The following is a 72,089-nucleotide window of genomic DNA, read 5'->3' as shown; positions in this document are numbered from 1 at the left end:
CTTGCATATATTAGATTCTCATTAAGATTACAATACTAGCTAGTGAGTGAGGAAAATTCCATCTGTCAGAACAAAATTGAACTACAGCTGACCCTAGAGCCATGGATAGCTTTGTGAAATCTTAGTGAAATCTGAATGCACAACTTCAGGATCGACCTAGTGCAGCACTGTCATCTCACATTGTTCTGTTGCAGATCCGACTTTCCTGATGGGTATCTGCAGTCAATTGCTAGGGTAAACATTGACGAGATGTTTCGAAATTTCTCCATGACTGGCATCCATTTGCATCGAGGATATGTCTCCATGACACATCCATTTGCATGGAAGAGATGATAACAGGTGGGTTCTATGCAGAGGAACATAGGATAGAGATGGGGTCACATGCTGCCTGTCTCAGCTGAGCTGTACCAGCAGACCCATCCTCTGGTCTCTGTAATCCCCAGGAGGATGATGCTGGCCTGCAGCTTCCTCTCACCATGGCTCAACACCTTCAGCAGGCTAATCTCTAGGCATTATGATCAGCCATGTGTAGCACCTTTCTCGTCCCCCTTCATTGGCTCTGTGGCAGTAACAAGAATCCTCTTCTCCTTTTGGGTTTGGCAGCAGAGCAGCTCCTCTTGTGTGTGGCCTTTCTAGGATACAGAGCAGGCAGGGGCTACCTGACCATTCCTCAGAGACAGGGTTCTGTAGCCGTGCAGTTCCTACTTTCTTGACTTCCTTGCCATGAGACTGCCCTTTGTAATGTGACATCCATCAGCCTTCTGGAGTACCTAGTTCCTCTCAGTGTTTAGACTCAGTTTTTCTGCCTGCAGTTTGCAAAAGGAGGCAGAGATCTTTCTTAGCCTTTTCCATTCACTTCTGTTGATTGAGGCTCATTCATGTGACAGAGAGCAGGCTGCTTTCCTCAAACTACTAGTTCAACTATAAGTCTCACCCAGAAATAACCTCACACCCAGCAGAATGCTTGATGGAACAGCTAGACACTCCGTTAACCAGTCAAGTTGACCAGTCAACCATCACAACTATCAACAGTCACACAGAGCAGGAGAACGCATGTGTAAATCACATGTTTTACCGGGAGTTAATACTCAGAGCATATCAAGATCTGTTGTGACTCAAGCATGGTAGCATTAAACAGAATTGAAAATTAGGTGAAGGATTTAAAATAGGCAACTCACCAATAAAGATATACACATAGACAATAAAGCTATGAGAACACATTTTATATTACTAATCGTGAGAAAAGGCAACGTTATTTAATGCACGTAGTTTCTGTTTCAGATGATGGAAAAGTTCTGAAACCAGATAGGAGTAATGGATACACAAAATTGTAAATAGACTAAATTGGACTTGTGTCACTGAATTGCCTAAATATTTAAAATGGCTAAAATGGTAAATGTTTTAGGTATGTGTATTTGTGTGTGATTGTGTGTATGTATTGCTGTAATAAAATATTTCAAAACAGCTCATTTAGTAAATGGAGCTTATCTCCAAAACACAAAGTTTATTTAACATCAGTAAATTAATGCAATTTATTACAACGATTCCACCAGAAAAAAATTATTGTCTCAAGAGATGTGGTAAAAGGCTTTTAATAAAACCCACTGTACATTTCTGATTTTAAAATCTCAGCAAACAAGAATAAAAGAGGTTTTTCAGTCTGAAGAAAAGCACCATTTAAAAGATTCAGCTGCTTTTGTACCTGCTTGCAGGTGGAAAACAATTTGATTTCCCATCGGACCAACAACAAAGCAATAATGCCCATTCTCACCCTGTCTTCTCAGGTATACAGTGGTGTGGTCCTAGCCAGCCAAAACAACGTTTTCCGTTTGTATTGATGGCCTGCCTCAGGCATTTCTTTATAATGAAGAAAATCTAACACACCTGAGTCATTTATATGGATTAATAAGACAAAATAGGTGTTAGGCATTGATGTAAAAATGTCAGGTACAAAACTCCCAGAACACCACCATAGAGATGTTTGTAGTGTACAGGTAGGTAAACCTTGTCTGTATGCCACGCTAAACACATGACCCAAACACAAAATGATAGGGGCCCAGTGCAATGATTCAACTGGATGATCTTCCCATTGCAAGTACCAAGATCCCATATGGGTTCCAGTTTGTGTCCCAGCTGTTCCACGTAAGCACATAAGCAGGAAACGCAGCCCAGTCAGAGCAACCCATAATCAATTCAACCAGGGCTCCCTCCAGCCCCGGTTCCTGCACATGCCGGGTTGTAGAGCAGATTGATCCAGTCTGTCCCGCATCCCATTCAACTCTTGTACACACCCATAGGTACTGCAGCCTAGCTTAGCCAAACTGACTCCACTATCCAGCCCATACTGATGCTAGTGGGTGTTACTGCCTTGTCCAGTCAGGCCAAATCCCAGCCCTAGTTCTCATGCTCACCAGTGGGAACTGCAGCCCAGCAGAAGCATACCCACAGTTTCTCAACTAGGCCCACTCTCAACCCCGGATCTTGCATTTTCCATTTTGTCCTGCAGTCCACCCTAACAGAACCTGCCTGCAGCCCAGGCATTTGCCAGCAATGCTCCTCAAATCCCAGCCAGCCTGCATTTGCTGTGGCTCATGCACCCAACAGTAAATACAATCATTAAATCCAGCCTTGCTCTCCCTCTAACCCGGCTGTATGCAGATTAATGGGTGTTGTAGCCCTTCCCACACTGATCTGCTGCCAGTCCCAGCTCTCACACTCACCAGAAGTACTGACCCAGCATAAATTCTCCTAAAGGTCCCCTACTGGGCTTTCCCCCCTTTCAGAGTCTTGTGGGTGCTGGTGGGTGCCATGGCCCATCCAGGCATGGTCTAGCTCACTTCATCATTTGCCAGTGGATGCTGCATCCTCCCTGAGCTCTGCCTGTCCCCAGATCCAGCTCATACTGGTGGGTGCTACAGCATAGCCCAGCCCAACCAGCTCTCAGTCATAACAGTAATGTGAACTGACTGGTGTTGTGGCTCAACCCAACCTCTCCTGCTCCCTGTCCTCGTTCTCACATCTGCCAGTGAATGCTATGAAATGACCCAGCATGGCCCACATGTATATATACTAGCAGGTATGGTAACCTGGCCTGCTCTAGGCTCAGTTCTTGCACTCACCAGCAGGGACAGCATCCTGACAGAGGAGTTCCCCAAGCTCCTCTATCAGGTCACCTCTCAGTCACAGATGTCACACACACTGGTCAGATCTTGGCTCAGCCTGACTTGGCACACTTCCTGTCCTGGCAACTCCAGTGGCCTTGACCATGTGGTGTACACCCATTCCAGCTGTTACCATGGTGTGCTACAACCCAGCCATGCCTGGCCCACTCCCAGACCCAGCTCTCATGTGGTTTAGCAGGTGTTGAAGTCCATCCCAACCTGTCCTACATTCACCCTGGCTCTTGCAACCACTAGCAGGTGCTGAAGCCTAGCTCAGCCTGGCACACCCAGAACCAATCCACATCCATGTCAAGGGATCTAAAAGCCATGTCCAGCCCAGTTCACCACCCCCACCCCAGCCTTCATGCTCACAAGTGGGAATTGAAGTTTACCCAGGGTGTCCCCTAAGCTTCCCAACACAGCCTGCTCCCAGTCACAGGTCTTCACAGGTCTTCATGGTCTAACCCCTGTCTTTGCCATTAGATGCTTCAGCATGGCCTGCCCAGCCTGCCCCCACCCAGCTGTCACTGGTAGCCACTGTAGCCTATCTAGAACTATCCAGCCTGTCCTCACTTCTGGCTTTCATGCAGACTGAGGTATAAAGATTTACAGTCAGAGAATTAAGGAGGAGTGACATGACACTAAGGGAGAAATTCAAATATGCTGCCCTCCTGGCACTGAGGGTAAATAAATGGATTGCGAGCCAGTGGATGTCCATTGTCATCCACAGGAGAACCTCCTCTATACATAGGAAAAGGTAGACAATTAGATTTTCCCCTGCAGTCTCTGAAGAGAGCACGGAACAGTGAAACTATTTCACACTTCCAACCCTTAGAACTGTGAGAGGATAAACAAGTCTTGTTTTGATCTTTGCAGTTTGCAGCCATTTGTTACAACAGCCATATGGAACTAATGCAGAATTTGTCTTCTGAAAGCAGCAGAGCAGTGAAGAATATTGAAAGGTATCATTTAGAAAATGATGCCCTATGTTACAGCTGAAATTGTTATGCAGAGTGGTAAGGTACCACATGTGGAACTGACATCTCATATCAGAGTTCCAGTATCAGTCCTGAATACTCTACTGCCCATTGAGCTTCCTGCTAATGTGTGCTCATAGGAAAGTAGCAGATGATGGGTAAGAACTTTCATTTCTGCTACCTATACAGGAGGCCTGGAGGAAATTTCTGGCTCCTGGGCCCAGCGCAATAACATAGTGGTTGAAGTCCTCGACTTGCATGCACCAGGATCCCATATGGTTGCCAGTGTTAATCCCAGCTGCCCTGCTTCCAATCCAGCTCTCTGTTTGTGGCCTGGGAAAGCAGTTGAGAATGGCCCAAAGCCTTGGGATCCTGTACCTGCATGGGAGACCCGGAAGAGCTCCTGCCTCCTGGCTTCGGATTGGCTCAGCTTCAGCTGTTATGTCCACTTGTGTAGTGAATCATTGGATGGAAGATCTTCTTCTCTGTCTCTTCTCCTCTCTGTATATATCCATATTTCCAATAAAATTAATAAAATAAATCTTTAAAGAAATTTCTGGCTCCTAGAGTTAGCTGGACCTGTCAGAGCCATAGTGGTTCTATGGGGAGTGAACTAGCAGATGAAAGATATGTCTCTTTCTCTGCCTTTCAAATAAATATATCTACAAAATGGTGCAGGGAGAAGAAGACAATAAGACCTGAGATTGAGTTGAACAAACCATTCTTTATACACCTATCATTGTTAAAAAAAAAAAAAAAGTACAGAAAAATCAAAAGTAGTGTGAGCCAGAAGGAATTAAGAAATGAATGAGGGAAAATGTTTGCCACTTCGAGAATTCCTGTACTGTCATAGCAGATTAATGGTGAAAATATGAACAATAAAGGTGCTAGTGGGGAAGGTTCTGAAAAGAAATGAGGAACATTCTGGATAACACAGGAGACAATCACTGTTACACAATGAAAGGAAGTATAACTGAATGTCATCCTACAAGTCTGATTTAGATATTTTAAAAAATCTATATTTGGGCAAGAGAGCATTATCAATGTCTACCATGGAGATAGCAGGGACTCAAATTCATGAGCCATTGTCTGCTGCTTTCCCAAATGCACAAGCAGGGAACTGGACTGGAAGGGGAGCAACTGGGACAAGAACCAGTGCCCATATGTGCTCCTGGCATCCCAGGTGCAGCTTGACTTGCCATATTGCTCACCTCTGGTAAAGTTCTTCTTTGTTGCATATAATGGGGGAAAAAATCGATGGTAAGAGATTAGTTGAGGAGAGTTAAGAAAAGAAATAAAGGGCCTGGTGTGGTAGCCTAGTGGCTGAAGTCCTCGCATTGTACGTGCCTGGACCCCATATGGGTACCCGGTCTAATCCCGGGGACCCTGCTTTTCATCCAGTTCCCTGCTTGTGACCTGGGAAAGCAGTCAATCCAAAGCCTTGGAACCTTTTATCTGCATGGGAGATCTAGAAGAAGTTCCCGGCTCCTGACTTCAGATCAGCTCAGTTCCAGTCATTGAGGTTACTTGGGGAGTGAATCATTGGATGTAAGAACTTCCTCTTTGTCTCTCCTCTTTTCTGTATATCGGAGTTTCCAATAAAAATCAATACATCTTTAAAAAGAAGAAAAAGAACTAAGGTGCTATGGTCTTAGATTACCTAGGTTCAAAGAGATGTTAAAACTAGGAGACTCTAGAGACAAGGCACATAATGTGGCAAGACAATCATTCACCAGTGTTGAAGGGTTTAGACACATGATGCATGGGTCCCCTCAAACACTGTAGCAGAGGTCAGGAACAGAAATGGGATAATCCAGGAGAAATATGTCAGGACTTTTGTTTAGAGTGTAAATCTGTGAAACACAAAAGAGACCACCCCCCCCCCCAAGGGTTTTGAGCACACTGCATCAAAGGAAACACTGCCAGTTTGTACCAAAAGGGAAAGAAACGATGAAATGGAAGAAGAAAGACAAGCTTGCAGTTTGCACTAGCTGGTAAAATCATTCAATTACAAGTCTTCCTGATTCAATAGCAGGACTCTGAGGGTGAGGGCCTGAGATGAAGAGCAAGGAACCTCAGCCATGGACAATCACTGCCAGGATGTAAGATATAACCGAACTTATCTAGTTGGCCTTTAGATTTTTTTAGGGCTACTCACCCCTTTCTTTTCCACTTGTGGAAGCAGAATGTCAATCCTGTGGTTGTCCTCCTACCAATAAAAGTTGGGAGCACGGGGCGTGCTTTATTTTTCTTTTAAAAAGTTTTGTTTATTTCTACTTGAAAGAGTTACAGAAATAAGCAGAGACAAAGAAATCTTCCTGCCAATTCATTCTGCAAGAGGCTGCAATAGCCAGAGCTCAACCTATTTGAACCCAGGGGCCGGGTTCTTGGTCTCCCATATGGATTCAGGGGCTCAAGTTCTTTAGAAAATCTTCATTGCTCTCCCAGGACATAAGCATCAAGCTAGATCCAAAGTGGAGCAGCCAGTCATTGAACTGGCATGTCCATGTGGGATGCTGGAGCTACAGGGAGAGGATTAGCCTACAGTGCCATAGCCTTGAGCCCAGATGATGTGTTTTCCAATTGTAGAGGTGCACAGGTGCAAAATGACTTTTCCCCAGATGAATCATATTCAAAGTTTCATTCTTGATTCACCTGAAAGAAATGATGGAATTTAGAACTTTGGAGCTAAGTTTGAGATAACGGTATCTAGATAAAAATTTAGATCTAAGGTGATGCTGCACTGGCTTAACACCTTTGGAAATGTGAGAAGGGGTAAATTCTGTGAGTGTAATGGATGTGAAGGCTGGAAGGGTGAGGGGGGCTAAATAGGCTGAATAATAGCCCCCAAATTAGCCAGAGCTTATTGTTACAAGTGCTGAATATTTACATGGCATAAAGTTTTCCGGCATAAGGTTAAACTAAAGATGTGGAGATGAATTTGCCATGGGTCTTCTGCACACGTCCTGAATGTAATCCTATGTGATCTTGGAAGAGTAAGACAAAAAGAGATTTAACTATAGAGAGGGCAATGATACGAGAGCTGAATCAGGGTGCTACATATGAATATTTAGGCAAAGGAAGCCATGGAACGCATCGGCACAGGCAGGGGGAGCCAGTGACAAGACTGCGCCCAGCCCACAATTTGTTTTCCTCCCAAGTGAATTTGACTGAGGACTTCTGGCCTCTGGAACCATACACTTCTGAGTTGACTCAGGTCATTAAGTGGGTGGCACTTTCTTAGTGCAGCCACAGGAAGCTCACACACCTTCATTTGAATTTGTTTTCCCCTTATTGCTGTGCAAGGGTGGTTTTAGCACCCCCCCCCCAAGAAAGCTCTCTAATCATTATTGTGGATTTTTCTTCTTCCCTCCTTAATCTGGTTTTGTTTTATGCCCTTGGAGGCTGCCCTGTACTTCCATAGACAATTAAGATACTTGTCTTTTCTCATTTTCTCAGTGTGACCTTTCTCTAACTCTGGTAACCTTACACATCTCAGGTTCACTCACAGAGTTGAGGGAATTTTTTTGCAGCCCTGGGTCCTCTCTGCTATATGGCTTCTTCGTTTCCAGAAACAAGTTTCTCACTTTCTATTGGCTCTGTCAGCCTCCACTGCCATTCATTGGAACCTGAGATCAATGCAACTGTGGCTTTTCTACTATAAGTTAGCAATTCCACCCCTAGGGTATGACAGGCACAGCTATTACTCAATAAATGTGAAAAGGTACAACTTGCATTATGTACTCTAAATGTCATTTACTTAATATCTGCAATAAGCCTGTATTTCTTTCTTTGAATGGAAAAAAAAAAAACAGTACCAGAATGGCTAAATAAAATTATGAAAGACACATATCCAATAAGTCTCTAAGTTGGAATACCTGAACTTCTACACCCAAAACTTACTTGTGCCATTTCACCACAACACAGTCTCTCATTAGCAGTGACTCTGTTACAGCCAGGAAACCAAAGGAACCAACAAGCACTCGAGACTGTGGAAAGGCATGCGTATTCACGCCTGTCAAGCGCCAACTCCTGGTCTGTATTTTTATACTCCAAATCTGTCCATCAATGTTGCAAGGCTGTTTCAGGAAGCACAGATGCATAGCAACCTGTAAGTAGCAAGTGGAGGAGAAGGTGTGGTCCCTGAAGCCAGAAATAGGCTTTCCAGATTGAGCTCCTCTCCCCAGCTAAGGGGACATATTTTTGAGTTTTTGGGTATGTAACATTTCGTCTCAGTTGTGTTTTTAAAAGTTTTTTGTTTGTTTGTTTGTTTTGTTTTTGTTTGGAATGGCATATTTACAGGAGCCAGGAGTTTCTTCTAGGTCTCTCATGTGGATGCAGGATTTGAAGGAATTGGGCCATCTCATTTCTCAGGCCACAGCAGGGACTGGATGGAAAGTGGAGCAGCTGGGACAGGAACAGCTGCCCTTATGCGATCCTACTGCCTGCAAGGTGAGGCTTTAGTCGTAGAGCCATTGTGACTCCCCTACGGTTTTTCTTATCGGGGACAGTACTACGTAAAAAGTCATTGGAGGGCCCGGCGCGGTGGCGCAAGTGGTTAAAGGTCCTCGCCTTGCACGCCCGGGATCCCATATGGGCGCCGGTTCTAATCCCGGCAGCCCCGCTTCCCTTCCAGCTCCCTGCCTGTGGCCCGGGAAAGCAGTCGAGGACGGCCCAAAGCTTTGGGAACCTGCACCCGTGTGGGAGACCCGGAAGAGGCTCCTGGCTTTGGATCGGCATAGTATCGGCCCGTTGCGCTCACTTGGGGAGTGAATCATCGGGCGAAGATCTTCCTCTCTGTCTCTCCTCTCTGTATATCCGCCTTTCCAATAAAAAAATAATAATAAAAATAAATCTTTAAAAAAAAAAAGTCATTGGAGATTGATCTTGGACATCCACAAGTTGATAAAACAGGCAATGGCATTGAATGAGCAGGTACCAACTACAGCTACTAAAAAGAGGAAAACCAGGCCTGGTGAATGGCTCAGTGGCTAAATCCCTGCCACAATGTGCTGGGGTTCCATATGGGTACTAATTCATATTCAGCTGTTCCACTTCCCATCCAGCTCCCTGCCTGTGGCTTGGGAGGGCACTGGAGGGTGACCCAAAGCCTTGGGACCCTGCACCCATGTGGGAGACCTGGGGGAGGCTCCTGATCAGCTCATCTCTGGCCATTGTGGCCATGTGGGGAATAAGTCAGTAGATGGAGGACCTTTCTGTCTCTTTCTGTAAATCTACCTTTCCAATTAAAAACAAAGTAATTCATTCTTGAAAAAAAAAAAAAGGAAAACCAGGGGTCCAGTGAAAAGTCATTGCCAGGGAACAAACTATCATGAAGCCCCACCACGTGAACTGTGACAGAAACTTACATCATCTGTTGTTTTTATCTTGAAGTTGTGAGGTCTCTCAAACCAACCCTAATCTGTGAGCACAGAAGCAACATTCTTCTTGGAGGAATAAGCAAAGGCCTCCACAGGCAGCATTTCAACCAAGGCCTCGACATTTGGGATGCTTGGTGGCCAAGGTGTTTAGTTACTGTTGGAGGGTCTAGTCAAATGTGTGAAAGTATTAGCAATTTGTTGAGTGGAAACTCTGGACTCAGCATGAGACTGCCCTCTGCCCATGGTCTCAGAATGGCCCTGGTGGCAACCAGACCAGTGATGAGGGAACTAGGAGATGGGGTATGTTTACCTTTGTGTGCTGTTAAGCAAGGAGGGTCACAAGACCTTGTTACTCAGGAGTAGACTATCTGAAAAATGAAATTTCTGTCACAATGCAGAAGACACTGTGTGAGCAGGCCCTAGTGGTATGATTGGAGCTCAGACTGGTAGACCTGGATAGAATGGGAGAAATCTCCATAGAAGGGTACTGGGGCCATCAGGATGCCTGTGTCAATAAGAGGGCTATGGAGAAATCCATAGTGGCTCCAATGTATTGTAAGGGTCATGAAATCCAGCAGTTTCTGATTAGTTTGTGTTGGTATTGAGTACATACCTATCCAAAGTGAGTTTGATCGTGAGCTGGTCCTGAAGTTGGCTGGTCCTAAAGTTGCCAAGCCAATAGCATTCATAAGGCTTTTGTGGAGTAGCTCAAAAACATGTCTGGGAAAGTAACTTGATCAAGCACCATGGACTTTAGCATGACACAATTAAAAGAGACAAAAGACTTCCAATAGATCCACTGTTCTTATATAGAACACAGCCAGAGCAACTTTTAGTGGGCAGCTCCAGTCTACTGGGGCAGCCTCAGCCACACATGCAGATAGCAGCAAGATCAGTATTGTCCTTAGCCCTAATGCAATAGGGTGGCATGGTGACCCTAATTCCCAGGTGTTGCTTGCTCTGTTTTCCAGGTTTGCTATAGATTCCAAATTTATGCCACATTAGGCTGACTTGCCTGCGGTGTGTGGTCAGGGCATGCTATTGATGACTGAACTGGGCAGACTCCCCAGAAGGGGTGCTCTTGTGACTGACTGTGGTGTTTCCTGGATAGGTGAAGTTGCAGCAGTTCCCCAAGAAACAGATCAGATAACCAGACTGAATGCTGCGCTGCTGTAATTTGAGAGGGGTGAATATAGGGAATCAAACATGTGTAGATTCTGTGGGCCAGAGAGGTGCATTTTGAAACACAGTCAGTGTCCATTAGGTAGTTCTAGCAGTGCCAGAGCTAGGGAGGTGGGAACATGGTGGAGATGACAGATCCTCAATCAATTGCATCTCAAATATCTAGTTCCTGAGGTCAGTCTCATCATCTGTGTTTTTGATCTTGTAAGAGTATTGTGCCTTGGACCCACCGTGATAGCTTTGTGGCTAAATCCTCACCTTGCATGCCTTGGATTCCATATGGGCACTTGTTCATGTCCTGGTTGTTCCTCTTCTTATCAGTCTCCCTGCATGTGGCCTGGTAAGCAGTGAAGAATGGCCCAAAATCTTGGGACCTTGCACCCAAGGGGGAGACCTGGAGGAAGCTCCCAGCTTCAGATAGGCTCACCTCCAGCCATTGCAGCCACTTGGGGAATGAACCAGGAAGCAGATCTTTTTCTCTGTATCTCTTTCTCTCTGTATATCATTTTCCTTTACAGTAGGGAAAAATAAATCTTTTAACAAGGAATAGTGTGCTTTCCCTATATATAGGTGCTTAATATGTATGTAAACGTCAGTTTCAACGACCTTGATCTGTGACGTTTGGATGGGAATCCAGTGATCTACTGTTAGAAATGCAGGTACACTAGGGGAAACTGTGCTGCTCCAACAGGTCATGGGAGAGAGACTGACATTCCTAGGGCAGAGAACACTGGGAATGGAAGGGGAAGGAGGGAAAAGGCTTCTTTGAGGGCACAAGTAGGAGGTAGAGACAGACCAAGTCCAGAGACATTTCCTGTGTGAGCTCCTAGGGGACCTTTGTAGACTTGAGAAGAGGCTGTGGACAGCACATTTCTGCTCAGAACCCTGGGCATTCTGACCAGGTGTTCTCTTGATACTTGCAGCAATACTTGCATGCTCGGATGTTCCCAGTTGTCCTGAAAATGAAACAAAAGCCGGAGGTATCTCCAAGACACTTTGGGATCTGTTGGTTGCTTTCAAAAAGCTCACTCAGAGGATTGTAGTGGTGTAGTGGTCTGGATATTGGTTAGAGCTTCCTAAGGGGCAGAATGTATTTTACTACCTGAAGTGCTCTGTACTGGGGATGACTGGGCAGGTGTGGGCTCCCAAGATGTACATCTGCCAATGACTTCCATTGACTGTCCTGAGGCCCGAGGCAGAGGTGGATCCTTCTGCTTAATGTGAGCAAAATAAGACCCAGGAGGAAAAGGCACAGCTTCTACTTCCCAACTCCCTGGAGAGAGGAGATGGGCTATCCCTGAGGGTCCCTGGGGGTCTCCAGATAAGGCTTCACAGGGCAACAAGGAACTTGCAGCCATTCAGGGGAGCTCCATGGCTTGTTCTTTGCCTAACAATTATCCACATTCTTCCTCTTTCTTCTAGTCTGAACACACATATCTGTCCACTCCACATCATACTGCCTTCTCCTGAAGTTATTTTCTCATGGGAAACTGTGACAACTGTTACGTGATCCTCTTTGTCCCCTCATGATTTCCCCTTCTGTTTCATTGCTGAAGCCACAATAGATGTGGCTTAAGCTCAGTTCCCGCTGCAGTAACTGCCATCTCAAATGGAGGGGTGTGATGTCACTCCCCACAAATCTGCTGATCTGGGATCTGAAGCAGTGTGTTAAGGAACAGAACATGAGTTGAAAGGAATGACAGAGAAGATAGAACTGTGTAAGGACCATGTCCTATGTAGAGGAGGCAGCTACCAGGGCTACTCTTTAGGTGCCCACTACTTACATACCAGAGAGATTCCTGTACAGCAACAAGTTCAAATTGGCTACTTAAATGTAAGTGACAGATTTTGGCCAAGGGACTAGGGTCTATGGCCAAGAGGATTCTATAAATGCGGTGTGCAGTACACAAGGGAATGCCTCAGCATCCCAAGGGAGGCAGGTGATGATCGCTGATTCAGTGGCAGGATAGTGTGTTCAAAGCAAAGGGCAGTGAGCCAAGGCGAGGCAACTCTCATATTTTCTGCAGCCTTTCTCCTGTCAGGAACCTAACTACTCAGAGCTGGACCACACAACTGGGGGATGAGGGAACTGTCTGTGCCTTATTTTTTCATGTGGAAACAAAGACAAATGGTGCTAGTCCTGTGTGCATTACAATCTTGTCATTGCTACACCTTACAATCTTCCTGCACATTCCTTTCTCCCACTCCTAGTCGTCCCTTGAACAGCTCATGAGGTTGTCCCAGGCCCCCAAGAAAAAGCAACTATGCCAAGCCAGAGTGTAACTTCCTGCCTGCTTAGTTGCTATTCTTGTCAGCCTTGATTTTTTTTTTTTGTCTTTGTAGATGCCTGTATGTATTTTCTTAAAGGAAGATTTTATCAGGCATTTGATGAAGTTTATCAGGCATTTGAACTTTTCAACATACAGAAAAATGTGGGTACAGGAATCTCAGGCCACAGGCTGTGGCTTCAAAGACAGTTGGGTGTTGTTGGAAGCCACAGACTCCTCACTTCTGCTTCTGGCAACCGGTTCAGTGCACTGTTATATCCAAGATACACAGGCAACACTGCAGGAACTCTTCCCTCAGGACCACAAAATGCCTGGGAGTAGTGATCAGTATTCCTTTATCATGCCTTCCACCCTCTCATATGCTTGTTCATTCTAGTGAGATGTATTCTGATGTGTTTCCAGATATCGACCCTAGGGCACAATGGAATCATGGCCTTTTTTGTTTGAGTGTTTTGGGGGCATAAAAGCAACCGTGTCTACAGGTTTTAGAAGAAAACCTGAATTCGAGGCTCTTGTGTTATACATTTATTCATTTTTGAGGATAAACAACATAGACAACAAAATAGTCAATTGATAAAACAAATCCAATTTATTAATAGTTATATTGAATTGAGATTTACGGGATTTTCCACCATTACCAAATATGGTTCTGGGTACCTGACAGGCAAAGAGAAAAATCCAATGAGGGTCTTGGTCAGATGTTGCTGAGTCTGAAGGGACTGCTGGTAGTGGCAGAGGCTAGGACCAATGAGCTCCTTGAGACTGCCATCTGGGTTAGTAAGAAACAATAGACGCTATTGAAAAGTAGCACTTGGCTCAGTAGGAGCAGAGACATTCTGGCATTCTGTAAATGATCTCACTTAAAAAGTGAGGGGGTTTGGGTGGGAGAACTTCCAGCAGCCTGTTGGCTATTGGGAGGTCCCAGGCCGGGTCAGACTCCATGCTCAGAGCCCTGATTCTAGCCACTGTGAACACGTGGTGACCTGTCCCCGGGTGGCCAGTGCACCATTTGGCAGGCTGCCTGCTGGCTGCCTGGCGGTGAGCTTGGGGGCTTGGGGAGTAAGAATTGCTGCCTAGGTACCCCATGTTTAGCCTACTGTACTTCTGCTTTGTGAATCAATCCTGAAGACTCCCAGTGACAGAGTAATTTTTCCTTGAAGGTAAGCAAGGGTTCTGAGACCTGGTGGTTTGGAGGAGATGGACCAGATGATCTTTATGGGTCATAATGATTCACCAGCCTCCTTTGAGTCCTGTGTAGGACTTGTTGTCACCGAATGATGCTGACCAGCACACACCAATCCATGCGAAAGCTAAGGCTCGGGGATTGTCTAGCAGGCTCAGATCCTAGTACCTGACAAAATGTTGAATCAGGAGACAGGTCACATTAGGTAGGGCTATGACTTAACCAGCACATGAGAGAACCATTTTCCGGGGGTAGATTCTTTGGGGCATATGTGGACCAAACCCTGTGGAAATACTAGTCCCACTGGTTAGCTCAAGAGTTGGGGTGGTGATGGGCTGAGTTAGGTGTAACCAAGGAACCTGCCACCACTCACGGGTAAAGGAACCAACAACAGTCTGGGCTGGTCAAGGCAGCAGCACCCAAGTGTACATCCTCAATAGGGTGTGGAGTGGTGTGGGCTGCAACATTCACCAGTTCACACAAGGCCAAATGGAAGGCCAGACTATGCTGGACACTTGTCTAACACCCACTGGCATGTATGAGAACTGGGTCTGGGCATGGGCCAAGTGGAGAAACTTAGGAAACTCCCATAGTGGGGGTCGTAGTTCCTGCAGATGAATACATGGTCCAGGCCTAGGGGGTCAGACAAGCTGGGCACAGTAGCTGCAATGGCTGGCTAATGTGTGGGTTGGTAATAGAAGGGGATGGACCAGACAGGACCAAGCAAACCTTAGCTCACAAGCAAACGTAGAAATCAGGATGGAGCACAGGTCACACTGAGCTAGGTTCTTACATCTACTGGTCTGCATATGCCAAGGATGCTAGGTCACAGCATCTAATGCAAAGGTCAAGACAGGTGTGGGGCTATGCCAAGCTGTGACAGAGCAACCACTGGCATGTATGCAATCTATGGCTGGGAACAGGCCCAGTTGGGGAGCCAAGAAGACACCATAACTGGGTTGGAGTTCCCACTGGGGAATGTGGGGGCTGGAAAGGGGGCTGTGTTCTGGTCTGGATATGGCTGCATCTCCCTTGGCACAAGTATGAGCTGGGACTGGATGCACCAAGCTGGGCCAGACTCCAGCACCATCTGGACCTCTGGAGGACCTGGGTAGATGTAGGATGGACTAGGCTAGGTCTCTGCTCCTACTGAGCCAAGTGTAAGCTGTGTCTGGGTATGGACAAGCCTTGGCTGGGCTGAAACATCCAATGGTAAGAACCAGAATGGGTTGAAGGCCAGTCAGGAAAAGCCACTTTACCTGCTAGGGCAGGAGGTGGACTGAGTAGGGCTGGCTCATGGAACCCCTGGTATGCGTAAAATCTGGCATTGGGAGAGGTTCTGATGGAGGCGCTTGGGCAACTCCTCTGACCAGGCTGAACCAGTTTACATCACCCACTGGTGAATGTGAGCACTAGAACAGTGTGGGTTAGGCCAGGTTTGGTTACAACACATGCCAGTACACATTACTGCTGGGATTAGGTGCCTGCTGGGCTGGGCTAGACTGTAACCCTCACCAGCTGGAATTGGGCGTGGACCAGGCCAAGCACCCACTGGCAAATGTTGACTGGACCACAGCACCCAACTAGTAGGAACCAGGGATGGAGGAGGTAAAGCTGGTAGAGGAAATGTGGAGGACCCCGCCCCCCTGCTGGAATACATCACCCACTGGAGAGTGTGAGTTGGGGTGGGGGCAAACCAGACCAGGCAGGGCTACAACACCTTTGGGCCTCATGTGAGCAAGATCAGGGAAGAGCCAGGTGTGATTGACTGTCTAAACTGGTGTAAGCATAAATCAGAATGGGCGAGGGTTGGTTGGGCTTTGCCTTAGCACCAGAAGGCAGATGCTGGCACTGGTGGCTAATTCTGACAAGTTAAACTACAGAACCACCTAGAAAGTGCATGATCTTGGAATGGGCCCAGTAGGAAAATAGTGGGCACCTCCCTCTTGGGTTACCACTTTCACTGGAGAGCATGAAAACCAGGACTGGGGCAGCCGTGCCTGCATGTGTGAGGACTGGATAGTGGAGCAGGTTGGGTTGAACTAGGCTTCAATGCCCATTTACATGTAGAAGAGGTGAATGGGATATAGGATAGACTGGACTAGTCTGCCGTACATACTGGCAAGCATGGGAACCAGGGCAGGGGGTGGGCTTTGTGGGGGCTTTTGGGAGTCACCCTGACTAGGCTGAAGCTCCCACTGTTTTTTTTTTTTTTAAGCTTTATTTTTATTATTTTTTATTGGAAAGGCGGATATACAGAGAGGAGAGTCAGGGAGGAAAATCTTCCGTCCGATGATTCACTCCCCAAGTGAGTGCAACGGCTGATGCTATGCCGATCCGAAGCCAGGAGACTCTTCCGGGTCTCCCACGTGGGTGCAGGGTCCCAAAGCTTTGGGCCGTCCTGGACTGCTTTCCTGGGCCACAGGCAGGGAGCTGGAAGGGAAGCAGGGTTGCCGGGATTAGAACCGGCGCCCATATGGGATCCCGGGCGTGCAAGGCGAGGACCTTAACCACTGCGCCACTGTGCTGGGCCCCCCACTGGTTTTTGTGAGGGCTGAGTGTGAGGTGTGCAGAATCAGGCTGGACTGCAGCACCCATTGTTTTGTGTGGAAGACAAGGCTGGAGGCAGAACTGACACAGCAATCCCAACCACCAGCTGATTGGGGCAACGGACTATGGGGGCCCTGTACTGGCAAGTACACACAAGAATCTGATCTGGGATTACCTCAAAGTTTCTTTGGGCATCTCCCCAATTGAACTACCGGACTCAGAACCCTAACTATGAAGAGAAGTGCAGGTTTCATGGTCTCCCATGGAGTGCAAATGTCAGAGCTGAGCCTCCTCAGAGGCAGAGACAGAGCGGAGGACAGCATACCCAGCTGCACATGGAGGATATGGCAGTCTATCGGAACCTGCAGAGGATAATTGGCACCACAACAGAGGACTGAACAAAGCAATCAACTACCCCAGCCATATGTTGGCAGGAATTAACTGGGCAAACAGAGACTCTAAGGTGGACTATGTCCATCAGTGGATTATGGATTATTACTTCATCATGCTTGGAATGGTCGAGATCAGCAGCAATTCATAAGTGTTGAACTATCAAAACCACTTGAGCAGGACCCTGAGATCATTCCCCACATCAGGGACCTGGGATGGGTAGGAGACTGGGTGGGGCTTAACCTTTTTCTCCTCCTTTACCCAAGATACAGGAAAAAGAAAAAAAAAAAAAGCAACAATGTGGAAACAATAGTATTACCCACTTTCCTGTAGCCCTTGATGTCACCCTCCTGTGACAACACTAAAATGATGAGGAATCTCAAGGGCCTGGAACCGCCACTACAACCGGCACACACACACACTGAACACACGAACACACACAAATGAACAGGTGAACAAGAAAGGAGAGATGAACGAAAACGGGCAGGCAAACAAAAAGGGTTTATTGCCAAAAGCAGGCTGCTTATATACAGTTCTCCACCAATCACTTCTCCCTGTGGGTCCACTGGGCGCTGACAGGCCGGTAGCAATGATGTAATCGCTAGCCTATCCCTGTGACTTCCTGTTTACCTGCTGGTGGGACAAATCCCGCCTCCTGGCCCTCAGCCAGGCGCCATCTTGTGATCACCTATTATACACGTGGGGTCAGCCACTAACCACACCTTGACCCTTTGTGCCCTAATCATCTACATAAAGATTATTAAAATAAAGGGAAAAATCCATCCATGATACAGATCTTTGTATGGTTTTATATCATATTTCATATGATACAACTAGAATTTTCCTGAAACCTCAAATGAGAAATGAAAACGTAACAGGGAAGTAACATGTCCAACAATAAATATTTCTAAGGAAACCCAAGATCTAGGGGGCAGATCTGGTCCCACATCCCAAGTTCTCATCCATATCACCACATAAGAGCAATGTGACTTTCAATGTGACCCTGAGAGAACATGAGGGAGGAAGTCTTGTTCATTGATAGCACCACAACAATAAATACACACATCATTCCTTCTAGTATGCCAAAACTTTCTTACCTTCTTAGAGGATTGATAACACTATGGACAAAATTCTGGTAGATGACATGAGTCATACCATGCTACCCTGTGTCTGAGTGGGTAGATTCTCAATAGGGCCACTGTGCATTTGGAGGCTGCCACATAATGGCACCTTGTGAAGTGAACACTTCAAAACCTGGTATGAAGTTACACTTCCAAGGAAAGTTGGGCAATGGTTCTTCACAATAAGATCTAAAAACAGGAAAAGATTCCTAAGAAGACTCACAAGTACCAATACCATGAGCAGGGTCTGAGGGGCACCCAGGCAGACAGTGGCACTGTAGAACCCAGGAGGTTAGCTGACTGAGCCAACATGGTTGCCTTTGATTGATCAGCTGGCTGAAGGGAGCTCCCAGGCCCAGGCACAAGGTCTTGGCAGGGCAAAAGCCCTGCACCGTGGGAAGACTTGCCTGTGATGGTTGACCATGTGTCTCCTGCCAGCCTGGGGCACTCTATCCCTGCCTGGAGATCTAAGCTCCCTGTACACCAGGTGCCCCCAAGGCTCCACACATGGTATCTGCTGTTCAGATACTCTAAGACTAGGAGCTAAGGGAGTGTGGGCACAACTCCAGACTACCAGCAATGGGACTGCATGTTTAGGCATTGCAGGGCTATGGATCAGCAAGTACCATTATTGACCCAGCAGGGGTGAACAGACAAAGTGGGATTCGGGTCCAGGTTATACAGCCAGGTCTGTGCAAGATGGCCTCAGATGGGAATAACAGCTCTGATGCTACAACCCTAAAAGCCACAGGTCGACTTGGGCATGGGCTGACTCTGGCTGTCCTGAAGCAAACCCACACTGGCCACGCACCACCCCATTTACCTCGTGACAAGCCGTCTGGCTATGCCCATGCCTCAGGCACATGCTTTCACCACCTGGACTTCATGTGCTTGTGAAATGTACACATGGGATAAGGACATGCAAGTTCCAATGGAGTGGAATATAGTGAACTGCAGCTGAGTAAGGGACTTGTGGTAGTCTGCCTCCACTTACGCTATGCAGTGGTTCCCAGTATTTCTCTAGGTCTCTACCTGCTAAAATTAGGCTGTCCAGAGTGGTAGCCTAGTGGCTACAGTCCTTACCTTGCACATGCTAGAATCCCATGTGGGTGCCAGTTCTAATCCCATCTGTTCCATTTCCCATCCAGCTCCCTGCCTGTGGCCTGGGAAAGCAGCTGAGGATGACGCAAAGCCTTGGGACTCTACACCCATGCAGATCTGGAAGAGGCTCCTGGCTTTGAATCAGCTCAGCTCTGGCCGTTGTGGCCACTTGTGGAGTGAATCATTGGATAGAAGACCTTCTCTGTCTCTCCTCCTCTATGCATATCTGACTTTCCAATAAAAAATAAAATCTTAAAAAAATTACCTATATGTGCAATATGACCATGGATAGCCCTATGAGGGCAATGTGTTTCCACAGAGGTAGCTATTATTCCCAGGATTGAGTTTAGAGTTTCAAAGTTACTACTATTGCAGAGATATGACATTTGTCTACAGCATAAGTGCTTTCCACTTCTCATAGAACTTTTAGCAACATGAGCTGCCAGTGCTGCCATCTTTGAAGTGAGTAGTGGTGAAAATCCCTACGCATGGACCACTTTGGTCTGACTGATTCTTAAGTATTTTGGCTTGTGGGTATGAGTGAAGTCAGCAGATTGTATTTCCTTTAGCTCTTGGTAAGTCAGATAATTCTGTACGCCATCTATATCTTAACCAGATATGTTTAGTTGATGAATGCTACTGGGAAAGCCCAGGAACTCCTTTTCTCAGCTTGACCTGGAAACACAAAGCTGGGAATCAGTTGTTTGCTAAGATTATTGGCTCAGCTTTCATCAGTGAAAAGCTGCAATTTGAGATGATTGGGTGGTGAGTAGACAAGGCAATTTTCTTGAAGCTTGGTGAGAATTTGTAAACTGAGGATGTTTTTCCATACCATATTTATTCTGAGATTGGCATAGTTTCCACCCTCTATAACCATCAACACAAGAACCATTTTGCTCTTCATTTTGTGAAGTTGAGAAGATTTGCAGAGACATTTCAGTTCTCCCTCTTATCAGCACTGCTTCCTCAAGCTGCCTCCTTGAACCGAGCACTAGGTTAACTTTGCTGTGCTAAAAGGCATCTGCCTAACATGTCTGTTTCAATAAAAGTCATAAAATCAGTCTATGGCGTGCAGTATTCCATCGTATTTTGGTTGCTATTTATTGAGTACTGTGTGAGCTGCTCTGGATTAGGATATACCTGATTATGCCCAGTTTCTTGTGCAAGTACAAGTAAAGCAAAATCTCAAAAAGTACTATTCACAATACAAACTAGAGATCCAGATTCCTCTATTGTCACTGAACAGCTCCTGTTTGCCTGTGTTTCTATCTTTGTAGTCCTAACTTGTCTCACAGTCCTATGGCAGGAGGAAGTCTGTTAGCCAAGGTAATACTGGTACATATAGCTATCCATTTCTCACATCGTGCAGTCAGAACTGTGCTCTCCTTGGCTTGCATTGCGGTGGTGTCATCTCTCAAGGAAATGGATCCTTCACCAGAAATATACCTGGTTTGAGAAAAATTCTGGCTGAAATGTAATTTTGACCTGTAAATTCACAGGATTCTGATCATAGTGATTCATTTCAATTTGAATATTTTATGAATTGGCATCTTTTCCTTTTTTGCTCAACACATTCCCTTCCTTCTTACCTTATAGAATACTCTCATGTTTTCATTCTGCTGCACACACAGAAGCCTATGCAGTATCTGTGATAGTGTCCTGGGGTGTTTGTGACTGAGGGTATTGGAAAAAATGTTGCTGTATTGTTTCCATTGTGACCAACCTCACACCAGAAACAAAAGTGCTACATAAGGAGGAGTCTGTTGCTCCCTAGGCAGCCTGGGTCTGTGCCCTTTGCTCCTTCTCTCCTATTCTTTTCTGAGCTGTAGTGGTTAGCTTGGTGCTTTTGAGTTTGAATGGAAGACAATAAAAAACTGGTTTATCTGCAGGAAGAGATTGGGGGGGAACTCTAGACAAAGCAGATTTCTTGGGTGTTGTCATATGCCACCAAGTGTCACAATATTTGTTTTGCGGAAATGCTTAAGGGTCATTAGAAAGCCAGAGCACTTCCTTCCACTTGATGTCATTTGGGCCTTTTCCATAAAACTACTTTGAAATCTATGACATTTCTCACCTGATTTAGTGACAGTTTCAAGAAAAAAAAAAACAGGGAAGTTTTAAGGAAGAAAAAAGCTAGAACAGCAGAGGATTCAGTGATGCAGATCATGAGTGATGGGAAGGAGAGAGGGACAAGAAGAGAACATAGGCTGTGTTCTGAAAACCACAAACCAGGGCCCACACCATTGGTGTAGATTGCCAAAAATAAGCTTGCAATCATTTCCTCAAGAATCAAGATGGCGGAATAGGGTAAGGACATGTTTAAACAGATGGAGAAATATTAGCCAGTGTGAAGCAGAGAAGGCACATTCTGTGAAACAGAAGAGGACAGAACAACAGCAGAGAGGTACCTGGAGACTGACAGACACAGGAAAGCAGTGGACACAATGGTGTGGTGTTGCAGTGGCAAATACCCCAATAGCATTCAGCAAACAGGGATCTGAACTGCGCCGGCAGCTAGAACTGTTGGAGCTGCAGAGGTGAACCCAAAGAACAATCCATCCTGCTGGTCTGTTTGATTTGACCAGGAGCAGGGACAGAGTGGCAGGTCCCAGATGGCCAGTATGGGAACGGGGTGGATTTCATAGCCCAGTCTACCTCCTAGAGCCAATTTGGGCACTATTTTGTTTATGGAGGCAAAGGCTATGGGACAGGATTGCGCATGCACTGAGCTGGGAGTGAACTCATTTCTGACTCAGTGAACTACAACGTGGAATCCTACAGGTTCCACTCAAGAGAGGTCTGGGTAGCCCTCAGACCTGATGGCAAACAGATCAAGAACTCTAGCAATGGCACATCAGGTGCCATTTCTTACAGTGTGGCAAAGAATTTAAGACTGCAGGGGACAACACTGAGTTGTACATGCACTGAACTCAGCAAGAACTCACTGGGTTCAGTGCATTGCACTGGTCCCACAGGAAAATAGTACCAACTATGGCTTCATATGGGTCAGAATAGGTCTGTGTGGCCCCCAGACATAATGGCCAACAGGTTCCAGCAAGATCAGCACCACCAACAACTTAGCTATAGAGGACTCCTAGTGTCTCCCTAAGCCTGGGACCTGCTCCAATCAGAAGTGGGAGAAAGGTTTTAAAACAATGGTGAAGCCTCAGCAGTGTCACAGGAGGTGAGTGTGGTGAGCCAGCTGGGGCTATGGATACCATGGTGGAAATCTAACATAAGAACCCAGACCTGGAATTCACTGCAGAGAGTAACACAATTCACTACAAGCAAAGAGCCATATAAGAAGTGCAATACGTAAAACCAAGCTGTAGACCTGTGGGTGACACACCTTAGAAACCTGCCCCAAGGAGAAGATTCTGCTAACAAGAAGTATAATGACCAAGAGCAAAAGAAGAGACAAAGGCTAAATGAATATTACTGAAGACTTCCCTGCAAAGGAGCAAAACCCTTCGCCAACCTCAGAGTTCACTGAGGAAGACATCGAGAAAATGAGGGATACAGAGTTCAAAACAGTTGTTATAAAACTTCTTATCAACAATGAGAAGCATGTAAAGCAGGCACTCAAGGAATTCAAGGAATATGTCACACTGGAAATGAATCATATGAAAGCTGATATATCAGAAATGAAGAATGCAGTGGAGCAAATTAGAAGTACAGTGGAGAGTCTCCAAAATAGAATGAAGGAGGCAGAAGAAAGCATCTCAGAATTAGAAGATATTTCCTGCCACAAAGGGGAAACTCTACAGAACAGAAGAGAATGGAGCCATACATTCCAGATTCTAAAACCAAAAAATTGTCAGCCCAGGATAATGTACCTAGGAAAAGTTTCCTTTGGCTTTGAAAATGAAATAAAATTTTTCCACATTAAAGAAAATTTAAAAGCATATGCATCTTCCAAACCTGCCCTAAAAATGATACTTCAAGATGTTCTCTTGACAGAGCAAAGGAGTAGCACCCACCAAAATCAAAGGCAAATGCAAAGAGCATCCCAGTAAAATAACAACCCACTGCTAAAATGACAGAACCAAATTACGACCTATTTGTATTAACCCTGAATGTAAACGGCTTAAACTCATCAAGCAAATGTCATAGATTAGTAGACTGGATAAAAAAACAAAACCTCTCTGTTTGTTGCCTGCAGGAGACATATCTCACTCACAAAGATCAGCGAAAACTTTATCTCATGGATTTTGATATTTTTTGTTAGTTTCATCTCTTCAAAATTCTTCTGATTAAATTCTTGAATGACTCATAGATCATAAAGCAGGTTCAAGGAAGTCCTTGATTTTATTTTTCCTTTCTTCAGTGACATATTAATCATTCAGTAGCATGTTATTTATCTTCATGGTCTTGTTAATTTCTCTTTCTTCCTGTTGTTTATTTTATTTTGTGACTTTTCATTTCAGGGGATATATAGTAACTGTGTAATGGAGACTATCATATTCAGATGTGAGGATACAATGCAGTATGCATCTCTACTTCCAGACAAAGATGGTCTCCCAATGAAACTGTTTACTCTATCATGACAGTAGGATGCTGGACTCTGCCATTGTCCATGCCTGCAGTGATGGACATATGACTGTGTTAATAAAACAATAATCTTGCATGTTTTAGGGAACTTATCCTGATTCTGGAGTGTAATGTACGCATTAATTTAAGCATCATAGGGATGTACTGAGTAACTGCCTTATTCTAGACATCAGGCTAATTACTAAGGGTAAGATGCTGAGAAAGACAGATGATATTTCCTGCCTCACTTGATCTTACATTTGAGTTAGCAGTTGCAGAGTATTATAAAAATTGCTCTGTCACTGTCCTGCAGCGGTGGACCTTGGGGCATGGAGTCAATAATAACATGCATGGACTACTGACTGGTGGTCAAGAGCTGAGGTTTATTAACAGCACCAGACTTTTTAAAGAAGGTTGTCATGTAGGCACCCAGAGAGAAGGAGCTTGAGCCATTTACATCTCAACAGCAAGGTAGAGTTGCCATAACACAACTTGTTTATATCTAAACTTATAAACCAGGTTGCCTGTTCATTCACCTCCATATCCATTGCTCCTGGCACCTTCAGGGGAGATGCAACTGGCTATGTCTCCCACAACAGCAAAGATTCTGAATGTCCTTCTACAGTGCCCCAGTAGGTAAAGTACAAATCACCGTAGGGTTCAAGTGTTCATTTATAAAGCAATAAGGGTTTGAAGGTTAGAAGTAACTTTCAGGATTAGTCATTTGCACCTGCAGATTGGATTTGTAATTTAGGCTTTAACCTTTTGAAGAGCAGTGCTGATGTGTAGTTATTTAATCACAAAAAGGACATAGTGTGAGGATCTGGTGGCTTTCAATCCCTGGGTATTTGGGGCTGAAACCATCAGACTTGCATCTACAATTTCTTGATCAGCTTTTTCTGTTGGTTCAGAAGAGGGGCAGGTTTGGAGGTTAAGAAAGAGTACCTGTTTTCTGTTCAGTTTGGAGAGCTTCAGGAAACTATAAGGGAAGTCCATGAGCATAAAAGTAAAAAGATGGTTGGGAGAATGAGGAATGTGGAGTGTTAGTGGGAAATGAGCACAGGACAGTCTTCACAGGGATTCATGGTAAAACAAAACTCAAAAAGCAAACCAAGTGTGACCAGAGAGCTACAAAGAAGGAAAGAGAACCTGAAGGTGAAGATCAGAAGAAAATGGAAAAATAGATCAGATAGACAGAGACTAATAAGGAAAGCTTAGAACAGACAGGAGGCAGTCAGCTTGGACTCCCATATACCTTTATTAGGTAGGACACAAAGATTAGTTACTCCTCATTATGGTACTAAAGATTTTTCTGCACACCCCTCCTAAAACTATTCTGCTCCCCAGTTGTTAACATATGGTATGTTTGATTTATAAGCCTATTTGGACTAACCTAAAATTCATGAAGTTCAATAGGAATCACACTTGAAAACTATAAGCTGCTAAATATAACAATGAAAATAGACACGAGACAGCTGAATAGTACGCTATATCTATTATAAGGTGTATAGCAGCCGGTTGTATAAAAACTACAATTGAAATGTCAGTGAAGTAGTCACAGGATGCGGTTGAAGAACTTGCATTTTCTAACATATTGGTCACTTAATACCATGGCAATTAACTTCATGATGTTGTAAATTGTTGTTGAAGTTGTAGAGTGGCTTTTCATTGGAGGGGATGATATTCTACCAGCTCTACTTTCAGACCAGGGATGGTCTACCAGTGAAACTTAAATTTATCTGGACGATAAGATGCTGGACTCTCTACGTGGCCCATACCCACAATGAAGGAATCATGACTTGATACAAACTATACTACTGTAACAATATGGAGGAAATCAATTTGGGGGAGGGCTTTTTGGAGGGGTTGGGGGAACCCCAGAGCCTACGAAACTGTGTCATAAAACAAAATTTAAAAATTTTAAAAAAAGGAAGAAAATGGGAAATCTGCAGTGTCTGAAGGAATTCTGAGTATGTCTGACAGTATACACTTGCTGATAAAGAGGTAAGGAAACAGGCTATTGGACTCACATTGGTAAGACTGTAATGCCATAAAGTTTCCTTGAAGGTTACTTTGTCACAACTCTCCAAAAAACTCTTTAAATGCAAATGTCCTTTGATGGGATTCAACAGTAGAAATTATCTTGCATATATTTGGTCCTATAGAAACACCAGGTTTCTGTAATATTATGATGGGAATAAAACAGAAACAATCAATCTGTATCAATAGGGGATTGTTAAAATACATGAAGACAAATTTATATAATACTATGTATGCAGTGATTGAAATACATTTTAGTAGTAAAGTGGAAATTTTAAAAAAATGTTGGACAAAGTAATAGAATTACATATTGACTAAGATATTTCAGAAGGTTCCTAGAAAATAAAGTTTAAAATGAGTTTATTCGGGCCAATGCCATGGTACAGATTTTGTTTTTCCAGGTTCATAGCTTATTGTACAAATTGAATCACCACATGTCGAGTTAATTAGCTTCTCCAGGCAGGAGGGCAGATGGGGAAATGATTTGTAATCCACTTACGTTGCTTTCACAGCTGGAATTTTTAGACCTTAAGCTGGAGTACATAAGCAGCAAAGCAATGCCTCCATATGTGGCTAGTACACAATTCATTCTGCCTGTGAGTCTGTAAGAGTTGAAATATTTTTTGATTTCAGTGAGCTGGAATTGGGCATCAGTTTCTGGACCTTGCAAGAAGGTTCACAGTGAGCAAAAAAAGACACTTAAGTAAGAGACATTACAAAAAGAGAAAAGTTGAGAGATGACAAAATTATATGGGCTGAGTGATTAAAATTAGTTTGAGATTTCCTTCTTGGGTTGCAGATGTTCCGGAGCTGGTTCAAGATGGTGTACAGAGGAACACACATTGGATTTCAAATTGGGTGGGTGGAAAAAAATCCAGCGAAACAATGAGACTAACGAGGATAATCCTTTCTCACTGCAGAAAGAAATAGGAAAAAAAAAGCTTACTGTTGTTGTTGTTTTAATTAGAGATTGTGTAAACCACAGAATAAAGAATAATTTCTAACAAAATCTAAATAGAATCATACCTTAAAGTAAAACCTCAACAATACTAAGAAAAATATAACGCCTTCAAGCAAAAAATAACATAATGTATTTGGGAAGATAAAATTTTTATTCACATTAAAACAATGAAAAAGAATTGTTATCAAGCACATAATACAGTAAATTCTATCATCTAGCGCATACGGTATGGCCAAAAAGCACATATTTATACAAAGAGATGATTATTTGAAAATTATTTCCTAATACATGCTAAAAATATTTTCAGGAAAATTGGTGTTAAACAGCAAAATGGAGAACACTAATATAATTTAAGAAATTCATTATTCATTTTCCCAGTACCTGCAAAACACTTGTTACTACTGCATAGATACTGAACCTCAGGTTTATAATCAAATTAGTAAAAAAAAAAAAAAAAGTAGGTAAATATCCATATATTGAGGAGATGAAACAAACAGCTAAAGGGTAATAACTTGATGGAAAAATTCCTAGAAGTAATTCACAATAGAGCTACACAAAGACTAAGAAAAGTTATAGGAGAAAAACAAAATTCAACAGGAGACAAACAAAATAATTTGATAGCATTTAAAATCAGAAAGTTGAAGAAATACAAAATTTTTTTCATGGATTAAAACGGGATGCAAGAATTATTTTAGTCAATTAATTTGGTCTGTAATTATACCTCTCTCATAAAAATGAATCTTAAAAAACAAAAAACAAAACAAAAAAAACCAAACCAAACAAAAAACAACCATTACAACCCTGGTGCATCCTCCCTGCAGCCCTGCCTTTCATGTACAGAAAAATAAACCTTACCGAAACCCCAATTTCCTAAACAAAGATTCCATGGCTTGTCCAATGATACAGTGTGTGAACGTGCCTACTGCGATGCCATCACCTCTTAAGCCATGCCATCGCAGCCATGCGCACACTGATCCAAGGGTCCAAGATCACTTCTGACCCTCACGCTCACTCTCATAATGCTTGTCCGTTAAATGGTACAACCGACAACAACACCATAACCTTATGCTTCCTACGCCAATACACAGCCTTTCCTGAGCGAATCTCTTATTAAAGCTTTCGTTGTCTTTCACCAAGTTCTTCCTGTTGTCCACTCACCATGGATACCCACATACCTACATTGCCCAACTCCAGACAGCGCCATGAGGCTGTTGAAGGAAATGAGTGATGGGAAAACAGTAGTTTGGCTTGGGACATCTTAGCCAAATGCAAGTAGGACTGGCTGAAAGGTGGGCAAACACTTGGCTGCATCCAAAAGTGTATGTGAAAATGTTTCACACAAAATTCATTTTACCTGGCATTCCATTTCCCAGGCACAAGGAAAATTGACATCAGACAAGACAATTTAACAGGATTTTATAAATCATTCGTTACATGACAATTGATTCCACGGTTACCTGTGTCTTGGTGAATGGTGGATGTGAAGAGTCAAGCAATCAATATCACCAGTGTCACCCAATACCACCAGTGTCACACAACGCCTAGGGTGCTGCTTGTTTATTTGTTATCAGGGGCAAAAGGAAGCAAGTGGGTTTCTGAAGTATTACAATATGTATGCAACTGCCCATCATTTGGATGATTCACATTAAGGCTGTCTATGGTTGACTGGCTCCCTTCACAATTATGAAAAGGCCTGCTTCACTCACATGGCATTAGAGTCAGTTTTGGCTTTTGCTTTCTCTCTCATGAGTAGATGAGCCACAGTCGAGTGAGCATCTATTTCATGAACAAAACTAGTGTTTCAGCTTTGTAGTGTGCAAGGAAGAGAAAAAAAAAATCCCTGACAAACCAAATCACATACCTTCAGCATTCGGTGGTAGTGGCCATATGACAGGAACCCCCGTTGACAAAAATTTGGAAGCAGGGATGGCTAGCAGAGTTCTTGCAGGGGGGCGAGCGTGAGGAGGCCCTACCCTCCGGAACGGATTCGGTGCAACAGTTGGGTTTGTGGCTGGATGAGCCGTAGTTGTTGTCCCCTGGAAATCACACAATTCTTTTTTCTCGCAGGGAACTGCTGGCGCAGTTATGCTGCACTTCTGTAACAAAACAACATAAATCTGATATCACTAATAATAAAAAAATGCAAAATTCATACACAAATATTTAGGGACATAATTATAAGAAACCCATACTATACAGACTAAGTGGTGCAGAGAAACATCAGATGGGTTTGAGCGATCGCAACTGTGTGGTCAAAGAACAGAAAGCAGGTTTGGACAACACAGCAATATTCTGGCTAAAGAGAACGCACAGACACAGGCCAGGAGATCCGCAATGCAGAGTACCTAGCACGCTTAGCCCGAGAAGGGAAAGAACAAGTGGGCAGCTGACTCCAGAGGTGGCGGAGGACCAAACTGAAAATCTCAGGAAGGTAGACTCTCAAAACATTACATCAAGATATTCCTATGTATAACCTAAGGGGGAAACCAAATCCCCTGCTACACTGGTGTACTCCCTGAGAGGTGTCAACTCAGAAAAGAAACAGATTTCTAGAGAAAATGAATTACTAGGGGCATGTCTGTTCTGCAAAAAAAAAGGAGAGATCAGAAAGCTCCCGCACACACACCACAAACGGGTAAAATTACACTGTCAGGACTTACCTCCAGCTTGTCTTGGTCATGTGTTTTATTCAATTCTTTTTCAGGAAATAGGTTCAGACATAGACATTCTTAAAAAGAAAGAAAGGGAAAAAAGGAAACCATGAACATCGTGGGTCTTATCACTTTGTTCTTGGACGTTTCTGGAGCGCAAGGGACACTGTGATATCTCCCACATCCAGGGTGGTGCATAAGCCAGGCTGACACCTGCATGCTTAGCCATGGCCACAAGAATACACTGAGGCCACTGGAACTCCTGCTCTGCCAAATTCTCTACAGCCAAATGAAGCTGCGGTTTCTCCAGCTGGGACTTAGCAACGCACCTGCTGCAGCAGCTTTGAGAAGTTGTCCAGAGAGTAGCACCTCTCTTCTTCCTCCCATTCTGTTCCTGCTTCCTCATTCTTCCCGCAATGAATACTGCCCAACCTTAGACCCCGCTGGGCAATACGTGTTCCTGGACTCTACCATCGGGGACTGCTCAGTGTGTGAGGACATCCATTCAGACCTCCCTCCTGGGAATACAACTCTTTGACCCTTCCCTTGCTTTCTCGACTAGTCACTCACACTGCAGCTTGCTTGGTGCTCAGACCTAAGGGTTAGTTCCCCGACCTCTCAGCATCCTCACTTGCTCAATCCTCTCTCAGTTCACCAGACTCCACGATCCATCAGTTTGGATACTTGCCAACATCCTTGTCCTACAAGTCATTTTCATTTCGTACTTGACTGACACCGCGCTAAGCCTAGAGCAATCTGAGGCTCACACATAACTTTACCTACACCTGAGCTCCTTGGACAGCTAGAAGAGGTGGAAAACTAAGAGCCCTTAAACTCCCCACCCTGGGAAAACACACTCACTCACTCACAACAGCCCACATCTATGACAACTGGAACCTCAACGTTTCAACCTGATCATCTCCTTCTACATACTGCCGGCTTCACACTGCCATGTCACAGTGGCCTTCCATCTGCAAGGTTCCTCCTCAACACCTGACAACATCCATCCTCCTGAAACACACCTACACTCGCTATGTGGTCACTGAATGGTGAAGACTGTGAGCTGGAACATTTTGAATGCACAAGGTATCAGATGCTTCATACCCATCAAGTACAGTCTTCACCAACATACTAATGGCCACCATGGGGAGCACTGGCTGCTGCTCTGTTTTCTAATGCTGCTTCCTGCTTCCAAACCAGGAAAACCAGCAGAGGCGGGCCCAAGCCCATTGCACCCTGCAGACACACAGCAACTTGGAAGATACTCCTGGCTCCCACCACCAGAACGACCCAGACTTGGCTGTGGTTTTTGTGGAGTCGGGCAGAGCATGCAAGCTCTCTTGTCATTTTTTGCTCTGTGTGACTCTGCTACCTCTCCCCTAAACATCAACTACTCTCCAGAAAACAAACAAACAGAAATATCCAGAGACACAACATGCAGCCCACACACCCCTGGTGCCTCCTCTCTGTAGCCCTGCCTTTCAGGTACAAAAAAATAAACCTTACTGAAACCCCGATTTCTTATACAATTATACCATGTTTTGTCCAATGATACAGATTGTGAAGACGCCCTTGAAATGCAGCATCCCTTGTTTTTATGATTTGTTTTTACCTGGTGCACCTCCCACCCTGCTCCCTGCTCAAGTTCCTTGGAAATTAGTGGATATTGGATCAAATGCACCAGCCCTGGCCCTTCCTGTGGAAAACACCAGCAGGTCTTTGCCTCTGGCTTCACCCTGCCATACATCATGGCATCACAGCCATGAGTGGACTGACCCAGGGGATCTAAGATCAATTCTGTCTCTCATGCTCACTCTAATACTGTCTTCAGTTAAATCAAACACCAACACATACTATTAAAGAAATATTTGCGTCAGATATAACCAAGCACCTCAGTTGCAATAGAAAGCCTTTTCTGAGGGAATCATTCACAACATTTTCATTGTCTTTTGAAAGTTCTACTTGCTGTTGATATCCCATGAAAAACCACAAACATAGATTGCCTAACTTCAGACAGTGGCCATATGATTGTTGAAGCAATTGTGTAATGGGAAAACAGTATCTCAGGACACCTTATTTAAATACTGTTAGGACTGGCTGAATAATTAGTGGACACTTAGCTATATTGTGATGTTTGTATTTTGAGTTCTGAATATTAGTGTAAAACAGTTCACACTATTGTCAATGTATCACTTGAATAAATCCTTCAAACATCACATTGTATAACATTTGGAGAGCTTTTTTCCTCTTTAATTTTATCTTTGAATTTGTCTGGTTGATTAGTAGAACCTGGCCCTTTCCTTTCTACATGCACATCTTTGCTAAACTAAGAGATGATTCTTTCTCCTAGCTTCATAGCGGCTATGGTTGTTGTTGCTAATTTTAGGGAGACACATTTTTTTCTCTGTTATCTTACCTAGCTTTGTGTAAAATTTATAAATCTTTTCTTAAAAGGTAAAATAAGAATTAATTACATTTGAATATGTTAAACCTTATTTCATATCTTTGTTTATTTCTGTCGGATAAAAACTGAATTTTCATGATACTATCCCTACTGGTAGTTCGATTAAATAATAAGGTACATTTGTTCCATATGCATGTGTACATTCATCTTTAAAAATGTATTTAACTCTGAATTACATAAATAGATTTGCATAATCAATATATCTCAGTACTTCTATTCCTTGTCTACTCTCACAGGTTGCAAGCAATAAGTGTAAGTTACTGATAAATTCAGTAGCTAACAACAATAGTATTGATAGCCTAAGTTGAATTTTCTGGTAATAAACTGCATAGCTGGTTGAGCAATCTCCATTCTCTGTTCCTTTTCCAAAAATTTTTTTTGCTACATCTTTTTAATTACATTGCACTATGTGACAGTTTCATAGGCTCTGGGATTCCCCCAACCCCTCCACATACCCTTGCCCCATGGTGGATTCCTCCACCTTGTCGCAGTATTTCAGTACAAAATCAGTCAAGACTCTTTTATTGCAAGCATATACCAAGTATAGAGTCCAGCATCTTACTATCCATACAAATTCAACAGTTTCTTGGGGAGACCATCTGTGGTCTGAAAGCAGAGCTGGCAGAATATCATCCCAATCAATTAAAAGCTACAACATAACATCAACAACAATTAAGAACATTACTGAATTAATTGGCAAGGTATTGAGTAACCCAATATGTTAGAAGATACAGGTTCTTAACCACATCCTGTGACTACTTCATTGACATTTCCATTTTAGTTCATATATAGCCGGCTTCTATATACCTTAAAATGGCTATAGGGTACTATTCAGCTGTCTCATGTCTATTTTCATTTTAGTATTTAGCAGTTTATAGTGTTGAAGCATATTTTGTTGAACTTGGCAGATTTTAGGTCAGTGTAAATTGGCTTATGACTCTAACAAGGCATATGTCTACTGTTGAGGTGCAGAACAGTTTTAGGAGAGGTGTGCAGAGAAATCTTCCTTACCTTAGTGAGGAGTAACTGTTTGTATCCTACCTACTAAGGTATATGTGAGTCCAGGCTATTTCCTGCCTGGTTCTGAGCTTTCCTTGTTGTTCTCTATCTATTCTAATTATTCTGTATGTTTGTTTAGGGGGGAGCTCTGGAGCGACCCTGATGTTCATTGCAAGAGAGAGTGGGGATCCAAAGCTAGAACTAAGTAAGGACCAGAGAAAGCTCCTCTCCCGAGTCCCAAAGGAAGTTTACTGTTCTGTTTGTGTAGACTGCTCAGGGCTCCTGGCTGGTGTTCCAATGACCGTGGATCCTGTGAGGAAGGATTTGGGCATCTTCCACCCCATGTGGTAGATCCAAATGGGAGCGGATGACCTCAGAATTCTTGGCCTCCAAAGGCACTCTAATTACCCATGGTTTTCTTGACAATTGGGATTTGTCCTTGGTGTCCATACTGATAGTCCTTGGTGAAGATCCAGGAGTCTCCAGGGTTGGTATACAAGCCTCCTCCTGTCTACCTGCTCCACTCTTTGGTTCCCCTGCTCTGTGCATATGACCTCCTGTTAACAGGTTGTCAGAATCTCTCTTGATTCCCCCTATATATGTCCTTGCACACAAAAAACCACAAATAGCTAGAACCATACTTAAGAATAGAAAGTTAACAGGGGGAATCACAATTCTAGACCTCTGAACATGTTATAGGGTGGTTATCAAAACAGCCTGGTACTGTCACAAAGATATAGAGGAGGATCAATGGAGCAGAATAGAAACAACAGAAGGGAACCTGTGCAGATACAGCCAAATAATCTTTGATAAAAACACAAGACAACAATCCAAGCAAATGCAAAGGTCTCTTCAATAAATGCTGCTGGAACAACTGGTTAATAGTCTGCAGAAACCAGAAGATACATCCACATCTCTCACCATACACTAAGATCAAACCTAAATGGATGAAAGACCTAAACCTACATCCAGAAACCTTCACACTTTTGAAAGAAAATGTTGGAAACACCCTGTAAGATTTAGGTATAGGCTCTGACTTCCTCAAAAGGACACCAAAAGCACTAGCAATTAATGCCAAAATAAATAAAGGAGCTTCATCAAACTAAGAAGCTTCTGTACAGCAAGGGAAACAATCAACAAAGTAAAAAAGCAACCCACAGAATGGGAGAAGATCTTTGCACACTGCATAGGTGATAGGGGGCTACTCTCCAGGATATACAAAGATCTCCAGAACAACCAAAACACCAAAACAAACAAATCACTCAAGAAATGGCCAGATGTTTCACAAAGGAACAAACCCAGATGCCAACAATTTAACAGACAGTCAATATCAGAAAAATTCCTGTCAAAATTGGGGGATTTGTCATAGTTTGGTTTTCCTCTCTCAATTGAAATCAAAGGGTCCAAGGTCTGATCTCAGTTTCTTGAGCCTTAACAAAGGAAAAAACAATAATAGTAATAAGTGTTTACTTCTCTCTCTATTTATATATACACATATATATATACTTAAAAATTTATGTGGGAAAAAATATTTATAATTATGGGAATTATTTTGACATTGTTTTTATGACCACAGAAAATATTGTGTCTTAATTTCAATCACATATTCAAAAATAAAAGCAACACAATAAATCCATGTTTGAATAAGATATAAAGATTAATGATATATTTTCAATTAGACAAAATGTATCTCATTTATCAATCAAATTGTATTATCCTGAATATCTGTTTTTTGTTTGTTTGTTTTTACAATGGAAGCCTGACATTAAGATGTTCATCTATTTTAGCACCTCTTTTAAGAAATCAAAATTAATTTGATCATTCCTTTATTAACTTCTACAAAACAATATAAGTGTTCTTTATGTAATTTGTATTAATCTGTTTGAAGCAATATATGGTTCCTGTTGTAAAGTTAGGTCAACTGACTTGCATGTGAGGAGATCAACTATTCCTCATGGATGTGCTGTATTAAATGAACCACATCATTTTTGTAAGTCATTCATTTTTTCCAGTTTGCTTATTAAAAGATGAAACCTGAGAAAGTAGAAAATATGCAGAAGTCTGGAGTGAGGCAAAGTTCCAAATAAGGACAGATTCAAAGGATTTTTCTCTAACGTGTCTACTCAGAGGACTAAAGCTGCAAATCAACTAGCTACCAAGTAAAAATTTCAACTTCAAAAATCCTGAAAGAAAAAGTTTGTTATTCAGACCAAAAACCTTTACACGCAAAGATTCATAGCTCCTTTCAAGTTGATCATGCACTGTGGTCCCAATGTGCAACTGGACTGTACAGTGGGAAGAACTAATAGAAGTAAACTGAAGATGAAGAAAGATGATATAACAGTTAATGGGCAAAAGGCAAATATCCAACAACATCAAAGACACTGATTGGACGTTCTGAAGTAATTCCAAAGGAAGTGGTGCATGGATATTTAGAATTGCAGCATTAACAGGAACATGCACAAATTACAGACTCTTCAGATGAGTCACATCTGTTAAGATCACCAATAAAAGGTGGGCACATTTCAATGTGAACAATGTCCTAAGACTGTGATTATGAGCAAGTCTGTAACTTCTAATTTTCTCACCTGTCAAGGGAAAATGTTACATTACTGTCACTGAACAGTGAAGAAAATACGGCAAAATATCAAAAGAAGAAAGCTCAAGGTACAGATTGTTTCAAAGGCACTAGAGCCTTTATAAAGAAGGTAGGAAAGAGAAAAAACAGCATCTACTGCTTACACTCCAGGTAGCTATGAAAATGCAGAGCAGACAATTTTGGTTTCCAAAACATCAAATGATTTGTCTCTAAATCCTGTCTATAAAAGGAATTCATAATTACTTAACTCTAAAAAGGTTAGTTTTATTTTGTGATTTGCTATAATAAAAATATCATGATTACAATGTGGAAATTGTTTTTCTGAAATTTTATATTCTAATAATGATACATCAAATGATGATTTTATTAGATTGTTTTGATGTTCTATTATGTTTTCTCCTTAAAATTTATTACATAGTATAACAAATTGCTTTCTAATGGCAAAATTATGGATCAAAAGATTAAAAAATGTACTATAGCATAACCTCCAAGAAAACAATATATATATATGAGAAAAATAAATACGTGTATATATTTGATGTCATACAGCTCTTTTTCCAAAGGTAACAAAGAGTAAGTGTAAGGAATTTGTGTTTTCCAGATGTGTATTTTAAAGATCATTTTAAGAATGAGATGAAAATACAAAATATTCCAGCATGATGGCTCAATTGGCCCACCCTCCCCTTTGATGTGCTGGGATTCCACATAAGCACTAGTTCTTTCATAGCTTCATTTAGCTATACTACAAAGTTGGAATCCCATTTCCACAATTACCATTGAGTTATGCTATTGCCATGTTAAAGGTTAATGCATGTTCTGACCATTAACTAACTTTGTGTTACTACCAGACAGAATTGAATCAAACTTTGTTCAATAAAATAATTATTATACTGAAGTTAACTAGAGGTTAAGCAAAAATATGCTGGATATAGTTCAGAGTGGTAGGAAGTTTTAGGGGACAAGCAATTTGATTTTGTTTAGTTATTAATGGCAGCTTGCTTTTGTATGTTTTGGCATATGTAGGTTGCAACATGGAAGCACAGCCGGGCCATTTATGAAGTGCTTCTGATATGTAAAATAGAAAACACAAAATATATTCTAAGGCAACAGAAACTACTTTTGATTCATCAGTGAATAGTCAATTTATACATACTAATTAAGCAATATTTCTGTAAACAACCAAAAGGTCTACCATTTTGCAAACTACTCTGAAATAATGGTTATCCTTTCAAAGCTAAAATTCAATGATAAAAATCAAACTTAAACACCACAAAAATAACAATTCTTAAACATGCAATATTTCATGAAGTGTGACTGATATAAGTCATATTCAACAGATTGAAACATTATTTATCCCCCCCCCCAGGACTTTTTCATTAGATTCAGATAAAAATTTATTCAATGCAGTTTTTCCCCTTTCCAATCTTGTTGTTACTTCAAATTTGTAATAATTCGATATTTTTAAAATATAGAAAAAGACTAATTTTAATGAAGCTTGTCTCCTCAAAGTGAATTTTGTAACTTGTTAAGGTTATTAAAATGTGATCCTATAGAATTATTAATTTATTTTCAATGCTGCAGAAATTGAGTTAAGTCTCATATTTTAATTACTTACCAAAATAGTCTGAGATAATTAAATATGCTAACTCAACAATGAATGGATAGAGACATAAAATACATCTTACAATAGTAACATAAAATATATCTTATAATAGTCCTCTCTTGGTTTAATTATTGCAGCCATACTCAGATTAAGCTTTTCTACCTTTTAAATAGTTAAAAGCCAACTATTTTAATTCTCATTATTAGGATAAATACTTTATGAAAATTCAAGCATCTAATTCAATATGCATGAAAATTTAATATGCATCTCATATATAAACAATCAAATGCTTTTCCATTTAAGCACTCCTTAATTCATATCCAAAAACTAGTAATACCTAACATGTCAAGCATTTGGCTTTTCAAGGTCAAAGAACTGAACATTTATCATCTTCCAAAGCCCCACTGAGAAAGGAAGGCAGAAATACATTCCGTTAGTGTGATTGAAATAAAACCTCAAACCTTGCAGTTCTAAGGAGAGCTTAGAACAGACCTTTCATAGTTCCAGAATCTAAAATATTCCTAAATAACCACTTTTATTTCTAGTAACATAAATTGACAATCAGAATATATAAAGATCTAACATGTATTTTGTAACAGGGGTTGAGAAAAATAGTGTACCTCTGTCAAAGGGTTTACCTGGAATTTCAAGCACGTAAGAATCTTTTTGTAACGTTTCCAACTCACCGTCAGATAAACTACAAATAGAAAAAGCAGCTCTCAGTTACTTTTCCAAGAGAAACCACCCACACTTTAAGAAAATTACCACTGCCATAAAGTAGCCACTCTAACTAACTCAATATCATTGTAGAAGCAGATCTTCTAGGATGATTCTGATCAAAACACTCTTTCATATCTCCCAGTATTTATCCTGGGAAAACCAATATTTGTTGCTGAAGAATAGTGTGTTCTACTGAAGCTTGGAATTGCTTTTTTGCCACTTCAAAATGAGACTACCGTGAATACTGTGACACAGAGCCAAATGACTGAAATGAAGAGCTCATCAAAGTCAACCGGTCCCACTCCATCATTATGCAACTGAGCAAGGTTTAAATGAAGTATAAAAAATGACAAGTGCCAGGATTAAAACACAAACTTTATGGGTCTGGGAAATGTAAGCTTTTCATTGTAATTTGATCACAATGGTAATTTATCTTTTAAATCAGCAATTCTGCAAAATCTTCCTACTTCTTTATTACTTAAACATTTTATATTACAAATGTAATTTTTAAAACAATCTTCTTAGTTCTTGATCATTAGAGCTGAGAGTAGAAAAACAAACAAGAATGCTGAATACTCAGCACACTATGGTAAGAAATCAATTCTGGGAAGACAAAGACCATTCTCACGGTACACTTATTTCCCCCCTTCTATTGTACATTGCATGTTTATTCTCTCATCCAGCTTAATATTGCAAAACAATGTCAATTTATGCAGAAAATGAGGACTTGAGATAATATGACTGCTCTTCACATATTTATCAAAAGATGTTGATATTTGGAGCATAACTGTGTCAGAGCTTCATCCTTTATATTTCATCCTTCTGACTCCAGCAACTCTTGCTTGAAATCCTAATTTTTTTTTTCTATACATGTCTGTGCTGCATCTCCAGCAAGACAGTGTGAGTTTCACTTCAACATGGGCTCCAGTGGGGGCTCGGAGGAGAGTGGTATGTGCAACTTCAGCTTCCATGTGCAGAGAGGCATCACTACAAGGGAGTCACCTGACTGACTAGTGAACAGATCTAATCACGTCAGTGGGGAAAAATGTGGTTTCCACATCAGTAACCCGACACAAGCTGCTGATTCAGGACCACATCAATATGAAAATGTGAAAAACAAAATTTGATACAGATATATCACAAAGTTTCTTCCAAGTAATATGTCACGGAACTAAGCATTTCAGCTGGAAAAACACTAGTAGATACTTCACAATGAAATATGCCAGGTTCACTGGAAAACTTGCTACATGTCCTTATGACAGAATTATCTAATTAGTAAAATAACAATACAATAAACTTTTAAAATGTTAATACTAAAATACTCACATTGGCATATCAGAAGTCATTTCTTTCTTTAAGTCATTCAGGTTTCTGTCAGCAGTATAAGCATCCCACTTAAAAACAACAAAATATTATTAAAACATCTATGCAAATTTAAATGAAAATAAGCAGAAATATCACAGTGACAGCAGAAATATCTCAGCCAATGCACATATAATTCTAAGTAAAACACATTGAATTTAAGAAATCATTGAAAAAATAAATGAGTTTTAGGTAAGCAAATACCTGCCAAGAAATGGTGCTCTCTATGTAAGATCAAGAATAGTTTGATTGGCCAAGTAATAAGCTAAGGGCTATATAAAAGGATGCAAGCTCCAAGCAAACAAAAAAGACTTAGAGTCCTAGAGCTTGGAAAGTTTGGTCAGTTACCTCAAGGCAATCATTTCTAGAGAAAACAAACTGCAATTCAGTGAAATCATAAAGGTCTAAAACACTTTCACAGCTTGCTGGTAAAGAACACACCTTTTTATATAGCTGATATGATCAATGTCTGTTGGCTTCAATAATGCTAACAGAATTCTGTACATCACATTACATTTGTATTGATAAAAGGCTAAAACTCAAAGTATGTTATTCTTAGGAAACTCAGATTACATGCATTTTTGTGGAAGGTAGCAATATCCAAAAAAAATTTTACTAGCTTTTCATATAAACGTAGGTAATATAACTTGGACTATAATTTTCTACAAGTTAAAAGAACAACATTAGAAAAAGAATAACATAGTATGCAGCTTTTCACAAATTAAAAGAAATATAATATCAAAATATAATACCAAACTCATATTTATCAAAATTTAAGTACATGCTGAAAAGAGCAATGGCCAAAGAATAGGTCACATAAATATTTACAAAAATGATATCTTACTTATTTGTAGGCCTTGCTTTCAAAAAATAATGCATGTGTAAAAACTTTTCCAGTATGTAATGATGTCATCAACTTTTACTAAAAAACTATACCAAAACATATTAAGAAAATACATAATTTATTAAACTATTAACAATGTGGAAACACATTGTTTCAAAATGCTTTACTGTATTTTAACACATTTGCTTGTTAAACAGAAGACAAAATTGAATAACAGGTAATAAGCTAGTAATATTAAGGATATATATGAAAAATAATTCTATACAAACTAATGGCAAATTCTTGAGATTATTTATTTTATTATGAAAGACAAGGAGTCAGAGATCTTTTTCCGTAAATGTATTCACTCCTAATCAGCCACACAGCCAGAGACAGGCCAGACTAAAGAAGAACCCAGGATTCAATCTGGGTCTCCCACATGGGTGTCAGGGACCAAGTTCTTCAACCATCAGTTGCTCCAGGAAGCTGGATAAGAAGCAGAGGAGCCTGGACTTAAATCAGGCAGCCCAACTGAGGACCAGGTATCCTAAGCAGCATCTTTACTGCCACATGAACTGCCCACCTACTTCTGAGTCTACAGCTCATTCTCAAAGGTTAAGACAAATTTCAGCCAATGACTATGTTATACTCCAAAACACTGTGTTCAAACACTGAGCACTCACATCTACAAAGCCTTCTAAGAGGTCTGCTAAGGAAACAGTGACATTCACTCACTAATGGAACTTGAAACTCTCTCAGGGTAAAGACACAAAGGATGATCACAGTAAGGGCTGTTGTTGGGCGTTGAAGGCAAGCTGTCAGTAAAGACAGCCATGTCCCACTTTAGAGAACTTGGGTTCAATTCATGGCTCCATCTCCTTGTTCTGGATTCTTTGTCATGCGCTCTGAAGCAGTGGTAATGGATTAATCATTTGGATCCCCAGCCATCTACATGAGAGATGTGGACTGAATTCCAACTTTCGGCTTCAGCCACAGCCCAGCCACAATCACTGTAGGTTCTAATGCAAAAGCAGTTATGCGCAGGGCTGTTTGTCTCTTTCTCCTTTTTCTTCTCTCCCTGGCAATTCTTACTCAAACAAAATTTTTTAAGATTCACTTATTTTTTTAAAAAAGATTTATTTATTTTTATTGAAAAGTCAGATATACAGAGAGGAAGAGAGACAGAGAGGAAGATCTTCCATCCAATGATTCACTTCCTGAGAGACCACAATGGCCGGTGCTGTGCCGGTCTGAAGCCAGGAGCCAGGAACTTCCTCCAGGTCTCCCATGTGCGTGCAGGAAGGCAAGGCTTTGGCCCATCCTAGACTTCCTTCCCAGGCCACAAGCAGTGAGCCAGATGGAAAGTAGAGCTGGAGGGATTAGGACCAGCGCACATATGGCATCCTGGCACGTTCAAGGCGAGGACTTTAGCCACTAGGCCACAGCGCCAGGCCCAAGATTCATTTATCTTTATTGGAAGGAGTGAATGAGTGGACCGAAGAGAGAAAGTTCTTCCCCAACTGTCCACACTTGCCTAAGCTGAGCTCATCCAAAGTCAGGAGTCAGGAGTCTCCTTCAGCTCTCCCACATGGGTGTATAATTCTAAGGGTTTTGGACTTATTCCCTTGTTATCCCTGGCCACAAGCAGGGAGCTAGATACGGAGTATAAGAAGCAGGTCATTAGCCATCACCGTTATGGAATCGTGGTTCATGCAAGATGCGGATTGACTCAATGGTTTTATCCCTGGGCCCTCAAATAACTTTAAAACATTTTCTTTCTCTCTCTCTCTCTCTCTCTCTCTCACACACACACACACACACACACACACACACACACATGAATACTACTCAGGCAAAAAAGTAAAAAAAGTCTTAAACATCTTTCACAACAAAATGCATGCAAATGGAGAACATTCAGGTTTAACAATCAGTTTCCAAAAGCCATGTCATCACTTCATGGGGTAACTAATCTCGGGGGTCTTCTGTTCAGTAGGCCCTGAGATCACTGAAGGGTGAAGTCACCGTGATCCTCGGCAGCAGAAACAATGGAGACAAACTGATATTAGGGGATGTCGGTTTATTTGAAAGAAGTCACACGCTTAACAAAGGGTAGGAAAAGGGGCAGGTAGAAAGGTGGTCCTGACAGTACTTCCACCCAACCACGATACTGTGACACGCTGCTAGATATGTCTGTCTCTTTGAACCCTCCAATAAAGTTGAAGGTCAGGAAGCACAGAAAGCTGGCTGTGTCTCAGGGCAAACTCCTTACCTGCTGAACAGCAGGATGAATGTAACATTTGACTTCCTAGAGTTGTTTATAAAGGAAGTCCTAGCACAGTTCATTAAAGGGGCAGAGAAGAGAGCCTGGGATGCAGCTCATCATTCTTGCTGCACGTCCAGTGAACAGGAGAGCTTGGGGTCTCAGCCAAGAACATGGTGTGCCACGTGCCTATGGCCTCCAGCATGCGCTTAGCAGGCAGAGATCCAGAGGCAATATCCCACAAACAGACATAATAACAGAAGTAATAATACATTTGTGAACAAATGTTTATTGTCTCTGTCTAAACTCCTCATGAACAGTAATTTTTCTACTTAATATATATTCCATTATTTATTTAAGGATAAGAAAATTTTGCCCTTTCAAAGAAAATGAAGAAAAAGTAGAAAGAAAAATAAGAAAGGGTGAACAATGTAGGAAAGAAGGTAAAGGGCAACTTTATTATGTTCTTAAAATCATATATTTGAAAAATATGAAATATGTTAACTATGTAGAAGGCTAAATTTCTGAAAACATTTTAAAATGATCACAGCACTTCTGCCCACTCATTCAATCCCCAACTGTCCACAATTGATTAAGATGAGCTCATCCAATAAATAAAATTAATAAATCCTTAGAAAAGGGTACCATCAGATGGAAGGTTAATTGTCTCTCTCCCTCCCTCCACCTGTCAATTTGGTATATAAACATTACAAAGTTTTCAAAAAGTGCATGTGCATGTATATATGTGTGTATGCACATGTGTTGGTATATGTGTGTATATATGTCTAAGAGTGCTAAAAAAGTCTATCCAATGAAAGTGATATTGAGGATGACTTTATGGCACCTTTCTGCATCATCTGAACATTGGCTATTATAGCTATTTATGTGAGGACATTAAGAAATGAGCTCAAGACCTTTGCTTTATCTCCAAAACATAACAACTGGTGTAACTGGGTCAGGACAACATAAACAAATAGATACCACTCTCATGCTATGCTCCACTCAGAGATGCCTAACATCTACAGATCTTCACAGTAACAACAATGGTAACAATGGTAACACCAGACTCTACGTATGCATAATCATGCCGAGCACTTGACAAACATCCATATATTACTTAATCGTCACAATAAACCAAGAAATGAGTACTATTAGTATCTCTACTTCATAGGTAAGAAAAACAGGGGATTGTCATAAAGAGAGCATACAACCAAGACAGGCTGATTTCAGATGCAACACATTTAACTAAAGGGCATGATGCCTCCACCACCCTGTGACAGGCACTCCCAGCGGACAGCTACTGTCAACAGCTCCATCTCTGCTCTTCCTTCTAACTGCTCCAAGTTTACAGCCACTTCACTTCCTCATCATGCAGTTCCTCTGCAGCACAGACAACTAGATCCCCAGATGACCCTTTCCTTAATCCCTACCAACACTGAGAATCACTTAATAGAACCCTCAATTTTAGAACTAGGAAGGGCTTTAGCTAGCTCCTTTTCCAATCCCATTGTTTTACAAATTAATAAAATGGTCCAGAGACCTTTCTGGCCCTTCTAGATAACAAGGGGCAATCCAATGTCCCAAAATGTAAATGCATAAACATGAGAATATGCACCAAGTTTCTCTAACCCCCTAGGAGAATACAAGTTCTTTCTGAAGTAGCATTGTGCTGAAAGTAGATTGAATGAATAACCATAATGTAATAGTGTATTATTTATCAGAACAACATAATTTTACTCCCTTTTTTTTTTCTAACATAGCTCTTTTTTCACCAATTTCCATGCCCAGGTTCTTGACAGAAAAGCAAAATTTAATTAAACACAGACAAAATGTTTCTGACAGTCTGAAACTTACCCAATTGATATGTGCTTCTTTCTCATAAGAAAGTATCTAAAAACAAACAAACAAAAAAATAAATGTTTTTTATAATATAAGATGTATAATAAACATTGGAAATAACTAAAATACTTCAAGCAACTGCGAAGTCATGAACACCTCTGATGTAAAAATCGATGGATATATTATTTATTCTGCTATACATTTAAAGGTAATTAATGATTTTAAATGGTAAACTTCTACTTTATGTATGCTCTTGTGGAATAATTGTCCACAATAACAGATATCTTTTTCACAGACAACTACCCTGCTTTATTATGAGACCCCACTGATGTTTTAAAATCTTTCTTCTGTTGAGTGCAATGTGTTTCATTTCCCAAGAAGATAGAACTCTAAGATTTTTTTATCTCACATTATTTGAATCCCTGGAAATGTGAAAACATCTCTAAACAGAAAAGAAAGGCATACAACTGATCAATGTATTCCATTTCTTTTTCAATCCATATAAACGCACTGATATAAAAAACCATATGAATGAATGAACGCACACACACACATACATACCAATCTTTGAGAATTACGAATGGTTCTATCTAATTCTTGTTCAAGATCTTCAACTCTCTTTCTATGAAGAAAAAGTAATTATCCTACTATTAATACATAATTATGGGAATATACTATTTTAAAATACTAATTAAAACACCAAGAGGATTTCCTGATAAAATTGAATTCATACAAGCACACTGTAAGAACTAAATGAGAGATCTGATTTATTTTTTTCTTTCACTAATGTTAATATTGAGATCATTTAGGCATTCCTTTAAAAATCAAAATGAGTTTTACACATGTTATAGCCACAACACAAAAGCCATTGAATACCTATAGATCAAGATTTCCTTTCTTCTATAGTTACGATCTTCATCCACAGGTGATACATCAGCCTTTTGATCTAGCTGGCAGTTTTCCTCGACCCTCAGGTACCTTAGCAAAAGTGAAAATTTATAATATATTCAAGGCATGTCATAAAGAATAGACTTCTATGTTTTTAACTGTACCAAAACTGGAGCCTCCCATAAAATATCCATAATTATCACTGCAAGTACAACATGAAAACTAATATGGAAGCATTTCTGATATAGAATTAACATTACACACTCAAATTTCAAAGCAACACCTCTTAAAATAATCTTGCCATTATGAAACTCTCCAGAGTTTTGTGTACAAATTTGGCACAGGAATAAGATTTAAAAGGTAAAAAAATAAAATTACATGTACATATAATATTTACCCAGACTCCTATATAAAGCAGGATTATATCTGTTACACTGGAGTCAGCCACAATAAACTGTGTTCCAGACATTTTAGATTGGTGGTTAATGATGTGGGAATCCCACATGCAGTTCCTCACCAGGCACAGCCCTGGCTGTTGGAGCTATCTGAAGAATCAACCAGCAGATACAAGGTCCCCCTCTCTCTTCCTCTCTCTCTCTAATGCTGATTTTCAAATAAGTAAATGAATAAATCATTTTCAAATCAGTTTTTAAAGTCTTGACAAGGCTTCCAGGTCAGACCAGAAAGAAACAAATTTATATTACATCCAAAGTAAATATTGCTAGTAGTATAATCAGTGCTGCCTATTTCTATTAGTGTGCATACTACGTGTAGTGATAAGTACTTATGGAGCCCTTAGACTGTACCAGAAAAAACGTTTTAAAGCCTCATCTTAAGGACTGAACAGGGATACAGAGGGTTCTAATATTCCTGTTGAGTAAAAACATAAATGAAACAGAGAAATGAAATCAAGCCTTGTTTCACTGAAAAACAAGGACAAATTCTGAAAATATACTTAAACTTGTATACTAATCACGTCAGCAGGTAATACAAATGTTTGGGACCACCATCACATATACTGTCTGACCCAAACAACAGTATGCAATATGTGACGGTGATTTGATCCAGTTGCAAGGCTCATGGATACTGGTTCTTTGATACTACACTATCCATCTTGATTGACGTAATATTTGAAATCCCAAACAGATGACTCTGGACCTTTATGACCTTTAGTGAATTAACCATGGAACTCAGGGGCTCAGCAAATGTTTTATGTTCCACATACTATATTAAATGCCACTTAGGAAGCATTTCACTATATCAGGTGTTGTGCAAGCATTAAGGGAAATAAAGCCATCACATTTGGAAGTACATGAAACTATAATACCATGGACATGGGAGAGGAGAATGTTTTCAAAGACTGCATAAGGTGCAGACAATCACTAATCCTTTGACACCTGCCCTCTAGAGATGAGGCCTGGGCACGCTCTCCTTGGTTTTGAAAGGGCCTACCAAAGTACCAATGCAAAAGAAACCCTGATGATATGATAAATACATGATTGTTTCTTACTGCAAATATTTAAAGCAGCACACCTGATTATTATGTTCTTTCATTTCACTTTCTCCAATATTAAATTTGGAAATGTGTTACTAAAGCACCACATTGGTAATGAGAAATAGCTACCTAGCAAACAGAAAATCAACGAAGCTAAAATGTACTATATGTTTTCAAGAATTTAAAATTAGTATTTTACCTACTGATTGTATTTGCACACTAAACAATTACTAGCAGCAACATCCCTTGAATCCCATTAGGAAGCAGTTTATGGGCAAGAATGACACATTAGTATTAGTATCACTTCACAACAATCCAATATTTATTTATTTATATATATATTTATTGTGTGTGTGAAATCACACTGAAAGAACACACACAGTCAGGATCACCTTTTTAAAACAACAAAAAGCACCATTTCCTCCTTGAGATTGCATAATACCAGGATTAAATTCAATAACTTACAATATGCTTTTGCACTCTGTTCCAATGACACATTCAAAAGTATGTAGTGGGGAAACAAGATTGAGGAATGGATTAAGGGATACATTAAGGAGATGGAGAATCATTTACCAGGGTGAGGCATAGAGGCTTGGATCCCAGGAAATAGGAGAGGCCAGACCAATAGTAGAAACACACTGCAGACTTGTGGACATGGGAAAGCAGAGGAAAGACAGTGGAGCAGTGGTGCAGTGACCAGGTACCCCGGTGGCAATTAGTGTTCAGCAATCAGAGATTCACCAACAGCCTTGTGGGAAGGGGAGTTCACCTCAAGTTCAGGAGTTGAATCCATGTATAGCACTGCCCATGCTGCTGATATGCTTGATTTTACCATGAGCAGAATGTAGTGGCAGAGCCCAATCAGTCAGGTGCAGAAAAAGGGTGGATTGCATGGATCAGACTCCCACCATTGTCACATCACGTGCCTTTCTGTGTACTTGGAAAAAGGATGCAGGGCTGTGATTGAAGATCAATGAGAGCTGTGTATGCACTGAGCCAGGAACAAGCTAATTCCTGGCTCGATGTATTGCACTAATTCCATAGGGAAAAGAGTACTGACTTGGAATTCTACAGAATCCATTCAAGGTAGGTCTAGGTAGTGCCAGATCTATCAACTAGAAGGCCCAGACTCCAATGAGTGCCACATGGGGTCCCATTTTGTGTACTTAGGATAAGGCTGAGCAACTGAAGAAACAACAGTGGGTTGCAGTCACTGAGCCAGAGAAGAATTCACTTCCAGGACAATGCATTGTACTAGTTTCACAGGGAAAATAGTATCAAAATGTTATACCATTGGTTCCACCCAAAATAGATCTTGGTGGCCTTCAGATCTAATGGCCAGCAGATTTCAGCAAGAGCAGCACCGCTGGCAACCCTGTAACTTAGGACAGCTGGTGACTCTTTACTCAAAAGCACTGTTCTTCCTGAGAGTGGGAAAAAGGATGTAGAGGGAAAGGTGAAGCCATAGCACAGGATCATAGGGGGTAGAAAGTGGAGAACGGAGAGCTGGGACTACAGAGACCATGGTGGAAGTCTGACACAAGAATGTGAGACTGAAATTCACTGGAGGAAGTAGCACAAGTGACTGTGAAGAAAGAACCAGGTACTAAATGAAACAAGGAAAACTGGCCTGTAGACCAGTGGGCAACACAATTTGGAAGTGTCCCCTAAGGAGAGGTATCTGCTAGGCAGATGTGCAATGCTGAAAGCAAAAGAAGAGACAGAGGCACAATGAATATTACTGACGTCTCCCCTACAAAGGAACCTCGGAGTTAACAGAGGAAGAAATCTCAAAAATGGGGAAGAAAGAATTTTTGAAAACTTGGTATAAAGAAAAACAACAATGAGAAGCAAAAACAGCATTCAAGAAACTTAGGGAATATGTCCTACAGGCAATAGCAACGCTGAAACATCATCAAGACAAATAATTAGAAATGAAGGACACAATAGAACAAATTAAAAATTCAGTGGAAAGCCTCAATAACAGAATGAGGCAGAAGAAAAGAATGTCAGAATTGAAAGATATTTTCTTTAACAATGGGGAGGGAAATAAAAAAGCTGGAAGAGGAGGAGAGTCAAGCTATGAAAAATATTCAAGAATTAATACACACTATTTTTTAAAGATTTATTTATTTTTATTGCAAAGTCAGATACACAGAGAGGAGGAGAGACAGAGAGGAAGGCCTTCTGTCCAAAGGTTCACTCCCCAAGTGACCGCAATGGCTGGTGCTGAGCCAATCTGAAGCCAGGAGCCAGGAGCTCTTCCAGGTCTCTCACATGTGTGCAGCTCCCAAGGCTTTGGGCCGTCCTCAACTGCTGTCCCAGGCCACAAACAGGCAGCTGGATGGGAAGCAGGACTGCCAGGATTAGAACTGGTGACCATATTGGATCCTGGCACATGCAAGGCGAGGACTTTAGAATGAGGGGGAAGGGTACACCTGCTCCATTTTGGTGGGGAGACTACCTTGTCCATCCATTATGGAAATCAGTATGGAGAGTGCTTTGGCAAGTGGAAACTGATCTGCTATATGATTCAGGTATCCCACTTCTGGGAATATATCCATATGAATTGGACTCTGAATATGAGAAAGTGACCTGCATACCTATATATACAGCAGCACAATGCATGACAGCAATCATATACTAATAATTTGTGTCCATAGAATCGCAACGGTTACAAAAAGGTGTTATATCTACTTCATCAAAACATACATATCCATTAAAAATAATCAAAATCTACCAATAGCAACAGTCCACTATTTGCAATTGGAGAGGAGCGCACCTTGCTTAGCGAAATAAACAAGTTCCTAAAGGAAAAAAATACAGTATGTTCTCTGAAATAAGGCAATGTTATGCAACTACACAAAACAAATATGTATACTGGTAAACAGATAAGTTTCCAGTGAATTGATGGTGATTAAATCTATGCACGGCAACTGGGCTGTGCACGAGCCTAATGAGAAGGCACTAACAGGGAGGTGCTTCTCAAGAGAGGCACACTAAGCTTCACATCGCTCTCTGCTTCCTTGTCTGCTTTGTAATGAATGGGCTCTCCATTGTTCTCCACCCCCACCAGTCCTGGACCCATGAAGCCACTCAATTTTGGATAGCGTATCTAGAGCCTGTTAGCCAAAATAAATCTTCCTTCCTAAGATATTACTAGTCAGTACTTCAAATAGTCATTAAAAGCTTACTAAAGCACAATATAAAACCAGAAGTCAAGGGTGGCTTGAGCAGTCACTCTGATCAACCAAGCAAATGAACCCGCTTTTATGTTTCAAGCAACACTTGGCAGGATGAGAGGAGTTAGACTGGGCAGTAGGCAGTTAGGGTATCCTGGGTCCCCAAGTCATTTTTACTCAAATATAAAAGAGTATTTTCCTCACCATGTCTTGGATTCAGGAGAACACATCTCTTCCCAGGAACAAGGGTGCTTTAGCATATCAATTCCTCAAGCTGAAGTATCAGCCATCATCTCCGGCCATTGTGTGGGAGGGCCTCAGGCTGGTCTCCTTATCACTGAAGGACTGGAGGAAGTAGTACTCATGTTCCCAAGGCCAATGTCTGACACCTGTCTGGCCTTTGCCCCAAAGCCAGATACCAGGGGGACCAGGAACTTCCTTTTTTCCTTGGAGAGCCCCTTTGAAGTAAACCTTTAAAAGATGCTTTTGCCACCACTGATATGGGTCTCTTTTTCCATTTTTCCTCCTACCACTATGGCAGGGGACTAGGGTCTCTTTTTTCTCCACTTCTCCTGCCACTGTGGCAGGGGGGTAATGGTCCTTTCTATCTCAGAGTCCCCTCCCGTCACTAGGACGGGAGTCTCCTTTCTCAACTTTTCTCATAAATCTTGCTTTAAAACTGAATTGTGCAGGGAGAATCCCAGTGCCTATAAATCTGTGCCACATAATGCAATGCAATCAATAAAAAAAAAAACAAAAAACTAAACTGTGTCTGAATGAATATTCTTCTTTCCTGCGGGACAAGGATTGAGGAGGCTGCTGTACTTGGCATCAAAAACGCGACAACAGCAGGAGCAATCTGCCCAGGAAAGTTGAATCAATGATGTGTGTGTGTCTGTGTGTCTGTGTGTCTGTGTGTGTGTGTGTAATCAGAGATGCATGTAAGGAATAATGCAGTCATGCATGTCCTCCTTATTTCCCTGCCCTGGCCTCACAGTATCATTATATTTAAAGCAAAAATATACTGAATATTCACATAATAGAAATAACACTACCTTAAAAGAATAAATATTAGTTCAACAATTCCCCCCCCCCAAAATATTTTAGGATCAAATAATATCCCAAGAGATGAATGAACAAATTCAATCAGAAACTGAGAATGTCCAGTAATTTCAAAAACTGAATGTGCAATATAGGACTAGAATTTCCAAGCTTTATTTCATTCTATTTATTGGAGTTATCAACATATTTTTTGTTATTTGTGATTTTTCATTTTCTTGATATCACTTAGACAATAATAGAAATATCTTAGAAATTTTACTTTCAAAATGCACAAATTTTAATTGCCTTTTCCACTTGGTTTGGACATTTTTGATGTGCTTTCAAAATAGTGACAATGAACGAGCTACCTAACTTCGTTCATATCAATATCAAAGATGGAAAACTTTAAAATTTTGTAGGAAAGCTGTGTTCTTTCAAATAATATTCCAGTGACCCAAGAACTTAAACAACAGCCACAAAATGAGTAGATGCTTCAAAATGAATTATGCAAGATTCACCGTACCCTTTCCTATTTATCCTTAGAAAATAATTAACTACTTCATAAAAAAGAATAAAGTAGCCAAAGTTTTCAAGTGTTATCACTGATATACTTACATTTTCTTTTTATTTTCTTCCTTCAAATCATTCAGGCTTCTTTCAGCAATGCAAGCTGCCAACTTAAAGATAACAAAATATTGGTAAACATATATGCAAAATTTAATTAAAATGAGCAACAGCATCTTAGTGAGAGTGTACAAATATCAGTTAATGCACATATCGCTTTTATTAAAAATCTTATCTAAATAAAAGATTTTAATTTTCAGGATTTATTGAAAAAGAAAATGAGTAAGAACATAATGTGAACATAAAAATGAAGCCTATTGTGCACTTGTAAATGAATGTTAAGCTCCCCATGTTACATGAGGGATGTTTGATTAATCAATAGATATTCCATGAGCTATGGCAATGGAAATAGAGACTTAGAGTCATTATCAATGGCAGCTTTGCTTATTTGCCTCAAGGCTATCATTTTTAGAAAAAAACTCACTATAGTGTAAATATTCACCCATTTATTTCACAAAAGATAAAATTCAGTATGTTACTGGCAAAACAAATTATAAAACATGGTAACTTTCAACCATATTCAATAACCACAAAAAAATTAACATGGAAAAGTTAAATGTATTCTGAGGAATACAGAGGTTAGATGCAGTAGTTACTTAGAAAATTTGACTAACCAAACTATCAAAACCCACCAGTTCATCATATAAAGGTCGATAAAATCACTTCGTACATACTTTTGTAATATACAACTGAAAATCACACAGTTCAAATTTTTATGCATATAAGCACACACATGAAATTTGTTAACTTATGATTCATCAAGTTGTTGAAAGCAACTCAGCCAAAGAATAGATCAAATATTCAAATTATTTGTAGTACTTTCCATCCAAAAAGACTACATATAAAAACCTTTCCAAGACAAAATGTCATAATTTTTTCTGAAAAACTATGTCCCAATGATCCTGTTATTAAAATCACCCAGTTTTTGAACGAATAATAATGTGGAAACAAAATCGTTTCTGAATGTTTTGTATAATACTGTAACATATCTACGTGATAATTATAAGGCAGAAAACTGTATAGGCAAGACACTAGCCAAAAATAAATAAATACAAAGTCACAGCCAATAGTTAAGACTTCTCTTATTCTTTTATCTGAATGGCAATGGAAGATGTTGACTCCTCATCTGGCACACAGCCAGGCAGCCCAACTGAGGACCAGGTATCCTAAGCAGCATCTTTACTGCCACATGAACTGCCCACCTACTTCTGAGTCTACAGCTTATTCTCAAAGGTTAAGACAAATTTCAGCCAATGACTATATCAAACACTGAGCACTCACATCTACAAAGCCTTCTAAGAGGTCTGCTAAGGAAACAGTGACATTCGCTCACTAATGGAACTTGAAACTCTCTCAGGGTAAAGACACAGAGAATAATCACAGTAAGGGCTGTTGTTGGGTGTTGAAGGCAAGCTGCCAGTAAAGACAGCCATGTCCCACTTTAGAGAACTTGGGTTCAGTTTATGGGCCCATCTCCTGGTTCTGGCTTCTTGAACAAGCAAACACTGGAAACTAGTAGCAATGGATTAAGCATCTGGATCCCTTGCCACCTGCATGAAAGACATGGACTGAGTTCCAAACTGAGCTTCAGTAGTCTCAGAAAATTGCACAAGTAGATTAGCTTTCAGAGAACTAAACCAAATAATGACTTCACTTTTTGCATGCCATTTCTCTCTCCCTGCCTCGTTCTTTTTCCACTTCTTTCTCCTTATCTTTCTCCACCTAATTATTTCTCAAGACTTTATGCTCATTTCACACGCATGTATAATGGAACAGTATTCACACATTAAAGTAAACTTTGTCTTTCACAACAATATTATGGAATTGGTGACCATTACGCTTACTTGTTATGTCAGTTGCCAAAAGACATCTATTCTTTCCCTAATTTTGCATAAAAACATACATAGTGCAACAAATATATTAAATATTTTGTTATTTCACTATCATTTATGGCTGTGGTCATTTCTGAAGAACATTAATTTTCTAATTATTATAGGTTGAATTATTCAATTAATGAAGGAAAGGTAAAGAGTATGATTGTAAAGAAAATGGAAAGCATATAATTTTAAAAACTAAAACAAAAATAACAAAGTAGGAAGGAGAGAGGGGACAAGAATAATGTAGAAAGCATATTTTAAAAATCATGCATGTGAAATATATGACACTTCTTAACTTTATGTATGTGAATAATACATTTTAAATGACCTGAGTAAAGAACAGTGTATTCACCGCAGAACATGAAAGAGACTATGCAAGTTTAAAGGAAATAAAGTTAATCCAAAAGGATGGAACAAAGAAGTGGTCAATGAAGAAAGTAACAGTTGAAATTATACAGGTAAAAAAGAGGAAACAAAGCAAGCTTCATCAAATGTGTAGATACTTCCAAAGTTTTATTTAATGTTCTAGGAAAGGCAGATTGACAGAGAGAAATGAACAGAGAACAAAAGATCTTCTATCCATGGTTTTGCTTCCTAAGAGGTACAATGACCAGAGCTGAGCTGATCTGAAGCTAGCAGCTAGGAGCTTCCTCACAGTCCTCTATGTGGGTGCAGAGTCCCAAGGCACTGGGACAACCTCCACTGCTTTTCTAGGCCACAAGTAGGGAACACACTTTCTATATATTTGAACACAAAGTCACACGTACTAAACAAATATTCAGTGCAAACTAACAGAAACCGTAAAAGACGAGAATCTAAATGATCATGTGTCCTTGGGTTGTTTTCTCATCTATAAAATCTGTAATGATAAAATCCAATTACAGTTATTAAATGGATTTCATACCTATATATACAAAATACTTTCAAGTACTTTGCCTAGTATAACAAGAATTTAAAAAAAAAGCTTCTTCATCTTTAAAAATTAACATGTATAAGTATTTAGAAAGTGGTGAGAAATGGTGAAGAAAACTGAATCTATAATGATCCTAGCTAATTCACTAATGAATCTTCACTTGAACTCTTGAAACCAAAACAAACAGAATGTCAGAAAGGGGAGGGACCTGACATTCAATATACCACTCTCTCATTCTATGCTCCTCTCAGACTGGCCTAACATCTACAAGTCTTCACTGTCTTCACTATAATAGCAATGGTAACACCAGTTAACATTGATTTCATGTTTGTCAGTGTCAAGCACTTGACAAACATCCCTGAATGCTGTCTCCACCTCCCTGTGACAGGCACTCCCAGTGGACAGCTACTGTCAACAGCTCCATCTCTGCTCTTCCTTCTAACTGCTCAAACTTACAGCCACTTCACTTCCTCATCATGCAGTTCCTCTGCAGCACAGACAACTAGTTCCCCGGATGACCCTTTCCTTAATTCCTACCAACACTGAGAATCACTTAATAGAACCCTCAATTTTAGAACTAGAAAGGGCTTTAGCTAGCTCTTTTTCCAATCCAATTTGTTTGACAATTGAGTAAAATGGTCCAGAGACCTTTCTGGCTCCTCTAGATAACAAGGGGCAATCCAATGTCCCAAAATGTAAATACATAGACATGAGCATATGCACCAAATTCTTCTAACCCTCTTATCCTCTTCTAGGCTATTTGTGAAGAAGAAAAATGCTAAAAGAAGACTGTGGGAACAATGGTGATACAACTTAGAATTTAAAGCTCACAATAAACATAATTCCATTATTGATGCAAATAAAATTGGCCAAATCTTTTACACACTACCTTTCATAAACTTAACTCCCCAGTGTTAACTCTCTGAATGAAATACACAATTTAAAGAAAAGATTAAAAAGGGCAATGAAACTTACCCAATTACTGTGGGTTTCTTTCTGAACAGAAGCAATCTAAAACAATATCATTGAAACGTTATTTTCTTAAATAAAAAGCATATCTATTGATAACATAGGAAGTAACTCACATGTTAAGAAACACTCCAAGAACACTTTGTGTCAGTAAACACAATTTTATGCAACTTTCCATGTATACACCATCTATTGTGTAAGTACACTTAAACACAGCTAAAATTTATATGATAAATATCTACTTTATTCTCGCTGGTCACTAATCAGCCACAACAGGAACTATCAATTAGCAGATAACAGACCTGGCTGAATATGACACCTTACCAATGATTTAAAATCTATTTTTATGTCTGCAATGTAATTCTGCTTTTCCAAAGAAACAGGAGACATGATGACTCTTAAAATTTCATATCTAATATTTTTTGAATCACTGAAATATGGAAGTGTCTGAAAACAGCATGTAACACCTGAAGAAAGATGTAAAACTAGCAAAGGAATCACTTTTCCCTTTCCATACAACATAAATTCACAGGAACAAGTAAACACGTGTACACACACATACGCACACACTTACCTCTTCCTGGTAATAACGAAATGTTCTTTGAAGTTCTTTTTCAAGATCATTGATTCTATTTCTATGAAGAACAAATAATTACTCCAATATTTATATGTAATCAAAATTGTAAGTCTTTATGCCCACTTAAAAAATACTAACATTAATTCTATTATTTATGCTAGCCCAAAACAAAGCTCAAGATTTCTACTATGTGCAGTATAGTGTATGTCTGTTTTAACATGAATGATGCTCACAGATTTACCCGTATATAGATATCTATAATCTTAACATAATCATAGGATAGTAATGAAATCCCCATAAAGTTCTGGTCACCTTAAAAATACTAGTAAAATGGAGCGGAACCATGAGACAATGGGCTGTACCTACTGCCTGTATCACAGTAATCCCATATTGGCAACTGTTCTATAGTCCAGCTGCTTCACATAAAATCCAACACCCAGACAATGTTCCTGGGAATGTGGAGGATGATAGCCTGATGCTTGGCACCCTTGTACCCATGAAGGAGAACAAGTGAAAGGTACTGGCTCCAGAATTCATGTTGGCTCAGCCAAGACTCTTACGGCCATTTAGAGAGTGAACCAGCAGATGGAAGCTTCACTGTCTCTCTTATTCTCTGTTATCATTTTGCCTTTTTCTCACACTCTAATTCTGCATTTCAAGTAAATAAATGATTCCAAAAATTTTTTGGTAAAAAGTAATGTTAACCTACCTAATATAAAAAGAAGTAACAAAACTATCCAAGGCAAAAACTAGATTTAATACAAAGAAACTTGAACTGACAAAAGTGCCCCACTTCTTTCTAGATGCTTTACCATTATTTTCTAGAAATGAGCTTTAGATATGCTTCATCCACAAGAGAAAAGGCATTGAATACCTATAGATCAAGATTTCTTTTCTTCTATAGTTACGATCTTCATCCACAAGTGACACATCAGTCTTTTGATCTATCTGGCAGTTTTCCTCGATCATCACGTACCTTAAAGCAAAAGTGAAAATTTATCATATATTCAAGGCATGTCATAAAGAATAGACTTCTATGTGTTTAACTGTACCAAAACTGGAGCCTCCCATAAAATATCCATAATTATCACTGCAAATACAACATGAAAACTAATATGGAAGCATTTCTGATATAGAATTAACATTACACACTCAAATTTCAAAGCAACACCTCTTAAAATAATCTTACATATACATACATATAATATTTATCCAGACTCCTATATAAAGCAGCATTATATTTGTTACACTGGAGTCAGCCACAATAAACTGTGTTCCAGTCATTTTAGATTGGTGGTTAATGATGTGGGAATCCCACATGTAGTTCCTCAGCCAGGCACAGCCATGGCTGTTGGAGCTATCTGAAGAATCAACCAGCAGATGCAAGGTCACTCTATCTCTCTCAAACAAAAGGAGAACTTAGTCAATAAATTTATCTGGAGAATAGATACAGATGTCTATATTAAAAAGCAGAATGTTGACTAGCAATTGTTGCCGAAGGACAGTACTACTGTAAAAATATGAGGGAAATTGATGGGAGGAAGACACGGAGCAAGGAAGCATAGGTGGAACAGGGAATCTGTGTCAAGAAAGTTCATAAAAATAAACACACAAAGAGAAAAAAAAGAAAAAAAATGAGTATAAGAAAGCTGCCAAAATTTAATTACAGAATGAATAAAAAAATGCTGTGATTTGTCTCGCTGATTTCATGAAATTATACCTGAAAATTGAAAGTTAATGATCGGAGTCTAGGAAGGTAGCCGACATAGCTAAGTGCATGCAGAAATACAGACAAAAATTGGAAGCGTAGAGAACAGCAAGAGCAGAATTGCTGGAAAAGGCATCTGAAACTCCCCGGAGCTGGCATGATCAAGGCAGGGGACAAGCAGACATCGAGAATTGCAAAAACAAAAACAAAAACAAAACTCCCAACACACCAAATGGCAACTTGAACTGGTGGAAGCAGGCACCATCTAGAGTAAACACTGTCGCAGACAAAGAAAAAAAAAATAAACAGAGGAACTGGTGAGTCACTTTTCGAAGGCTCATGTGGTGGAATCTGAGCCTATCCCCACCTGAAAGCTCTCTTGGACCTAATCACCCAAAACAGAGACTTGAGGCTCCTAGGGAATAAAGTTCTCTCTCAGAGACTAAGGCTTCTCTTGGCAACCCAGAGATGGGAGGGCAGATCCCAGGAGTAAACAAGAGTGGTGCTGTAACAAAGTCAACTGCCTGGCTGGTAGCAGTGGGTGTTTCAGAACAAAAGCACAAAGCCTGCTATCACTTGCCCATCTCAATTGAGAGAAGACACAGTGCCTTCGGAGCGTAGAAAGGCTAGCTGCTGATTACACACTGTGTGGCAGGAGCTGGACCACTCCCACTCAAGGCACCAATTTGGCATGCAGAGGCCACAAAAGCACAAGGCAGTGGGGGACCCTCGCCAGCTAGAACACTCTGAATAGCCACTCCACTGTCAGAACTATCTAATCTATAGGAGCCCCATATCTGCCCCACAGCAGGAAAGGTGAGTACCCAGGAGAGTGAAAGCACCTGTCACCCACAAGGTGGCAGCAGCCAACAAACATCCTGACCACCTAAACAGCTGACAGAAAAATAAGTGTTGTTTGACAGAGAACCACAGAAACAGATTACAGGGGAAAAAAAGGGAGGGAGGGGGTCAGGCAGTTCACATGGGGTACCTGGAGACCCTCAGGACAAAGGGAAGTGGCAGCAATGCTGGAGCAGTGTTGCAGTGAACAGCAATCCCTACCAGTGGCTGGTGAACAATACAGACCCCAGTGGACAGCCAAGGATCTAGTGGCAGCCATGGCTTGACTCTTGTGGCAGCCAAGTAATACATCTTAGAAATCTGCACTAAGGAGATGAATCTGCCAACCAGAATTGCAATGTCAAGAGGTAAAAGAAGACACAGAGGCACTATGATTGTTACTGAAGACTCTCCAGCAAAGGAGGAAAAGCCTTAACCACCCTCAGAGTTAACTGAGGAAGGCCCTTTAAAAAATGGGAACATAGAATTCAGAGAACTCATTATAAAATTTCTTTTTGTTTTAAAGATTTATTTATTTTTATTACAAAGTCAGATAAACAGAGAGGAGGAGGAGAGACAGAGAGGAAGATCTTCCGTCCAATGATTCACTCCCCAAGTGACCACAACAGCAGTACTGTGCTGATCCAAAGCCGGGAACCAGGAACTTCTTCCGGGTATCCCACACTGGTGCAGGGTCCCAAAGCTCTGGGCCATCCTCCACTGCTTTCCCAGGCCACAAGCAGGGAGCTGGATGGGAAGTGGAACTGCCAGGATTAGAACCGGCGCTCATATGGGATCCAGTGTGTTCAAGGAGAGGATGTTAGCTGCTAGGCCACGCCCCCGGGCCCCATTATAAACTTTCTAAACAATGAGAAGCACAAGGAATTTAAGGAATATGTTAGAAAGTAAATAATAGCAATGAATCAAATGAAAGCAGATATATCAGAAATTAAGTACACAGTGGAGCAAATTAAAAGTACAATGAAGACTCTCAAAAAATAGAATGAAGCAGAAGAAAGAACTTCAGAATTGGAAGATATTTCCTGTCAACAGGAGGAAACAATCAAAAAGCTGGAAGCAGAGCAAGGTCAAACTAAAAGAAAAAAAATTAAAAAATAAAGTATCCAAGAATTAAAAGATACGGCTAAAAGACCCAACCTAAGAGTTATGGAAGTTCCAGAAGGTGCAGAAAGAGAAGCTGGGATTAAAGATGTATTCAAAGAAATAATAAATGAGAAGTTCCCAAAGCTGGAAAAGAATTGGGAAACAATATACAGGAGGGTCATAAAACTCCCAACAGAGTTGATCAAAAGCGAACCTCACCACGACACATGTAACCAAGCTCTCTTCAGTTGGGCATAAGAAAAGATCCTTAAATGACCACGTAAAAAAAAAAATTGAATGATCTATAGAGGAACCCCAGACTCACAGTTGACCTCTCAGAGGAAACACTAAATGCCAGAAGAGAATTGAGTGACTTATTCCAGATTCAAAAAGGGAAACATTTTCAGCCCAGAGTACCGTATCCTGAAAATCTCTCCTTTGTCTTTGAAAATGAAACAAAATTATTCCACAGCAAAGATAAATCCAAGAAACTGCTTTCTAGACTTGCCTTGCAAATGATATGAAAGATGTTCTCGTGAAAGCAAAAAGGAATAGCAACTACCAAAACCAAAGGCAAATCTGGAGAACATCCCACTAAAAGACTAGCAGAAGACTAAATCAAATAACAACCCATTGCTAAAATGACAGAACCAAACTGCAACCTATCCATATTAACACTGAATGTAAATGGCTTAAACTTATCAATCAAACATTATAAATCAGAGGACTAGATCAAAAGACAAACTCCATCTATCTGTTGCTTGCAGGAGACACATCTCACCAACAAAGATCAGAGGAAACTGAAAGGGAAAAGATGGAAAAGATATTCCAAGCAAATGGTAAAGAAAAACGTGTGGGTGAAGCTGTTCTTACATCAGATGACATATACTTTGATGTGAAAAGCATCACTTACCAAAACTCAGTCCGGAGGCAACTGCAGAATTAAATAAACCCATAACCGAGGTAGAGATTGAAACAGTCATCAAGGATCTCCCAACGAAAAAAAGCCCAGGCCCAGACGGCTTCACTACAGAATTCTACAAAACATTCCGAACAGAACTAACCCCAATCCTCTACAAGCTCTTCAAAACAATAGAGGAGGAAGCAACCCTCCCAAACTCATTCTATGAAGCCAACATCACCTTAATCCCAAAACCGGACAGAGAACCATCAGAGAAGGAAAACTACAGACCTATTTCTCTGATGAACATTGATGCTAAAATTCTCAACAAAATCCTAGCCAATAGAATTCAAAAAATCATCAGACAGATCATTCATCTGGATCAAGTAGGATTCATCCCTGGAATGCAGGGATGGTTCAACATTTGGAAATCCATAAATGTTATAAACCATATCCAAAAACTGCAAAACAAGAACCACATAATAGTTTCAATAGATGCAGAAAAAGCTTTCGACAAAATCCAACACCTCTTCATGCTAAAAACTCTAGCCAAAGTAGGCATAGATGGGAAAATCCACAACATAATCAAAGCAATTTACGAAAAACCCAACGCCAGTATCATACTGAATGGAGAAAAGCTAGAACCCTTCCCACTGCGATCTGGAACAAGACAAGGGTGCCCGCTATCACCACTGCTATTCAACATAGTCCTAGAGGTACTTGCAGAGGCCATAAGACAAGAAAAAGAAATCAAAGGCATACGTATAGGAAACGAAGAAGTCAAGCTTTCACTATATGCAGATGACATAATCCTATACATAGAAAAACCAGGAGACTCAATACAGAAACTGCTAGAACTTATACGAGAGTTTGGCAGAGTGGCGGGGTACAAAATTAACGAACGAAAATCAACAGCCATAGTGTACGCAAATAACACCAAGATGGAAGAAGATCTAACCAACAGGATACCATTCAAAATAGCTGAGAGAAGTATGAAGTATTTGGGAATAAATCTAACCAAAAGTGTAGGAGACCTATTCGAAGAAAACTACAAACTATTTAAAAAGGAAATTGAACAAAACCTCAAAAGATGGAATAACATCCCGTGCTCCTGGATAGGCAAAATCAATATCATTGAAATGTCTATACTACCACAAGCAATATACATTTTCAATGCAATTCCAATCAAATTGCCCAAAACATTCTTCACGGAACTGGATACAATGATTCAAAAGTTCATCTGGAAACACAAAAAACCACGAATAGCTAGAACCATCCTGAAGAATAAGAAGATAGCAGGGGGAATCACAATCCCGGACCTCTGGACATACTATAGAGCAGTGATTATCAAAACAGTCTGGTACTGGCACAAAGACAGAAAGGAAGATCAATGGAATAGAATAGAAGCTCCAAAAGGGAACCCACACAAATACAACCAATTAATCTTTGACAAAAAGACCAATGACAACTCAAGCAAGTGGGAAGGCCTCTTTAGTAAATGTTGTTGGGACAACTGGCTGATAGCCTGTAGAAACAAAAAGATAGACCCACATCTATCACCATACACCAAGATCCAATCTACATGGATAAAAAACCTAAACCTACATCCAGAAACCTTCAAACTCTTGCAAGAAAATGTAGGAAATACCCTGCAAGACCTAGGAGTAGGTCCCGACTTTCTAAGAAGGACACCAAAAGCAATAGCAGTTGAGAACAGAATAAACAAATGGGACCTCATCAAACTAAGAAGCTTCTGTACAGCAAGAGAAACAATCAACAAAGTAAAAAAGCAACCCACAGAGTGGGAGAAGATCTTTGCACACGATATAGGCGATAGGGGGCTAATTTCCAGGATATACAAAGAACTTCAAAACAACCAAAAAACCAAAACAAACAAGCCACTCAAGAAATGGGCACGGGAAATGGGCAAACATTTCACAAAGGAACAAGTCCAAATGGCAAACAAACATATGAAAAAATGTTCCAGCTCCCTAGCAATAAGGGAAATCCAAATTAAAACATCGATGAGGTACCACCTAACACCAGTAAGATTGGCCCACATAAACAAGAACACCAACGACGCTTGCTGGCGAGGATGCGGGGAAAAGGGAACCCTACTCCACTGCTGGTGGAGCTGCAAATTGGTACAGCCTTTATGGAAATCAGTCTGGAGAACACTCAAACAACTCAAAATCTGCATACCATATGACCCAGCAATAGCACTCCCAGGAATATATCCAAAACACCTGTTTTACGACAAACCAACATGCATCCCTATGTTCATTGCAGCACAATCAGTAATTGCAAAAACATGGAAACAACCAAAATGCCCGCCCATCAGCAGAAGATTGGATAAGAAAGCTTTGGTTCATCTACTCCATGGAATACTACTCAGCTATTAAAAAAAACAAAATGCAGTTCTTTGTGGCTAAATGGGCACAACTGGAAACTATAATGCTAAGGGAAATGAGTGAATCCCAAAAGATTAGATACCACATGTTTGCCTTGATTTAACCTGTAATTTTTTGTTTGGTCGTTTGTTATTTTTTGAACCTGTCATTGATACTGTCTCAACCCAGATGTTTCGGAGAATGGAACTTGCATTATTTTTAACATATTGTTTACCCAATACTATGTCAATTAATTCCATAATGTTGTATATTGATACTGAGGCCTTGTTGGGCCTTTTAACTGACCGGATCTTTACTCTGTTAGACCTATCTTCAGACCATAGAAGGTCTCCCCAAGAGGCCACTGAACTTATCTGGACAATAAGACGCTGAACTTTATGCTAGGCATGTGTTTGCAAGCAATGAATCTCAACTGAACTTGAACTATGGTTATGCAACAAGGTGGAGGAATCCACCATGGGGGGAGGGGTATGGGAGGGGTGGGGGAAATCCCCAGCGCCTATAAAACTGTACTACATAATACAATGTAAGCAACAATTAAAAAAAAAAAAAGAGATGAAGGAGGACACCACCTAATGATCAAAGGATCCATTCAGCAAGAAGAGATCAATATAATAAATGTACATGCACCAAATGCTAAGGCATCTGGCTATGTGAAACAAATATTGATGGATTTAAAGGGAGAAATAGACTCCAATACATTCATAATGAGGACTTTAATACTGCATTAACATCCATGGACAGTTCCATGAGAGTGAAACTCAGCAAGTAAACAACACAAACTCTAGAACAAATGGGTTTACTTGATATCTACCAAAACTTTCATCCTACAGAGAATGCACTTTTTTTTTTTCATCAGTACATGGGACCTTCTCCAGAACTGACCATGTTACAGGCCACAAAACAAGCCTCAATGAATTAAAAAAAAAATTGAAATCATACCATGCATCTTCTCAGACCATCATGGAGTGAAGATAGAGACCAAAAGTCAAAACACCCAAGAAGACTTGCAAACACATGGAGACTGAATAATATGTTACTAAATGATTGATGGATTAGAGAAGAAAACAAAGGGAAAATTTAAAAAATGCTTGAAACAAATGAAGGCATCAACACAACAAACCAAAACTTTTGGGATACAATCAAGACAGTGTTAAGAGGAAAGTTCATCTCAATCAATGCTTATGTTAAGAAACTGGAAAGGAACCAAATAAATGAGTTAACCCTACAATTGAAGGATCCAAACAACAACAGCAAAGAATTCCAAAATAAGTAGGAAAAATGAAATAATCAAAATAAGAAATGAAATTAGCTAAAGAGAGACTGAAAGATCTATATATGAGAACAATAAATTAAAGAGCTGGTTCTTTGAGAAAATCAACAAAATAGACTCCCCACTAGCCCAACTAATTAAAAACGGAGTGAGAAGATAAGCATCTATAGCATCAGAGATGAGAAAAAATATAACAATACATAGCTCAGACACACAGGAAAATATTAGGAACTATTACAAGCAATTATATGCAAACAAATCAGAAGACGCAGTAAAGATGGACAGATTTTTGGACACATACAGCCACAAAACTAAATCAAGAAGCAATTCACAACCTAAATAGACTTATACATTGGACTGAAATTGAATTCAAAATTAAAACCCTTCTAACCAAGAAAAGTCCTGGACCAGATGGTTTCACTGCTGAGTTCTAAAAAGCTTTTCAAGAGGAACTATTCAAGAGGATTTACTCCAATTCTCCACAAGTTTTTCCAAACAACAGAAATGGAGGCAATCCTTCCAAACTCTATGAATCTAATATCACCTTAATACCAAAGCCAGATGGAAAAACAACAGAAAAAGTGAACTGTAGACCAATATCCTTGATGAACAAAGATGCAAAGATCCTCAACAAAATACTAGCCAACAGGAACCGACAGTACATCAGGCAGATCATTCACCCGGACCAGGTGGGATTCAGCCCAGACATGCAGGAAAGGTTCAATATTCATAAATCAATAAATGTGATACAAAATGTCAACAAATTGAAAAAACCTATGATCATCTCAATAGATGCAGAGAAAGCATTTGATAAGATCCACTACCGCTATAGGATGGAAACCCTAAGCAAGATCAGTTTCGAAGGAACATTCTACAGCACAATCAAAGCCAATGCCAGCATCATACTAAATAGAGAAAAACTGGAAGTCTTTCCACTAAAATCTGGAACTAGACAGGGATGTCCACTGTCACCATTATTATCCAATATAGTATTGGATGTCCGTAACAAAGCTATTAGGCAAGAAAACGAAATCAAAGGAATTCAAATTGGAAATGAGAAACTGATGAAATGATTTGCAGATGAAATGATCCTCTACATAGGAGAATCAAAAAACTCAGTCAAGACACTACTGGATCTCATAAGAGACTTTGGCAGGGCAGCAGGATACAAATTAATGAACATAAATCAATGGCACTAGTGTACACAAATAATTCCATGGCTGAGAAGGAAATTGTAAATACAGTCCCTAAAGCAGAGAGGAATCTTAAATATCGAGGTATTAAGCTAATCAAATATGTGGAAGACCTCTATGATGAAAAGTATAAAACATTTAAAAGGGAAACAGAAGAAGACATTGAAAAGTGGAGAAATTTACCATATTCCTGGATTGGCAGGATCAACATCATCAAAATGTCCATATTAACAAAAGTAATATATAGAATCAATGCAATCCCAATCAAAATGCCAACAGCATTCTTTCAGAAATAGAAGATACAAAAATTGTCTGGAAACACAAGAGACCACGAATACCCAAAGCTATCCTGAAGAATAAAAATCAAGCAGAGGGAATCACAGTTCCAGACCTCAAGACATACTACAGTGCAATGGTCATCAACACAGTCTGGTACTGGTACAGAAACAGAGGAGAATATCAATGGAATAGAGTAGAAACATCAGAAGGGAACCCACACATGTATTACCAACTACTCTTTGACAAGAAAACGGAAAATAATCCAGGAAAAAAAATTCTTGGCAATTCAACAAATGCTGTTGGGACAACTGGATAGCAGCCTGCAGAATCAAGAAACAAGACCTGCACTTGCCACATTGTACAAAAAATCAGCTCTAAATGGTTCAAGGACCTAAATCTACACCCAGAAACCATCAAAGTATTAAAGAAAAATAGAGGGAGCTCTCTCCTAGGAATAGGAATGGAACCAGACTTCTTAGAAAAGACCCCAAAATCATAGGTAGTCAAAGACAAAATAAATAAATAAATGGGACTAAAAATCTTCCATACAGAAAAGGAAATGATTAACAAAATGAAGAGGCAATTAACAGAATAGGAGAAAATTTTTGCAAATTACACAGGTGATAGGGGACTAATGTCCAGGATTTACAAAGAGCTTCAGAAACCCAGGGACAGAAAATAAATAAATAAATAATGCAACCCTGTGAAAAATGGGCAAAGGATATAAACAGTGGTTTTTTTCAAAAGAAGAGATCCAATGGCTAACAGACATATTAAAAGATACTAAGGCTCCCTAGCAGTCAGGGAGATACACATTAAAACCATGCTGAGGTACCATCTACCTTCATTCAGACTGGCCTACATTCAGAACTCAACTAACAACACCTGCTTGCAGGGGAGCGGGAAGAAAAATATCCTCCTTCACGGCTGGTGGGAGTACAGGCTAGTACGGCAATTGTGGAAATCAGCACAGATAGTACTTAGAGAATTGCAAATGAACCTGCCTCAGGAACCAGGTATCCCACTACTAGGAATATACCCAAAGGAAATGAATACTGCATATATGAGAGGCAGCTGTAATCCTATATCCATAGCAACACAATCTACAGAAGAAAATACATGGAAACAATGCGGATGCCCATCCAAAGAGGAGTGGTTAAATAAAGAGTGGTACCTCTATTTTATGGAGTACTACTCAGCCAATAAAAAGAAGGAAATCATATCATTTGCAACTAGATGGTCAGAACTAGAGACCATCCTCTTCAGTAAAATAAGTCAAACCCAAAAGGATAAATGCCATATGTTCTCTCTAATATAAGGAAACCATCATGAAAAGTAGACTTCTGTGTTTTCTTTTCATCACCTATGAATTGGCTATTCAATGGCATATATGTTCAACTCTATGGTACTGTATTTTTGTTTAGTTTTGTCTTTGCTTTAACATCATATCTGTTATCAAACTTATTTGTGGCTTAAGGGAATGTATAGTGATGGAGTAAGAGACTACTTGGCTGTGTAATGAATGGCTACTCTACTGTACAGGTGCCACAACAGATCTTGAACCCAAAACATCACACAGTTTTTGATGATGTGTCTCCTGTGAGGCAAAATAAATCTACGTTCCTAAGAAGTTCCTCTCAAGTGTTATAACATCACAAAAATCTTACTAATACACGTAACAGAAGAAAAGCATGGCTTTAGCAGTCAACTTGACAATAAGGCAAATGACATTTTTTCATGAAGATGAGGAATAACTGGGCAGTGGCAATTTGCATAGGGAAAAGGGAAGTGGAACCAATTATATAATGCAAAAAGCATTATGAAGGAAAATTAAACAATCAGGTGACCTAAGTATTTAAAACAATGGTCAAAACGAGTAAATACTTCACAGTGAAAAATGCTGGATTCACTGAAATTTCATTATTTATCCCTATAATATTACCTAATTAAGAAAGTAACAATAAAAGAGCTAAAAGTTGTTAAGTGTTACCACTAAGAAACTTACTTTTTGCTTTTATATACATTTTCTTTCTTAAAGTTATGGAGTTCTCTCTCGGCAAACCGAGCTGCCCACTGAAAAATAACAAAAGATGGAGAAACATGCAGACAAATGTTAGATGAAAATGAGCATGAACATCCTAGAGCATACAAATATCACTGTCAATGTATGCATCCACTTGAACGAAATGCAGATAAAAAGGAAATATTTCAGGTAAGCAGATGACATGGGCCTAAAACTGGAGATGACTTGTGCACTTGCCAATGAATGCTGCTCTCTGATGTGAGATGGAGGACTGTTTGATTAGTCAAGTAAGAGGCTAAGGGCAATGTGGGAGGATGCAAGCCTCAGGCAACTGCAACAGAGACTCAGAATCATTACACATGGCAGCTTTGCATAGTTGCCTCAAGGCGATCATCTCTACAGAAAATTCACTATGACTCTGTGAAACCATAAAGGACTAAAACAGTTCAGCAGCATGTGGCTAAATGCTATTTTTTAAAAAAATAGATGAAATTATCAATGCATGTTGCACTTCCAGTAAGTTCATGGCGCTGCATAAATCATATCCCATTTTATTCAGTAGGAGGTAAAGATAAAATCAAATGTCACAGAGAACAAAGCTTGCAAAACTTAGTGAATATCAACAGCATGCAATAATCACAAGACCTTTCTTATTCTTTTATTTGAATAGTAATGAGACCTTTTTTTTTTTCCAACACCAGTTCTCTTCTCATCGGCCACACAGCCAGATACAGGCCAGACTAAAGAAGAACCCAGGATTCAATCTGGGTCTCCCACATGGGTGTCAGGCACTATCTAATTATGTGATCTTGGGCTGTTTTCTCATCATAAAATCTGAAATGGTATAATCCAATTTATACTTATTAAACGGGTTTAGTAAGGAACATGAGCAAGCTACTTTTAAGTGTCTTGCCCAAAATAGCAATAATTTAATACACATCATCCTCATAGTTAAAAAAAAAAAAAATTCTTGCCTTGCATGCGTCAGGATTTCATATGGGTACCAGATCATGTTTCAGCTGCTCCACTTCCCATCCAGCTCCCTGTTTGTGGCCTGGGGAAACCAGTAATGTATGGCACAAAGCCTTGGGAAACCACACACTCTCATGGAAGATTCAAAACAAGCTCCTGGCAACTGGCTTCATATTGGCTCAGCTCCAGCCATTGCGACCACCTGGGGAGTCAACCAGCTGATGGAAGATCTTTCTCTCTGTATCCCTGTTCTCTGTAAATCTGTCTTTTCATATAAAATGAATAAATTTTGAAAATAATATGCATAAGTATTTAGAAAGTGGTGAGAAATGGTGAAGAAAACTGAATCTATAATGATCCTAGCTAATTCACTAATGAATCTTCACTTGAACTCTTGAAACCAAAACAAACAGAATGTCAGAAAGGGGAGGGACCTCACATTCAATATACCACTCTCTCATTCTATGCTCCTCTTGTAAGGCCACACGAAGTGAGGGCAGCCTTACCAACTCTTGAGAAAGTGAGTCTCCCCAATGATCAACGAAGGTGAGGCTTGATGCAAAAGCAGGAGGATTTATTCAGATGCCAGCGCGCTGGGACGGAGACCAGTTCCTCACGCAGGAGGGTGGCACATCCGTACTCAGTCGCTACACCACATGGCTTTTATAGGTCAAAATCACAGATACAGCATTTTGAAAAATAGCTTACTAATAGGTACAAATAGAATCATAAAACAATAAAGTTAGGGGCTGATTTTTCCTGACCATTACATCATAAGACTGCTGGTTTTTTTAGTTCTTTGTCACAATTTTGCTTTTTTTTGAGACCAAGTTTACTTTTCTCAGACCTTTGGAGCCTACTCCAAGAAGTCGGGGATTTTTCGGCTCCTCACTATTTTACTTTGATTCCTCCTGAGATACTTATCTCAGGGCCATTGTTGAATTTTGTATCCTGAATCCCAATTGAGCCTAATCATTTACCAAAGACATCCTATTCAGCTATTCTCAGCAAGCGAAGTACAGAAAGCAAAGAGCAATTTACTTCTTACTTCTAAATTTAATTTCTCTCTACATTCTTCACTCTCAGACTGGCCTAACATCTACAAGTTTTCACTATAATAGCAATGGTAACACCAGTTAACACTGACTTCATGTTTGTCAGTGTCAAGCACTTGACAAACAGCCCTGAATGCTGTCTCCACCTCCCTGTGACAGGCACTCCCAGTGCACAGCTACTGTCAACAGCTCCATCTCTGCTCTTCCTTCTAACTGCTCAAACTTACAGCCACTTCACTTCCTCATCATGCAGTTTCTCTGCAGCACAGACAACTAGTTCCCCGGATGACCCTTTCCTTAATTCCTACCAACACTGAGAATCACTTAATAGAACCCTCAATTTTAGAACTAGAAAGGGCTTTAGCTAGCTCTTTTTCCAATCCAATTTGTTTGACAATTGAGTAAAATGATCCAGAGACCTTTCTGGCTCCTCTAGATAACAAGGGGCAATCCAATGTCCCAAAATGTAAATACACAAACATGAGCATATGCAACAAGTTTCTCTAACCCTCTTACACTCTTCTAGGCTATTTGTGAAGAAGAAAAATGCTAAAAGAAGACTGTGGGAAATAACCACCATTTGATAATGTATTATTTCTCCAAATGGAATGTAATACCACTACTGGTTTTTATATACTATCTTTTTCATAAATTTAAATCCCCAGCATTATCTTCCTGAAGGAAAAGCAGAATTTATTTCAAGAAATAGAAAAAACTTTAAGGCAATTTGAAACTTACCCAATTTTGGTGGGCTTTTTTCTTATAATGAATAACCTGAAAAACAGAATGCTTGAAAATTAGTTTTCTTAAACAAAAAGAACATCCTGTCTTTCACATAGGAAGTAACTCACAAGCTAAGAAATATTCCACACACATTTTGTGTCAGTAAAGACAACTTTATGCAAAATTTCATGGACACACATCAATGTGTGTAGTCACTAAAAGCAGCTAAAATTTGTAATTCATACACTTTTGGTTTATGCTCCCTTGTCAGTAATCAGCCACAAAAGGAACTGTCAATTAACAGATAACTAGCCAGTCTGAATAGAGACCCAACTGGTGATTTAGAATTTATTTTTATGTCTGCAATGTAATTCCTTTTGCCCAAGACAGGAGACATGGTGACATGAGATTTTTTTTTATTACACATTCTTTGAAGCACTGAAAACATGGAAATGACTGAATACCACATGTAACACATCAAGAAAGATATAAAACTAGTAAAGGAATCACTTTTCCCTTTCCATTCTACATAAAGACACAGGTTACAATAAATATTTACACACACACCTAAACATGCACAACACACACAACACACACAACACACACACACACACACACACACACACACACACTTACCCTTCCTTGGTAATAAACAGTGGTTCTTTTCGCTCTTTCTTCAGTATCTTTGGCTTTTTTACTGTTTAGAAGATATAAATTCTCAATTATTCATATGTAATCACCGTAATAAAATAATATACTCTACTTTAAAAATATACATTACAACATCAAGAACAATCTATTTCCTGGAACAAATAACAAAAACTGCACATGCTGAGAAATATCAAATAGAATTCTCATTTTTTCTTCATCTAATGTAAATTCTACTCATTAAACTTTCCTAAAGCAATATTTCATACAGTATTGTAAGTACATGATGGAAGATTCATCCAGATATTCATAATGTTTAAGTGGCTATAGGAAATGAATTCTTTCCCTCACAAAATTACATATCTTATCAGACTCCCCATATAGGACTGATGCTGTGGCACCGAGGGCAACCTACATCACCTGATAACTATATGGATACCTGATAATCCTAGCTACTACTACACATACAATCCAGCACTGCGATAATGTGCTTGAAAAAGTAAAGGATGCTGGCTATCTGCTCATGCCCTTGTATCAACGGGGGAGTTCCAAAGGAAGCTTTTGGCTCCTGGTTTCAGACTGACCTAGCCTTGGGTGTTGTGACCATTTGGAGAGTTAATCAGCAAATGGAAGGGTCATTCTCTCCCATTCTGTGTGCTTGTGTGTGTATTACTCTACCCCTACCTCCAGGTTCTATCTTTGTTCTGTCTTTCAAGTGAATAAATCAAAAAAGAGGACAAATCAGCTACTTCCTTCATTAAAATAAGACCCAACCCAACCTTACTCTTCCTGACATATAATGAAGTACTCCAAGTATGCAAATACAGCTGAATCTTACCCTTTGTCTTTAGGCTTTCCAGTATCCCCTTTGGCCAAGTAAGGAAAGCTCCAAGGTAAAAACTAAACTTACTCTCTTATAAACCTATACAAATAATACTAATTATGGCTCATACATTCCTTTATAACATAGTTGCTGAATCCCTTCATGTCCTACACATTCTTCTCCATTGGAACTAAAGAGTAAAAACCTTGAAATAAGTGTCTATTCATAAATTCCTTGATGTAATAGGTAAGACTGGTCCATATTCAAACATGAGATTAAAAATCACATGCATAAGGGTATTGTTTTTCCTTTTAAGGTTTTGTATGGAATTTCATAACAAGAACTTGGAATTTAAAAGTAGCAAAATATGCTCCTTATATTAGGC

General features: G+C 40.3%; 2 long non-coding RNA genes and 1 pseudogene across 3 annotated transcripts in view; all 3 read right to left on the bottom strand.

Moving 5' to 3' along the window:
• Window positions 1–269, bottom strand: part of LOC121155649 — a 15,111-nt pseudogene extending 14,842 nt beyond the window's left edge.
• A 43,931-nt stretch (window positions 270–44,200) lies between these two features.
• On the bottom strand, window positions 44,201–56,767 carry LOC121155654. 2 transcript variants are annotated; one of them, XR_005883700.1, is made up of 3 exons: window positions 56,626–56,767; window positions 44,747–44,807; window positions 44,201–44,236 (listed from the first exon to the last, which is right to left on the bottom strand). It is a non-coding gene; the product is annotated as an uncharacterized LOC121155654 (long non-coding RNA). The 2 variants fall into 2 exon arrangements; XR_005883699.1 differs by lacking the exons at window positions 44,201–44,236; window positions 44,747–44,807 and adding exons at window positions 55,182–55,216; window positions 55,749–55,809.
• Window positions 56,768–70,907: 14,140 nt separating this feature from the next.
• Window positions 70,908–72,089, bottom strand: part of LOC121155653 — a 7,297-nt gene continuing 6,115 nt past the window's right edge. Inside the window, exon 3 of the long non-coding RNA XR_005883698.1 lies at window positions 70,908–70,930. This is a non-coding gene — a long non-coding RNA (uncharacterized LOC121155653). The remainder of the gene's footprint in view (window positions 70,931–72,089) is intronic.

Source organism: Ochotona curzoniae, unplaced genomic scaffold, assembly GCF_017591425.1.
Source record: "Ochotona curzoniae isolate NIBS_2020 unplaced genomic scaffold, NIBS_Ocur_1.0 contig_297, whole genome shotgun sequence".
NCBI classification, from domain to species: Eukaryota; Metazoa; Chordata; class Mammalia; order Lagomorpha; family Ochotonidae; genus Ochotona; species Ochotona curzoniae.
Note: the sequence above shows the minus strand (reverse complement) of the source record. Positions and strands in the feature narration are given on the sequence as shown.